A 53,514-nucleotide genomic window follows, 5' to 3' on the forward strand; every position below is an offset into this window, starting at 1 on the left:
ATCCCAGTTCCTTATTTTTAATGGCAAGAATTGCACATTCTTGCTCATCCTCTGTTGCTTCTCTACAAGCTCTGTCACAAAAAGGATTCAGAATTCATTCAAATGAAGGATAAAGTTCTTTCCAAACTGCATGTTATTTTATTTGCAAACAACCCCCATGTTTGAAGGGAGCCTGATGTAAACCTTCCCCTTCTCCAGAAATGCCTGAAAAGCTGATGGTGGATCAAATTGTCTTTTGCAGCACATCCATATTTAGTTCATTCCTTAAAAACCAAACGAGGCCCCCTGGAGGCTTTGTTTTTAATATCTGCAGCAGGTACTGCTGCTGCTGCTTTTGGGAAGTCCTTCTAAGGCAGGCTTGGTTTCAGACAGGATGGGAGGCACAGAACAGAAACCAGAGACAACTTGTGCAACACAGAAAGATCTACCAGAACACAAACTTGTTGAACCATTTAAGTTGTATTCCACTTTTGAAATGTTAACATTTTGTATGTATATTTTTTTAAAATAGCAATCCTCAGTCAACCAAGACACAGAAGATAAAATACATTTCATATAAATACATTCATGGCTTTTTAAAAAAAAAAAAAGTCTTGTAGCCTGCTGACAGACTCAAGTGCAAGCATCTTTCTTATATGTACTTCACTTTTGTGACACTGACAGGCTGACTAAAGGCTATTTAATAGTGACCATTTTTTAACACAGAAAAATTGGTAACCTGGCTCCAGGACTGAGTAATTTGAAAAGTTGCTACTGATATGGGAAGTAATTCCTGTTGTTGTAAACCAACTGTATGTGTCTTTTAAAAAAAAAAGTAATTTAATTGTTTTAGAAAAGCTATTTCTTTGTTCCTTTGAGTGACTCTTGCAGTTCCATGCACAACGAGATGCAGTCAGCTTTCTATACCGTTTTCTTTTCCTCCTTCCCCTCAGGGTTCTTGGAAGATGAGCTGGCAGTGTTCTGGTCTAGAGAAAGTTATGCCTTGGGAAGTTTCGAGTTGGTCCCCAGGAGGAGGGCTGATTCAGCTGAGGAGTATAGAGCCATGATTTATTTTTGCCAAAGCCTATTTTAACTGGGAAAAAAGAAAAATACACATACATGCAACGAAAGAAAAAGCTTGCCCTGAAGTTGCAAGCTCGTGTGTTCGAGAAGCGTTGTACAAAATCTTTTACTTTCTGTACAGTGACAATACCAAATAGTTTTTCTTTTTAACCATCATATACACAACACAAATATTATGAATAGAAATCTATATATACTTTCAAGTGAATTTGGAATATATAGCAGTTGAGGGCCACGGCTGTACAAAATGTAAGCAACATATATAAAATGACTAAGAAAGTGCAAAGTAGAACAGTATCAAGAGCCTTCACTTTTTACAGCACTTATGGTTCAAGTGTGAAGAGCTGGCAGGGATGCAGGAGCTCAGTTACAATTCAAAAGAAGACACAGTACAGAATTCGGCACAAAAAAATGATGAAGTATTATTAAATTATATCTTCCCACTCTTTCACATCTCTGACTTCCAGTTAATAAGAGAACATTTTCGTAATGAATTTCTGTAAAGAGTGATTTGTCCCTTTTTACAAGTTCCATAAAACAAAAATTCCCTGACCACAAACTACTTTTCTGTAAGTAAAACAACAACACTAGACAGGGGAACTACAGTTGGTTTCTGGTTGCTTTGTTAAGCTTACCACAGTTAAAAGGTGAACAGAAATACCTTTCCATAAAGCAGATCCAGACATTTAAAACCTGAGCCTCTAAATTCTGTACAGGTGACCTGTACCATGTGAAGGTCTAGAGGATCAGTGCCTTGAAAACAAAACCGCCAACCACTCTCAATAAAACCCACCCAAACTCCTCTGAGTTTCACGTCTCTTTAGACACCACTGCCCTCAGTTTCACTGCTGTTTGCCAGCCCAGATGCAAGTTGTGCATCCTGCATTTGGGCACTGATTTCTCATCAGTTATGCCCTGGAGCAGAACAAGTCTTTGTTTTCTTCTACTTTGTGTCCCAGTGGAAAGCTCTGCTTGAATTAAAAACCAGCAGCAAGTAAAATCTGTTTGGTGAGTTGGGAGCTGAAATAGTTAATTCAATGCTCTTGGATGAAATTTCATATAACTTGGTTTTAGAAAGCTTTTCAGTTCACCTTTATTTCAGTAAGTGTACTTTATACTCTTTTGTAGGCACTGTAATTAATCAAGATACTGATGTGCAGAAGAACCCATCCATTCTCAAGCAGTGTGTTATTAGGGATCTCCAGCAAGTTCTTGACTAATGTTGTTGGTTTTGTTTTTAAATGGAAAGGGATAGACATTACTCCTCTTGCCTCCTTTGCTAAGTGTCTTATTATGACAGAAGAATCACCACAATCACATTATTTTTAACTCTTTGAAACACAGATCATACTTCAGCAGGAGTTAAACAGAAGTTGCAAGCAGTCTGAATATTCTGGAGAAACAATACTAATAAAATTACCTGGTCATACTGCTTCACATAGTGATGTCTGTCTGGAAACTGGAGATTATCACATGAAACTCTATGGAGACCATCAGTGTCTAATCTCTAATAATTACGAATTTGGAGTCTAAGATATTCCGTTTTACTCGACAGAGATTACAGAAAGTCATCTATTTGGTGTGTTTTTTGAATGTGTGATATCTACAGTATACACAGACATCCAGAACTGAGGCAGGAGAAGAACCATCTGCACAACTGCCTGGCCACCAGAGCTGCTTTATTTGCCTCCGTACATTCGTTCGATGTCGTTGAGGTAATGGTTTTTCAGTTCTTTCCTTTTCAGCTTGAAAGCATCTGTTACCAGCCCAGTCTCTGGGGTCCAGGGTTCAGGGCTTAGCCGTACTTTGATGGGGATTTCAAACCTTTCTAATTTCACTGCAGGGACAAGAAGAAAGAAAAACATGACTGTGATTACAAAGCCAAATGAAGTACTGATTTGTGCTACCTACAAGTTTAAGGTGAGCACTCTGTAGGTTGTATAATATGGTGTCCTACTTGATGAAATAACCTTACAGGAGGGCCACAGGCAGATTTAATCCTGCACCAGTGCTGGTCAGTGTGCAAATATTCTAATCCACTGGACTTGCAGCTTGCATTGGATGTGACAGAGCAAAATCTAAAGCTTGGAACAAATGCCTGTGCAGCCTGAAGCCCTGAGACTACTGCCACAAGAGGACACACAGAAATCTGGAGTTGTATCTTTGTTACAGGAATGTAGTGATAACTGAGGTGAACTCAGACTAGTTGGATGTGCCTCATATTTAAATTATAATGAAGGACTTCTATGTTTTCCATGGTTGAATGTTTCTTCCCCAAATTCCTCCTTCCTAAGAGTTTATTTAGAGTTCAAAACAAAGGGACTTCTCTGTGTTTTTGTTACATTAACCACTTATTTTCCCTTGAGCTGGAAGCAGTGCTTTCAGCTCCTGCTGGTGGGCTGGGAACGCGATCCCACGGCCACGGACTGGCAGCTGAATTTCCAGCACAGCCTCCGGGGGGCAGCAGATGCGGGAGCCGGGAGCGTTTCTGCCTCTAAATTCGGCTGCCTCCCACTCAGACAGGTGGCTGCTCGTGACGAAGTTGCTTTATGTTCCACTAAGAACGAGAACGATGTCTTTAAAATAGTTTTGGGAAAAAGTGTCACATAAATTAGTTGTGTCTCGATAGTAGGTTACTATCCAGAGGGTACAAAGAACATGTAAGCAAAGGGTGAGGATAACAGAGTTTTTGCTGGGTAAGCCCCAGGAGATTGGCCAGCACCACGGGCTGTGTTACTTACTCTTGTTTGCCACTTCTTTAATCTCTCGCAGGATTTCTGCTTCCATTGTAGGATTGTTACAAATGTCCACCCAGGTTCCACTGATGCCCTTCTGCTCAGCCAAAGCCATCAGCCTCTTCTGATTAGGAACCACAAAACTGATCACGTAGGACTGGTCACTGCCCAGGATGGCAAGGGAAGGAAGGAGAAAAGATCCAGTCAAGACTTCCATTTCCAGGAGTAAATTACCTGATGTTGGAGCCACAGATGCCCAGGGCTCTCTGAACTTGAGTTACTCCCCCATACAGAATCCTTCTTGTACATCAAGTCTTCCCAGCTCATGGCTGAACAGGAAGCTGGTTTACAGTGTTGGGTTTGATCAGAATCAGAATCTTTGTGTATTTTCCATGTGCACATCTCAGTTTTAGTTTCCCAGCTAAACCTGGGGCTCAGCCAGTTCTCTGCAGTTCCCCCTCACGTAGAGTTTTGAACTGAGGGGAGGGGGAGGAGAGACCAGGACCATTTCCAGAACTCACGGGAGAGCTCTGGATTAGGTGCAAAGTGTCCAGATCAACTCTTCACTGGTATTCTGAGAGAAGGCCAAAACACATCCTAAATATAACAATGCCTGTTTAGGGAAGGGATGGGATGGAACTGGAGTGTATTTGGATGGGTGAAATGCCAAAAGAAAAACTGCTCCTTTCTTCAGCTTTTAGGGAATCTGGGAACCTGTGCTCCTTCAGGAACACTCTTTGGAACTTGCATTCTGGTGGAGGGGGTTGCTCAGTGGAAACCACAGAAAACCAGAGCATTGCATCAGGGAAGTGGATCAGAGCCTGCATTTCATCTTCACTCTGAATGGAGTTTCTGAATGAATACCACTCTTACCTTTTGGCATAAGCACAGATATTGTCAATCAGTGGACAGTTCTTCAGTGCTGCCTCTACTTTGCCCAGAGATACATATTCTCCTGCTTGTAGCTTTACCAGGTCTTTCTTACGATCTAGGAGTCAGGGGAAGGCAAAAGAAAAGCTTGTTTCATTTAAACTTCTGCATTTCCACAGACTCATTTCCAAAGGCACTATATATGGATTTTGTGCAGTGCTGTGCACAAACATTAATTAAAGCATCTTACTAGAATTTTAAAGCAGCTAATAGCTGCCAAGTTTATAAAAACTTCTGTAAAGAAGTCTATACAGCACTACACGTTTTGTCACGCAGCTTGTAAGGAAGTGATGAGGACTCTCTTCTTAAAAATTGGTAATTAATGCAAAAGTTAATCTTAGATTTATTCTTTAAAATTTGTGTGCTACATCTAGATGGTGATAATGCCACAGCAAATGGCATCACTTCCATTACTACAGCTGTGAGGACTTTTGGAAATGCGTTTTACACTGTGCCTCTGCAAGCAAATAACCTCAAGTAGGTTAGTCCTGGCAAAGCCAGCAGCATTAATAGCGTTCTTATGATTATGTTTAGCCAGTATCTGGTAATATATTAAGGTATCAAAACCTGAGGCCCACCTATGATCTGCAGACACCCATCGGGATGAAACTCCCCAATGTCTCCTGTACAGAACCATCTCTGACCGTTCTCATCAATGGAAAACTCTTCTGTTGTCTTCTCTTCATTTTTAAAGTATCCCATGGAGACATTGGGTCCACCAATTACAATTTCTCCTCTAGGATTAGGCTTGTCTTTATTAGTATAACCCCCTGAAAACAACATAATTATTTTTAACATGTATATTCTGTTGCCAAGAAAATACTTTGATACATCAGCTTGAAGTTAAAACACACTAACTGATCATGTTAAAAAAGATAAAGGATAATTACTTCATCTGCTACACCTAGCTAAGCAGGTAGGCAAAGAAACCAGCTAGGCAGGGGTTAAATTAGTTACTCTGAAATCAAACCAATTAATGCTCTCACCTTCTTGCCAGTCTCTCAGTTTTATTTCACAGCAAATAAGAGGAGCTCCAACTCTGCCAGTGCTGTAATCAGCAACTTAGGAAGAGAACAACAAAGAACAGAAAGGTTTTTTGTCACTTGAAATATAAATAGGTCATAGTTTATCTCACGTCACTTTATTGCAGTTAAGAACTGCAGCTATTTGGACTTTACAGCAATCCCCCAAACCCCCATGCACACCTATATCTTATTATGTATTTCCAGAGGTGTTTTAACTACCTTCTGTAATGGTTCCAGCTCCACAGGTCTCTGTGAGTCCATAGCCTTGACCAACAGGACAGCAAAAGCAGATGTTCATGAATCTTTGTGTTTGAGGGGAGAGCGGTGCTCCTCCAGAGAGCATCATACGGACATTCCCTCCCAGCAGGGCCTTCACTTTCTTAAACAATAGTCTGGAAAGGAGGAAAGGAGCATTAAAAATTATTCACTCAGCTCGCTTTTATCAAAGACACGAACCTTCTTCCTTCCTTCCTCTCTGGAACACCTTAAAAATGAACTCACAGATTTTAGTAGGGACAGGAGGGCGAATCCAAACCCGTTATCTCTTGTGTAACACTGGAAGAGGCAGAATTCCTGCAGCTTAACTAAACAAACATTCCAATTTTATTACAAAAAAAAATGCAATCCAATGAAAACTAACTAGTCAGCTGTTGGGAAGATTAGTCATTCCTGCCATTAAATATCTTATCCGTTTCCAGTAAGAACTTGGACTGCTTCAATTAGTCATTAGATGGTATCTGCATGTAGGAGGAGAACTGTCTGATAGCTCAGATGATCATTCTTTTAGAGTGTCTTCACAGATATCCCAAGGCAAAAGGTACACTTGGGTGGTGAATTGTACTTACATGTTACACAGAGGTGCATCGTACCCCCTCTTGATCTGTTCCAGTTTGTAGTCATAGCCTATCTTGAACAGAGTTCTCTGGATATAGTTCATCTCCTGAACTTTACTCATGACATTTTTATAAATTCTGTCCATTATTTCCTACAAAGAGTTAAAAAAAGCAAGGAAGATTACCACAAGGAGCAGTAGACCAGCATGTGTAAATTAAAGTCCATGTTATGCTATAAATAAGCCCCATTATTCTTCCTTTGAAATGGATAGTAAGTGAAAATATTTGCACCATTGGTTAGGTAGTGCTTAAGTGCAATGTGTGATCCATCAGTCAATTTGCAAAGCACGACAGCTGGGTGCTATTTACACCTTAACCTGTACTTAAACTGTGACAAAGTGGTTTAGAAAATTCTGAATTCAAGTTTGGGTAAATCTCTTTGCCAGAGGTTGGTATATTCCATGCAAGATAGATCGTGCTGAGGAGTCCTGATGGCCATACTTTATCCACAGCAATTGGCAGGGGCAAGGGAATGAACCAAGAGATTTCAGTTCACCATTTCCTTTTCCAAGATTGTTTTTCAACTTTCAAAGCAATGTGGTTGCAGTAATTCCAGTTATCTGACAAAAAACCACCACAATTCTGTCACAGAGGAGAGATTAATTCCCATTAAAATAATAACCTATGATCACTAAAATACACAGAACCTAAAACAGTGTTCAGACTGAGGAAGTATTTAATAGAAGTTTACAGATTGGCTCCTTCAAATTTGTTTTGGAGCACAATGCTTTGAAGTATTTATGTGCTTTCTCCCCATGAAATAAATTTAAATGGATATTTTCCAGCAGGCTGGGGTTCTCAGACATATTAATTATCACTCTGTTAATTATTAAGAAAGAGATCAAGCTGCTGTATATGCTTAGCATTTGATAAAATGAAAGAATGCAAGTGAATAATTGATTTTAAACCTCTTGGCTACTCTAAGATGCAGAGCAACCAAAACCCTCTATTCTTAAATGAGGTGAAATCCTCCTGCTCACTCACCCCCACCATGCGCCAACAGCTGGTGCTTCCAGTCCCATGAGCCACAGATGTGATAAGATCACAAAAGCAGCACATGTGATTCCAGCACACATGAGGAAGCTTTTTCCATTAGAAAGACACAAACATTTGTGGATTTTTTTTGTATACCACCCTAACCTTGTGGAATGCAGGAGCCTGGTCACTCAAAGAGCAGCAGGAGCTACAGAAGCAATTGGAGTCCTGGTCATTTTTGCTTCTAAGAGACTAAGTCTGTCCTGCTTACCCTGAGAACAGCAAGAGGGACTCGGCCTCAGTGTTACCTTGAGGACAAACAGCTGAGACTGAGCACCCCAAAAACTGGAGCAGCACAGCCTGAGCCTGTGACAGCCAACTGCCCCTATCCCTAAAGTGTCCTGTTGGCCAAAGCCACCCTGCTTTGTCCCTGTGGGAAAAGGAGTTCCAGACTGTGACTGTCAGAGGCTTTCTGTGTCACATCAGTAGTCCAGTAAAACACCACTTGCAGCTAGTGGAGCACATTTACAGGTTTGGATGAAAAAGGGCCCTGGCTTTGGTACAGACTCTTTAGTACAGGTCTGCATCATCAGTGCTCAGTTCAACCAAAGACAACTGGAATGTCTACATTCTGCTCTTTACTACTGGTGACAGTTACTGTCACGTGAAGAGAAAAACATGTTAGTAAATAGACTTTTCTAGCATGAAAAAGATAGAAAACATCATTTTTTTTTTGCTAAACATATCTGCTTCTGCATACTTACAGGCACAGCTGCCATCAGTGTAGGCTTAAGTACAGTACAGTCTCCTTTGCTTCCCTTCTTAATTTTACTTGACTGTAATAAAAAAAAAAAGTCAATTTATGAAGCAGAAAACCAAACAGCTCTTTAAAACTGAGGGGCTAAAAAAAGAGGGAGATATATTATCATGTAATTTGTATCAATCTCTTCCCCTGTTCCTGCATAATTTTTCCCCCCCTTGTGATAGTAAGAGTAATGATTAATAACCGGCACCCCCTCACCTGATCCGAGAGCGTGAGTGGGGAGGAGTATCCGATCCTGCAGCCGTAGGTGATGCAGGAAACTTCTGCTGTCAGTTCTAACACGTGGGCCAGAGGCAAATAGCCAATGTAAGTGTCCTTGGGGCTGGGGAAGGAAAGGGTTACTAATTAACCACGAGGCACAAATGGACTGAAAATACAGTTTAACAGTTTTATTGTGTGCTTAGTTATTGCTGTTTGAAAGATCCGGATCACAGGTAAGGCTTATTCTTCTGCAGGCAAGAAGGATGTGATTTCAACCACAGTGTGTAAACAAAATGGGGAGGTGTGACCTTACTGAAATCAGTATGAATTACAGGATTTGCCTTGTTTTCTAGGAAACATGAAGGTTCCTTAGTGCTTCACTGCTGTTTCCTCTCCCTGGGGGAGATTTCATTCCAGTTATGAAATTACGGATGAAATCGCTATATTTTAAAATAATGACCAATGATTTACAAAACCCTGTCAGTCACCTTTCTCTAAGATACATTTCTAGGAAGAGGGCTGATCACTGAAGTACTGAGGCTTATTTCAGGAAGTAACTGCTCAGAGACTTCTCAGCAAGACCCTTCTGGCTGTCACTGAACTGCAGCTTCCAGCACCCGTCAGAGCTGGGGCTGTATCCTCTCACAAAGGAGTGGAGCAACAGAGCTCATTTCAGCTCTTGAACCCTTTGTGACTGCACAAATACACCCACTGTCATGAAAAATCTCCTCAGAACATTAATGTGAGGGAACTTGCAGTTGGTTTTACTGTCATCAACACACAATTGATTCCTCCTCTGCTCCTGCAGCAAACTGCACTGGAGCAGATTGTGCAGCACATGCATGAGCCACAGTGGTGTCTGCAGGTCACTGGCAGTGGTAGGCTCTGACATATTTCCTACACTGACTCGAGCTGCCTGAAAATGTCTTAAAAAAATTCCCCACGTTGCATTAGATGAGGAATCTCCTTATCCAGTGGCATCCTGTGATGCTTAAAAGTGCAAAAATCCGTCACTGACCTAGAGCTAAGGGTAATAAACCAAAGTAGCAACAGCACGTGAGAAAAGAGCCAGAAGGGCATACTTTTCAAACACTTCTTGTAAATTAGAGTAGTGGACTCACAATAAAATGAACAAACTTGATAACACACAAGGCCAGCAGCAGCCTCTCTATAAATTTGCATACTTTTGGAGGCTCTGTTTTACCTCTCCATACACAGCTAAGTGTTTCTTACCCCAGTCCAGGTATCCTCTCACACTGTCCTGTCATTCCAGCTATTAAGTTTTTATGTTGCATCATCACTCCTTTGGGTCTCCCAGTAGAGCCACTGGTGTACATTACTAAAGCCAAGTCTGAGGGAACAGGTCTGCTTGGCAGAATGCTTGCTAAAAAACACAGGAGAAAAACTGTTATTAATTCTTATCTACTTTCTAAATTATTCCTGTAATTAATCAATCAGTGTGACAGTGTCTGTAGTCAGTGTGAAACAGCTGCTCCACCCCAGGCAAGCACACTGTGCTGCTGCATGGGCAGTGGGGGAGGCAGAAGTCGGGGCTGGAGAGAACAGGGATCTGTTTTTAAGAGGAAGAGAGGGAAGGCTGATTTTAAAAGGATTATGAAAATTTGGGCATCTACACAATCTGAGTGATACTTCTGTCATCATGGCTTATAGGCATATTCTTAGGATGAAAATCATTGGCTTTCATGGCTTTCACAGTGTCTGCAAGGAAAGCAGGTCTTTTAGGGACAAACCCAACAAAACAACAGCCCTCAGGGTCACTGCTGGTCTCTACCAGCACCTCAGGCTGATCATAGATAAGCAGCTGTGAGGAGTCTGTGCTTCCCAAAGCTCCTTTGCCAGTTTAGCTCCTCCTTTATTCAAGAGAGGAGATGAGGGTAAGTACAGACTGCTCATGTAAAGAAAACAGATCATCAGGACTGGGTTTTCCTTCCTTATGTTTACAGTCACTCCTGGCTGCCCAATAGAGCAAGGAATGTAAATAATGTTATTCCTCTAGCCCAAGGTGCTTTTTAGCTACAGCTTGGTTAAGAAAACGGACATTTCCAAGCCAATTAAAAAACCCAAAACTAACCAACCACAAAGTCCTTCAAGTGTTTTCTCCTCTTTTCTTAGGAAAAGTAGTGAAAATAAGATGAATAGAAGGTAAGGGTAGCAAAAAATGCAACACTGCACCAGATTCTATTTCATTTCCTAAAACAAAGGTGGAGTCTTAAATTACTCTGCTTATGGTTTAGAAGTTAAAACCAAAGTTTTATCCTGACATATCTGACACTTAAACAAAAGAGATCTAACACATTTTTTGTTTATTTAAAGGGAGCCAGAGGATGAACTGACAATCTGCCACTGTCTTTGGTTGGACAGCTGCACAGCTGGGGGGGTTTCTGCTACACATCCCTCTTCTCCCAGGTCTGATTTCACTGCTAACACAGTTCTGATTAGTCCTCTCTGAAGTGATGCACTTACAGTTTTCTGGTTTGGCTCCCAGCTCTTCCACTGTCTGCATACTATGAATCTCCACATTTTCAGGGTATTCTGATTTATTGATGGTTTTCTTGTCCACGTAAATGATGTGTTTCAGACAGGAGACTCGTGGCAGTGCAGTCTACAGAAGAGAAACGACATTTTTAGCACTGCCTGCACTGTAAAATTATTATAGGGTTGCTTATATGAGGTGAAGCTGGTACCAAATTACCTTAAGTTTGCTCTCCAGAAGCTCCACACTCGTGACCAGATATGATGCTCCACACTCGTTGAGGCCGTAGGTCACTGCCTCTTCACCCAGCGTGGCATACAGAGTGACAACTGTCACAGTGAGGGAGAGCATGGGAGAGAGAGGTTAAAGTGACACTAAATGCAAGAGCTCTTGCTTCAGCTTCCTGGGAAGCACTGCAGGAGGGGGGAGTTATTATTAGCTCAACTGGGAATTTTCTAATTTTGAAATAAACCAGCTTTTAATTTTCCCATGCCAGAAATTTTACAGCACAGGAGACCTCTGGAACAAGGACAGGAAGGAACCTACAATGATCATCCAGTCCTTCTGAAATTATTCTACTTCAATAGCAGAAAAAAAATATCAGAAAAGAGATGCACCAAACCCCAACAATAATGCAGCAAGCAATGCCACAAAGGAACTGAGATCAGTTCTGCCCCTGAGCTCTCTGCAACCAGAGCTCAGGGAGAGGCAACGCTCCAAACCTCGCAGGGTCACGGCTCAAGGCTGTGCTCACCTGCAGGCAGCTCTTTCCACACTGTCAGCTACTTCCCTTGCTCCCATGAAATTATTGATGGGGGCAAGGCAGAGAATCACACTGAGGAATCAGACTCTTTGTCACACTGCTAGGTTGTTTTTAACCCCAGCTGGCAACAGTGATGCCCTTAAGAGCCTCACAGGCACTAAGAAGTTCACCTCTTCCATTCATCTCTCTACTGGAAAAACCCTTCCTTTAGTATCATCTGCTGTCTCAAACTGTAACCCCAAAGACCCTTAAAGCAATTTGAGCTGCTCCTCACACAGGCAGCTACTACTGCTACTGGAAGAAAAAGCCAGCCCAGTGCAAGCAGAAACACAAGGCAGCAAACAAACTGAGCTGTGGTCACAGTATGGTGTGTGCACATGAGTGCAAGGCCACCTTTGCACCTCACCAACAAGAATGTATGAATTAATTCCAATTGGAGATTTGTGACAGCTTAAATAAATTAAAAAAAGAAAAAAACCCAAACCAAACCCCATGTGAAATTGTCATGAAGTTGAGCAGCATATAAATGTCACCAAAACATCCACGTTCTATCATATGATTTTGTTTACCATTGTTCTCTTTTCTAATAACCATTTCATGTCAGGATACAGTCAAGAAATACTATAAAAACATCCCACATTTTTGGGGGGAAATGGCACTCCTGACATCTTCCGAGTATTTAAAAAAAACCCCTGAATAGTAACTGTACTGTTCTGTCATTCTAACATCTAGAACATTACTACAATAAAATCATAAAAAAGTTTCATAAATATGAGCAAGTTAATTTGAGGGATCTCCACAACACATAGAATAGACTGAAAACTTGTAAGAACCAGACCATCAGCAGAGGAAGTTTATGAAATTCTTACACCTTCAGTGACAAGACTGGCAGGGTCAAAGTACTTTAAAGCCAAACCAGTGCTGAGAAATGGTTCTAAAATACATCAGAAGAAAGCAGGTCGAGCACTCACGAGGGAAGTTGTACTTGAAGCAGGTCAGGGCTACAATCATCCATTCTGCTCGGGTCTCACAGAATATGACAACAGTGCTCTTGGGGGTCAGTCCCAGGGCAGTCAGTCCACTCCCCAGGCGAGTCATTTTCTCATTTACTTCTTCATAGGATAACCATCTGTAACTTCCTAAAATTAACTGGTGAGGAAAAACAATGAATTTTGGATGACAAGAAGCTGCTGGTACAGCTCTACCAGCTGATGTGAGTTGGTGCATAACAGCATAAGGACACACTGCCATTCGTTAAAATTGCTTTCATTTTTCCTGCAGTAGAATAACCAGTGCATCCTGCACTCTGTTATTCTTTAACTACCATCAAATGGATGGTTTATAAGATGATGACTGAAGAAGAGCTCTACAGAGACATGCAGTGTTGAGGCAAGACGCAAAGCAGCTCAAAACCAAATCGGAATTAAGTACAAAATTGTAAGTTTTACCTTTTTGAACACTTTCCCGTTTGGCTGCATTTCATTTTCCTCGCTCAGTATTTCCCTGGTTCCAAGACAGTCCTTCTTGCCAAACTTTGCCAGAGCGTGGTCAAACAGCTTGTCCAGGGTGTCTGCTCCGGGAATGTTGATGTGTGCCAGTGAGTCCAGGTGGGTGACAGAGCGGTAGGGGCTCCCAGGTTTGTCCGAGGTGGGTTTAGCTTTTAACCGTTTGGCCATAGCCTTTTTCTTCTTGGCATTGGTAAGAAAATACCAGGGAATAAATACCAGCACACTGTACAGGGAGATCAACGCGTACACGGGCAGCAAGAGAACGCTACGCACGTCTAGCCTAAGTTTCATTGTGGGTGTTTAAAAAAGAAACCCTCGTAGGAAGTTCTGAAGCGGGCAAGAGCAAAGCAGCAGCGCAGTGGGGTGTGGGGAGAAGCAACAGCAGGTGAAGGTTAGGTTTGATTCACAGCAGCTGCTAAAATTTTAGTAACCTTTGAGAGCCAACAGTGGACGCCTGCGGGTGAAGACCAGTGCCAAGCAGAGAGCAGGAAAAAAAAAGAAAAAGAAAACATAATTAAATTAGTAATATTACAGTCAGTTCATTAGTTTTAGTCGTTCTAAGAGTTCACTTCAGAAGCATCAAGACAAAGGAGACCGAAGTAACCGATGTAAGAGGCCCATACGCTGCACAATAGAGCAGTGTCCTGCTCTGGGGAGGACACAGGGGGAATCTTTTCCATACTTTTCACAGACTTTTCCCCACTGTCTCTGAATAGTTCAGGGCTGTTGAGATTAATTCTGTCCTTCACATCAAAATATTGTGTTCAAGCTACTTGAGTAATGCCCCAATTGCGTAATTATGGGAAAGGTCAATGCTTGTTTTCCTCTAAATATTTGTACTACAGAGAAAAGATGCAGTAGATTGCTTTACTGCTTTTCAAAATATGATATCAACTTATATTCATACAATGTATCTTAGATAGAGTCCTCAAAAGTCCACAAGTTGTAATCTAAAAACCATATCATATTCCAAAACTGCAACTGCATTCCTGATCTCTTACTTTTCAACATCAGACTCTTGGAAAGGGATTACACAGATTTGCTTTTCCACCTTCAAAAACTACTTCAATACATGCATTTCAAACTCCAGGTAAGGAAAATGAAATAAAATTTAACCAATTCCAGTCAATTTAAAAAAAAACCAAAACAAACAACACAATTTGGCAAGATTTTGTCTGCATGTCAGAAATCCTTCCTCATTTCGGAGAACTGGGCCTGAATAAGGACTGAGGGCAAGTGGGAGGAAAACAAAAGCATCAGAGCAAACCCCAGCTGTGGCCAGAGCACTGGCCTGTAACTTGTCTGCATTGGCACGTGAGAGACAGAGGTGAGTGTGATCACCTGGCTGGCACACAGACACAGCCTGCTGACACATCAGCCTCGCTGCCACGGCGGGGAGGTGGAGGGAGAGCTGCACTGACCAAAGGCAGCACCTCAGACACCCAGGGAGCAGCAGCGCTGACACTCACCCCAAACCCAGGCTGTCCTGGACACAGCCTGACAAACAGAATGGCTGAGAACAGGGGAACTCTCAGGGCTCCATCAAGAATTAAAAGAATGTGGGCACACCTCAAAATACACCTTTGTTAATATATTTGCCACCCTCAGGGAGGCTACAATTAACATTTCAGGTTAAACAAGGCAACTGCTACTGACAGTGTTAACAGAAATCTGTTAATGGGCTGTTGGGGTTTTCAATAAGAATCCCAACATATGCAGTTGTGTTGTAGCCAATATCAACAGCATTTAATGTAATGTGAGATTAAGAAATCTGCAGATACTTAACATGACCACCACATTAATTTCTGTAATTACATCTACAGAATAAAATTATATTGAATGATAGTATAATAAACTATAAGCTAAACTAGGCTCAGACTTGTTTGGAAAAAAGTATTCTGCATGCTTCTTTTTATAAAAAAAGATGAATGCTACATTCTTTTCAAAACATACATGCTTGTTCATGACTAACTTCATCATCATCAACCCCAGCAGAAGAGAGATCATTTTACCTCCCTAAGCTCCAGTTCTCTGAAATGAAGATTTATTGTTATAAATTGCCATTGCAGTTAATTCAGTGCTCCAAACACAGCACTTGAGCTTGTACTGCAAACAGAATCAGCCCTGAGAGCCAGTGAGGAAATGTCAGTGCACGCCCATGGTCAGACATGACACTAAAGAACAAACCCCATGGAGAGCTCTCCCTGCTCCTCACCTTCCAACAAAAACCATCTGACCAGGCACAGGGACCTGGATAAAAAGCAGAGTTGACTGACAACTGCAAACTGTTTAACACAGTGAGACGGTGCCACAGCTTTTCTCTGGGCTCAGGAGGAACTTGGTCAGAAATTGTCCTGAAAATTGGTGGTGAAAAACTCCTGGCTAATAATCAAGAACTGGCTAATTCAGGAAGGTTGCATTATTTTGGAATTTCAAGATAATTTGAAATGCTTCTGCAAAACTTAGCTAATTTGTACATATTTGTAATAATTTAAAACAGAATCATGATTCTATCCTGACAAAACTCGGTTGTAATTCTTAATAGACATCAGCTGGAAAAACTTGGTGAGTCCCAAAAAGACAGCCTTGGCTTTTTCCCTGGAACCCATGTAAAAGCTGACACACACACAGGAGTACTTACAAGGGATCTGACAGTGCTGACTGAGGGTTTTTCAGTGTCAATTAGATCTATATTAAAAAAGAAAAAGAAACAAAGAACACGTTAGAGGCTGGGAATCTTTTTGCCTTGCAGAAAGGAGGAATCTTTAGACTTTCCAAACACAACCCATAAAGGAGGAAATCAATTGCATTATTGGAAAAGATTAGGCTTTCAAACTACATTGTACAGAGAGAGACCAAGCTACCCAAAAAGTAGTTTAATTTTTATAGGACACTACCCCCTCCAAGTTTAAACACATTCTGAATAAAGTTATGAACAGTAGCTTAATGTAATTTAATTGAAACAAAAAAAAAAAGACAAGAAAGAGACTTTCATATTCCATATAGTCCATTCTTCTGCCTGAAGGCAGAAACAACAAGACCTTTCTCATCCTTGACAGATGAGTATCAGTAGAAAGATGAACTCAGGACTCCCCACAGCACCCACTGCCCAAGGGAGGCCCAAGGAACATGAAGCAGTTCTGGGTGCTGAGGTAAGAGAAGAGTTTGCAGAACAAAAGCACAGTTATATGGGCAGCGGGGCCTCACTGATCCCATGACCAGTGAATAAAATGATGGCTGTGTGTAACTGCAGAGATCAGGCTCCAGAAAGTCACAGCATAATCATTCCCTTGGACTACTGGGTTTTTACATACAGAAAGCTTGAACTGATATTTAACCTAGTTATGTTTTAATAGCTTTCCCCATAAATCTAAGATTTCAGTCGATTTTACAGACTGAAGCTGAGTTAAATGTCCCTTGCAAAATTCTCCTACAAACATTTTATCTTGAAATGTGAAATAAAAGAGAGATGCTGGAATGTTTTTAGTGCTCCTGGCACTTGCATGTGCCTGTATAAGATTTTGATCCCATACAAGACCATCCCTAACTGGTGAAAAATAAATATTCATCATATTTTAAATATAATGGATAACAGTCTGACATTCTCAACTTGCAAAAGTGCCAGTTCTATTTGGTTAGAAGCCAAACTTAGCTATTCAAATTACACCTCATGCCTTCAATATCCCATTTAAGTTTAATTAGACTTTAAGAGAAAAGATGAGATGCAATGTTTGCATCAATGCACCATCAAAGATACCTTCAAGGCAAAACAACTACATGTTACTAAAATACAGCAGTTATGTTCTCAGTAAACTCCCTCATTCTTTACAAATAAAAGAAAATTTAGCACTTGTGACAAATTTCACAGTATCGAAACAGAACTGCTATTTAATACTAGAGTATTTAGAATATGTGATATTTTCTACTGACTTACAGAGGTCATTATTTCTCCTAACTGTTGAACATAACTAGCCTATTTAGGTCCTTCTCTAGCTGTTCTGGAAGCAGCAGCTTCCAGGTTCTTGCTGCAGGAAATGCCCGTTCCCAGCAGGAGCGACCCGCGCGCGTCAGGCCTGACTGCAAGAACAAACCAAACCCACCAAGAGGAGAAGCAGGTTCTCTCCCAGATAGCTGGGTTTTCAGCATCTCCAGAGGATTTTCCTCAGGTGAGAAAGCTCCTAGCAATTTTGAAACGGTCTAGAGTTGATTTCACACTTGCAGTGATGCGTTACGGTGTTCATACTGCAAAGCCCGCTCCTGAGGTCGTGTTTTCCTTACGGCTGTTACGTGCTGGGTGTTCACAAAACCTCGGTAGTCCAAGCCTACTCCTGGCTGACACTGCACTTCATGCACTGCCAGAGATGGAAGAGATGCTCTCAGTATAATCTGACTTTGACATCCTCAGTTAAAAGCTCCAGGGACAGAAAATCTGCACCACTCTATTCCTGTCCTGTAGCCAGGGCCACAGAACAAATGAAATCAAAGCCCAGGTTCTAGGACACAAGGGACACTCCTCTCTTCCTAATTTAACTGATGTCTAAAAAACAACTGGCTTTTTTTTGTTGCTTTAATATAGAAAACCAGCTTTTAAATAGTCCCAAAAACTTATGGGATTAAGTAAGAGTAGAAGTGTGCATGGGGACAGGAGGATGGTTTATGCCTCTGAAAGGAGAAAATGCCCCAATCTTCTCTTCATTTGCCTACTCAGACAGAACAGAGTCAACTTAGCATTTGCACACATTACTAGAATTTCTAAGTGTAACTCAAAACCTGAAGAAGTACCTGTGGCTAGAAATTTTACCCTATGCAGTTTAATAAGGCAGCAAACTATCATCTTGACTAGGAAAGGCTTTAATTGGCCCAAGCCTAAAGCACTGTAAAGGTTTAATATTGAAAATACATGAACAACAGTGTTTATTGTCCTTCCTCTGGTGTTAAAAAGCTTGCCAGGGATCCAATTTACTCTGTAACAGCGTGATTAGAAGAACACACAACTTCTTCTTCTTCTGTCTACTTCCAACACTGTGTTAGGAGAGTCCTCTAGTAACAAAGATGACATTGGACAGGAAAAGGGCAGTGTTCTAGTTTGTGAAGAAAACTGGAATCTGCAAAGCAGATTGTTTTCAGTTTAAAAACAGCACTGGAGGAAGTCTGGTTCCTCTGCAACTGAGCTCTTGCCAACTTCAAATGGAGACACAATTCTGGCTTTAGCATAAATACTCAGGGTTGACTCCATCCAGGAAGTTCTGAAATCTTCCAAAACAATCCCGTACGAATAAGTAACAACCATTTCTGGAACTTCTCTAGCATTTGGGCAGATCTAAACATTCTGGAAACCACAGCAAGCATTCAGAATTTGTAAGTGGAAAAGTGGTTTTACACAGTAAAAAAAAAAAATTGAGTTGACCTGAATAAGTACGTGAGTTATTAGTTAGTCAGTTTTTGGAAGGGAACTTCATCAGTATCCAGTCATCCTGAACTTGTTCCAGTGCTAGGACTGAAAGAGGCTGGGGTTTCAAAAAGAAATTACAGGAAGACTGAGAAATACCACATTGCCAGGAAGATGCAGCACACTTAAGCACAATAAACAAACGAGGGCATACTGTGAGGCTCTCTACAAGTTTTGATTTTCCAGATTTATACCTGGCACACACAAGAACAACAGAACATTTCTACAGCTTAGAAGACTGCAATTAAATAGCAACAAGAGAAGTATCTTGTGGCTAATTACAATTCAATTCAGGTTGGAAAGGCTGAAAGTAAAAAAAAAACTAAAGGAAATGATTCAGTTTTGACATCATGTCAGTGTTTTTATGAAAACAAACTCCACCAATATTAGTGCAAGTTACTCATGGTAGAAAAAAGGTTCAGGAGACCAATTTTTCTTACTTTCTCACAAGCAGATTTCTACATATCTTCCTCTTGCACATTTGGTGCATCACAAAGGGCAGTGAAAACTCCAGAGATAACCAAGTTTCAGAAGTACTTCTGTGCTCTGGCAATACAATAGTAACTCAAAGCCTGAGAGTTGAGAGCTCTCATGGTGCTTGTACACTGTAAATACTGGCACCAATGGCCCAAAAACAGGGAGAGAGGAAACTCAGTTGCAGTGGATTCTGATGAAAGTTGATGCTCCCTTTTTAAATACATACATTTTATTTGAAATAGTAAAACCACAAGTATATCAGGAAGTTATGTTTCTCTTCCTACTGTTTAAAAAGTAGTTAATACAATGTTTTACTTAGCTACTAACAAAGATCAAATTTAATTTTGGTTTCAGGAAAAATATTATTGTTTTCCCTTATATGCATTGCTTCCATTTACTGCCTCAGAACACATGTACTTCGTGTCAATCAGAAAAAAAATAAATTAGTTTGTAAGTGTCAAACATCTGTTGCTGCAGTAATGGAAGCCAGCCCAGCCTCACTGACCCAGTATTTCTTAATTATCCAACAGCCCGGTGTGAAACTCTCTCCTAATTTGTAACACAAGGGCAAGCAAATATTGGGTGAAAGGGTGAGAGCTGTTTGCATGCCCCAAAGGGAGAAAAGGGGAAAGGCCAAGGCAAGATTCCACAACTGAAAACTGTCCACTGAGACTCCCTGAACTGGGGAGGTCCTTCCTCTGGGCTCACCCGGCAGCTTTGCCTCATTAAATCCTGCCCAGACCCTGCTCTGGAGGCACCTGAGCTCCCTCCCTGCGCTGCCTCGCACGGGCCGGGCCCAGCTGAGCTCTGTCACGGCCAGGGCACACGGCCAGACAAGTCACAGAACCACAGAACCATGGAATGATCAGGGCTTGGAATGGACTTTAAAGATCATCCAGTCCCCCCCCTGCCACGGGCAGAGACACCTCCCACCAGACCACGTCGCTCAAGGCCTTCTCCAGCCTGGCCTTGCACACTGCCAGGGTTGGGGCATCCACAACTCCTCTGGGACACCTGTGCCAGTGTCCCACCGCCCTCACAGTGATAAATTTCTTCCTAATATCTAATCTAAATTTCCCCTTTCAGTTTGTACCCCCTTGCCCTTGTCCTATGACCACAGGTCCCGAAGAAGAGTCCCTCTCTGGCTTCCCTGTAAGCCCCTACAGATCCTGGAAGGTGCTGTGAGGTCTCCACACAACCTTCTCTTCTCCAGGCTGAAGAGCCCCAGCTTTCCCAGCCTGTCTCCATTGGGTGCTCCAGTGCCCTTATCCACACTGTGGCCTCCTCTGGACTTGCTCCAACAGTTCCATGTCCCTCTTATGCTGGGGCCAGCAGAACCACACACAGCACTCCAGACAAGGGCAGAGTAGAGGGAGAACCACCCGGTCAGTGGGAGTTGCACCGTGGGCTGTGACTGCAGTCACTGGGACTGATGGCAAACGCAGCTTTTTTTGTATCCTTTTTGTGGTGAGGCATCTGGCATTTTAATTCATGAATAGGGGAAGAACTGGCAGCTTGGACAGACAGTATTTCAGAAGAGGATAGAAAAGGAAAAAATCTGCAAATGAAAAATACTGATACTACCTCAAAACTCCTCCAACATCTACAAAATAGACTAAAGTGCACATAAATTAAAAAGGAAAATGCATATTCTATACTAATAAAGAAGTCTTTCACCCTGATCCCCTCGACATACACACCTCTACATCAGTTTGAAACTACACACTGGAGATAATTCACATCCTTACATTTAAGCACTACAAGTGAAACAGGTTAAATTAAAAAAAAAAAAATTTAAAAAGAGTCCTGAACATCCAGACTACTCTGTCTAGGTCTGTATTGTGGACTATTGTTGCAGACTGTAGCATAATATGCAACTACAAAACAGCATTTAAACCTATTTTTTATAACCACATTATGTTTAAAATTTTCATTTTTTAAGGGTGATTCTGACTTGAAAATGTGATTGAGGATATCTATTACAAGCCAAGAAAAAGACATTTTTTTATTCAAGCATTTACTCGAACCTGGGTTTCTTCCCAGCAGCTGTTTCATTGACAGAAAAGAGCTCAGTTTCCCCCTGCCTGTTCAGGGCACAATTAAAGTAAATAACTGATGCACAGTGTTTTACAGCCTTCAAAGTCAGATGCAATATTCCCGTTCCTGCAATAGTCCTGATATGTGATAAGGGGTACTGCAGATACAAGTTACATTCATGCTTTCTAACTAATGTTTTGCTTCCATTTGCCAGGTGCTTCCCTGGGCCTGCTGACATTCTTTTTCTCTCTTTTCAGACAGTACCAGCCTTAGGAACACATGCATTGACAACAGAGTGTTTAAGAATTGGGGTGCTCATCTCCCCTGTTATGCTTATAATAATCATTTTGACAATGTGAGGAAATTAGGACATCGGTTGTTTTTTGTTTTGCAAATGAAGATGAAGGAAATAATCTCCCTGGGTAAAAGGTTTTCAGAATTTATCCAGAGACAATATATTTACCCTTATGCCAGGTGGATGCAGCTGCTTCACTGAGCCCTGGAGTGCATGCATTCAAGTTCAGACTCTGATCAAGTCACAGTACTAGGGCTGGACAAATGTTAATGCTGTTTTACTCAACAAGCCAAAAGACTCATTAATGACGTTACCCGAGGTGCACAGATTAAATATTAACACTTATTTCCTGGCCCTGAATCTGGAGTGTTACCAAACATCTGTGCAGCACAACGTAGGAAGAATTCTATGTACCCTCGTGATGACGCGCTAGCAAGACTTAAAATTAAAAATCGCATTTTCCAAGACAAAACAAAATAGTAAGAGGAATCTCTTACTACGTAAGAACAAAAGTTAGGAAAAATTAAACACCCAACCATTTTTTTTAAATAGGATTTAGGTAATAGATTTATCTGACTGAATCTTAGAAACACGAACACGGCAGCCAGTCATCAAAAGCCACTTCCTTTATTTATAAATTTCCTGAGGTCTTGCAGCACTGCTCTGTATTAACCTTTCTGTGAAAGGAGCGATTCAAGCAGTCAAATGTTCAAGTGCATGAGCTCAAATACAGCCTGGCAGGGAAGCAGGCAGTGTAAAGACAGGGCTCATCCTAATCCTCCACTGAGAGTCCTGAGCATTAACCTGTGCTCTGCAGGCACAGAAGGAGCCACAGCAGCTTCTCCTTTCGCTGCTGTTCCCCTGCTTATGAACTTCTCTTTAAATGCCTTGTCAACAGTGGCTGTTGTGCAATGTAACAGACTGGAGCTCTAAACAACATTCCATCTTCCTGCAGAGAACCTGACTGGCTCCTCAGCTCTCGACAAGAAATTCTGCCACCAATTTTATATTTACCTTTTATGGCTTTTCAGAAACTCCATCATAGTCTCATCCTTGGCATTAGGTTGCTTTGTTCTCATTGTTGTCATAATTTAGGTAGTGAAATTAATTACACGCTTAAAAAGGGAAGGGGGAGAGTAAATGTTCCTCCTCATGTACTGCATTAGCAGACTTCTGCCTACCAAAAAGTGTTCTGGGGGCTGGGAGAGATTTTTCTATGGTTTTTATGAGTTTTCCAAAATTCTGTGGGGACAGTCAACAAGAGGAGCACCAGAGATGGGAAATACACTTTCCGTTTTCTCTTAGGAGCTAACACTCAAATGCAAATTCCTCCCCAACACCACCTTTTTTTTTTTTTTTTTTTTGTGACAAAGCAAAAAAAAAATCATAGAAAATTAGGCTCTCGTATTTGCAATTTGCAGAAATTCTCTCCTTGCAGATGTTCTGATACGCAGATGATCGGCTGTGCACTTCAAAAACACAAGTTTAAGAAAACTGTCCCCACCCATGGTCATTTGAGATGGTGGCCCCCGAGATTTCAAGCATTAGTCATCTCTATTTTTCATTTTCATTGTGCAATAAAAATGCTCTGAGGGTCAATACACATGAGGAGCATGGGGAGCAGGCAGAGTTTAATCCTTTGCACAATCACAGCATCTTCCAGTGAAAGAGTGTTGATGTTTTTTGTATCTTTGAGGAACTGAATTTTACTGTAGTCTTAATGCAAAACTTGAGCGCAGTCTACTGCAGACCCACATTATCGTGACCATGCCTGTGGACATGTCCTGCCCCTCAGCAAAACATCCCAGCTCAGGACAGCTGGGCACTGGCACAGCCACAGAGCTTCCTGAGGGGAGTTTGTTCAGATCTCAAGGGCCCAAAACATAAAAACTGAAGGGATCTGCTGGCAGGACATATTCAGATAACTAGATTGCTTTTAATGGGAGTAAAGCAGGAGTCACAGTAGCAACTGCAGGAGAACGAACTGTTCCTGCAGCACTAGACTAAACAGACAGTAAAGTGGTCTCAGACCTAAATTTTGAAGGAAGCTTGAAGAGGAAACTGATGCTGTTGACCATTCTTTCAACTTATTTTTAGAAACTTTTTGTTCTGAAAAAGGGACAGAAAAATCTTTAGTATGACACTGTGTATCGCAACAATCCATGGCTAGTAATTAGAAAATAATAATTTAATTTATTAATAAGTGCAGTGATACTCAAAAAGCTAACATTGTCAGAAACTGGTTTTAATTCAGCTTAAAAATACACAGTCCCTACTTCAGGTCTCTCAGTATTTGGACTGATCATGACAGTGATGGGAGGACAAAGTTCCTATTGGAAGGTTTGAGTAAGGGTTATTTAAGTGCCCACTCCCCAGTTATTGTCAATCTTACTGCTCACTAGAACACACAAGAAACAAGTCACTTTGCCTTGAACACAACTGCAACTCAAATGTTTCTAGGTAAGTAGGTCAGTAAACTCATGAAAAATCTAGAAAATAAAAACATTAAATAGTGACAACTCTATGCGTTCTTAAGTTACAAACATATCTAAATAGACCAAGTTTTCCCTGGCTTGGTAATAAGAGCTTTGTCAGCTGTTGGTTGCTGGTGTCATTTGTATAAATGCAAAACACTACCTGTTCCTTGCAAACATGGAACAGGCTGTTCAGGTGCTCTACTTTTGGTCATGGGATACCACTAGAAACTCGTCACTTTACCATTTTCAGTTTTCACCTAAACTCTATGTCCTGAGTGCCTTCAGGTGTTTGAATGATATAATATCTGCCAAACACTGTGCTTGACAAGAAGTTTTAAAAACTTTAAAAACTCTTGGTTAAAGCTGCTTTAAAAGCCTCAACTTTAAAGCTTCTGCAACCCAATATTCAAAGCTTAACACTGTGAAAGATAAATCTACTTAATGCTATCCACGTTACAAAAATACTTCTCATTTTTAAATAAGGGAAGTCATAAACTAAGAGGTAATATGTAACAAGTTTATTAAACTGTTTGTTCTGTCTGAGGAACACCAATGAATTACCTTAGAGAAACAGAGACCTTATCTACTCTGACCTTTCAGGGAATAGAACACCCTCTCCTTTCCCTTTGCCAGTGTTTGGGCACAGCCCATGAATCAGAAAGGTAGGGAAACAGCTGGTGTGGTAACGTGATCTGGACAGAGGCTTACACCTACTCCTGACCATTCTGTGTGTGTGATTATCACTGAGCACTCAAATAACCTGCACTCAGCTCAAGGACAGAACGAGTTTTCATCTCCAGTTTTGTCAGACAAACTCCCGGGCTGTTCATCCCTCACTCCCTTCCTCAGCCGAGTCCGTGGAGCCACCATGGTCACTGCACAGGTGCTGTTAAAGACATGCAAGGACAGACCAGCCAGATGGAGAACTCACAATGCCAGAATGGCAAAAAGTACAACACTCGCACAAACAGGATGCTCTTCTAAGGCATAACCTTGCTCTGGTCCCTGTTCCAGCTCCACGTTCTCAGCCTGCTTTTTATTTAAACACAGCAAGCTTAGTTTCACTTTCCAGTTGTTCCTCTTCCCTGTGGTGATACATTTCATAGTGAAAGCACTTTTGACCGAGTTGTTCAAACAGAGGTGCTCATAAAAATACAAAAGTATTTCCATGCTTATGAAATAAACAGATTATCCATTTTCATAATGAAAATTAAACACATCTATCAAACAAAGGCACAAAAACAAGGCTATCAAGTTCAGTATTAAATTACCCAGTGCAAATACACAGTGTGAATCAGCAGTACATACAGCTCTCTTCATGGAAAGCAATAGGCAAAATGACAAACTAATGGGCTACTACGGGCAGACAGAAACTACTCCATCCTTCCTACTTCTACATCTGGTGCAGAAAGACAACACATCACAAACAAGAATCTCTCCTTTCTCTTTCATTATTCTTTTCGATTGCTGTATCACTTTGCTGTTATTGGATATCACCACTAGCTGCACAATTAGTGTCTCAACTCTTCTACGTAACATTCAAAGCTATAGAAAATACTGTTATAAAACTACACTTTACCTATACAGTATTGCAATTCTTTTAGTATATGGGTTTCGTTGTGTAAGAAGACCAAAACAAAAACTACCATACTAGGAACAGAAGAGAGGCTAGAGAGGTTAGTACTTGGAGCAATTTTTAAGATAGAACACAACTTCAGCAAATTACTTTGTTGACACAAATGTGACCTCAGTGGAACAGACTCCAAAAGAGAACTGGATACAGTGCAAGAAACTTGCTGGTTCTCTGCCTGAGTCTTCAAATTTAGGTTCATGGCAGCTCAGTCAGTCCAGATCTGAACTGTGGTGATCCCAGCTGGACTTTTGGGAACTTCGGCTGTTCTTTTGGGCTGCAGATTTTGCAGGCAGCCAGTTATACACAACCTCTGAGTAGCACGGGCTGTGTGACAGAGCTCCACACTCAGCCACACCAGTGGCACTGTGAGGGTGGCAGCATCACCTTGGTTTAGTTTCGCTGACACAGAATTTTCTGCACTTTTACACTGTAGCTTTGTAAGAACTTTAAACAAGCCTTAAATTAGAGCTACAAACAGAAAATGAGCTACTGTTGAACAAAGTAGCCTCCACCAATTTGTGCTGCCCCAGCCTTCACAAGCTTGGTATCTTCATGGAAGTGCATTAGGGAAAAGAGGCAACCAGAAGCTACAGCATGAAAACGAGCCTAATTTTATCTTTATTGAAAGAAAAAACCCCAAAACTAAGCACCAAAAAACACTCAAATAAAAACCCACCACCCACTCCACCATTCCCAACCACTGCAGATTCACTTTATACAAGCCAAAATACTTTAATGGGCATAATTTATTATTTGTGGGAGGTCAGGAGTTAGTAATCTTCCTAATCCAAAGTGGCTCTATGGTACAGGAAACAGCTGCTGGCTGCCAGGTTGTCATCTTAAGCTACGAAACAAATGCCCTCATTCATAAATTTTGGGGTTTGCTGTGAGCCAACACTCAGTGTGTCAGGATACGCAGCTTCCAGCTCCTCCAACCTTACCAGCATATTTGAAGTAGTGACATTCCACAGGCTGCTCAACTCCTCTAGCTTCCAAGACAAAACATTTAATAAGAATGACTCACTGTGTATTCTACTTATCAAGTACTTCAGGTAAACTGAACTTAACATAATCTCTCCAAAAACTATTGCGTGTGTGGCTACTGGAGAGGAACCAGCAAAGCACCCACTGGATTGCTGGGGCAAGGTGAAGTGTTCCAGTAAATCTGACCACTTATATCAATTTGCTTTGATTTAATTTTTTTTTTTTTCCCAGCAAGATAATTGCATCCTCTTGCCAGGAAGGACAATACAGGCTCCGTGTAGTCTTACCCAGCTCCCTTCAGCCCAACACACCCACCAGGACACTGATGTCAGCACGCATTTAAATATGCAAAGACTCGTTGTGCCCCGTGTGCCACCTGCCCCAGACAGGTGCAATAAAATGGAGAACTGCAACACTGGGAACTTAGAGCAAACACTTTGTAGTACCTGCCTAATGGGACAGTGAGTGTGCTTCCTATTCAGAGTGTGAGGGACTGACAGTGCTTGTTGTTTGCAGTCCAGTGTTTCTCTAAACACATCTTGGTGTGCTTTTTGGTTTAAGCTGTACAGGTGGCTCCTAGAGCACAGAAACACACATAACAAGTAAGTTACTGTTTTGTAAATTTGGAATTCTTTAATCAGACTTGTGGCCAGATAAGCAATCGCTACACAAAGCAAAAGTTTATTTATTTTGAGAAAGTTCTTGTTTTAGCAAACACTGTGGTATCTGCAGCTTGCTACTGAGCTGAGTAAGCTGGATGTAGAATGAGAAACTCGGCTGCTCAGTCTCCAGAAACACAGCACAACTTTAGGTTTCTCTTAGTGAAATTTCTGGTGAATTTCAGGCTCATCAGCACATCTTATCCCAAACCAAGAAGTACAGCTCTTGTATAAAAAATGCAAGGACAGAAATCAACAGGTGTGTCCTGTGGATGCTGTGGAGAGCAGAGATGATGGAATGAGGAACACCAGGCTCTCTCCAATGCCTACAGCAGGTTTGTGGTGGGACCTGCCTGCACTGGGCACAGTGCCAGCCCCTCCAAAGCTGGGAGCCTTTGGGTTCCACAGCAAGACATGGCCATGCTGGAAAATATTCACAGGAAAACGTATCAGATGCATCAGCATGGCAGTGTTTCTCTCTGTAAAAGCCTTTGTGCAACTGAGGGATAGTAAGAAAAAGTCACTTGCACTGGCAGACAGTTAAACCAAACTTAACACAAGTGTTAAGGCTGTTCTTACTGTGGTAGAGAAAGATTCTCTGGCAGCTGTGAAAGAAGTGCCTCAGGGCACATGTGTGCTCTGCAGAAATCATTTATTTGCTTTATATTTCTTTTCCAAGGCACTGAACTGGGAAATACAAAACAAACGTGCTTATAACTACCAACAGGGAACACAATTTTTCTTTGTGGTATCTCGTACTTAATGTTATAATTTATTCAGTTCCTCTAATATTTTTCTTGATCTGTGAGCAAGATTTGTGCAAACAAGGCCCTTAAAAGGGCCTAAGGGTCACTTACAGTTATACAATTATTTTATGGGCTACCCTCCATTTCTGACAGTGTAGGTGATGTACAAGGGGTGCATCAGCTCCACCAAAGGCCTGGTAGGCAGAGGCTGCAAATACAACTGTTTGGAGATGGAAGGAAATATAGAATGAAATAAGCAGCAGCACCTGGATGCTTGACATTTGTTCTCAGTCGTGTCATTTAAAGGTCAGAGTTTCATCACGGAAATGAAGGTGCTTAAGCTCTCAGTCCCCAGTAACCCAACCCCAGTGATGTCAAACACTCCTGGCTGTGCAGTGGGTGCTGCTGACACTGCCTTGCACCCACAGCACTCTCCTGAAGCCTGTGCCTGTGCCTCAGGAGAGTGCTGTGGGTGCAAGGCAGCGTCAGCAGCCTCTCCATGGAAGAACAGCACTCAGAAAGAACCTCAGCCAAAGGCACTACTGCCACTCAAGGTACTTCTGCAAAGTTCTAAAGCAAACACACAAGCAAGCAGTGCTATAACCCAGACACCAAACTGCTGAAAAGGAGCCTGTGCACGTAGAGAGGAAAACCTCAGAGAAGGTGCGGTGCAGGACGCACATCTTGCAGCCTAAAATGTGCAGAGCAGCAGTTTAGGAAACACAACAACCATCCTTTCATCACTTCAATCTACTGCTGTGTCTCCTAGAATGTATTTAATGTAATTTAAATTTAAAATGCTACACAGTCCAGTGAAGCACAGTGCTAAGTGGAACAAGGATCAGAGTACGCTGTACTAATGCTACTTCCACTTTAAAATGGGTTGCATTGCACTGTAAAATAAAACAGACAAAACCCAGGTCTGTTCTACAGATCTAACAAGTACTTTTGCAAAACATCACCATTAGCTAGATGTTAAGAAAACTTTTACTATACTGCAGCAGAAGTACAATGGGTAGGCCAAATGTGTCATTGACAGATGACTTTAAAAATACTCATTTATTATAAGTTTAAATAATTTTTTAAAAAGAAATTGTACACAAGCATTTCTGTAACTGTCTTGGTATTGCTCATTTACAATCAATATTTTCTTTAGTAAGGAGAGTTAAAACAGAACACTACTTCAGTGTTATTCAAATGATAATTTAAACATCGCTTTAATTAGTACAAATTGTGAGAGAACATGTACTGGGATGTAATGTGTTATTTTAAGCCTGTCCTTGCCATGTTAACTTATTTTTTAATTTCACAGGCTTTCAAGCACAACTATTTTTTTAAAAATCAATATATACATTATTATTCTAAGTACCATTACACACCTATGCTACAGAACATTCCTCATTATCAGTGTTTGGAAATGTGGGCATTAGAAGAGTTCAGCAAAAATCAGGAGATGAGCTGCAGCATCATCACACAGTTTAAAGTAAACCAGATATGCAAACAGGTATTTTGCTCTGGGTTTTGACACTTAACAGCTGCCATTGCCAGACCAATGAATTTATAAAAAGAACTTCAAAAGAAATATAAATCTATTGCCTAATAGGCAAGTTGCAAGGATGCTTTTAAAAGATGCTCTACTGATGAAGCAGTAACATACTCTAGGAAATCACCAGTCACAGCAACATACACTGAAGGAAGTCCTGGTTTATTAGTTTTGTCCTCACTGAACAACAGTGCTATTCAAGTATAACAGATTTAAGAGTCTCGGATTTAAAGTGATAACTCAGGATCTACCTTAGATCACTTTAAATCCGAGACTCTTAAATCTGTGATAATTAATGAATCACTTTATCTCTACCTTGGAGATAAAGATATCTCACCTTGAAGCCCAGCAAACTCCCAGGTGTACACTATCCAGGGATTTGGTATTAACTGTACTATAAAACCCATGCAAAAAAATCAAACAAATTAATTAAATTCAATATCTAGGATTCCTTAAAACCACTTTACTGAGGTGAAAAGCACTCTTTGATTTCAGTGGCATGCTTAGTTCTATCTGAAGCAAAGAAAGAGGGAAACAATTCTTCACATCCTCCACATTACACAGCTGTTAATCCAAAGGCAAAGCAAATAAAATGCACACTGGCTTTCTGAAGTGGCAGCTCCAACCTCATTTCCATCCCAAGCAACTCATATACACAAGCTTTAAAAATCATCCATTACACAAATTGACAATCTGGCAACACGTTGGCTGAAGGAAAACACTTCCCACCCTCCCCAGTCCAATGCCCACAATCACCTTTCCTTGCTTGTTCTTCTCCTCCACTTCCCCAGATTGCCTGGGCTATTTATTTCCGTACTGAAAAATGGCTCAATGTGCCTCTGAGTTTCCTGCTATATTTGGGATATAACTAACTGCCATATTTGGGATACAAATAACTCTCCAGCCCATTTTACCAACACACCCGTACTGAACACACCTCGTATCAAACCACTGCAGGAACACAGAAACTTCAGGGGCTGGAATGGACCCTAAAGATTATCTCATCCCAACGCCCCTGCCATGGGCAGGAACACCTTCCACTAGACCAGCCTGGCTCAAGGCCTTATCCAACCTGGCTTTGAACACTGCCAGGGGGTGGGGCATCCACAACCTCCCTGGGCAACCTGTTCCAATGTCTCACCTCACTTCACTCACAGTAAGAAAGAAGATGAAGTTGAAGCCAGCCCCCAGCTCAGTCCTGACTCAGGCGCTACCCTGGGCATGGCAGCACAGTAACCCCAAGAGCAGACAGGCTGCCTATCTAGGGCAACAACAACAGCACGAGGAATTTCCACCCCCACCATTCATTCCTAAGCTCTGTATCATGCACTTGGTCAGGTAAATAGTGTTATGCCCATCTGGCACGTGATCAAAGCTGTATCTTGATTACGAGCACGCTTTATATGAAGTATTAGGAACCGATAGCCCTGAGAAGAAGCAGGGCAGGGAAGGCAGACCTGCTGCAGTTTAATTTCTGTCCAACTGTTTTTGTTGAGCTCAGTGCAGGTCCCACTAGGCACCTTCTGCAGAGAAGGAAAGTGAAGCCACAGCTCTCAGGCAGGTCTGGCCACTGGCCAAGTCTTTTTCCATACGGCATCTTTTAGTTCCTGTCCACATAAAACAAGCGAAACAACTCTCAGCTCCAACATATCCAGGATTAAGGCAAGGCCCTCCCATCCACCACTCGGACCACAGAGAGCAGTCTAAGAAAGGGCCCTGGTGCTGTCATGCTCCATGGCCACCACAGATCATGGCAGAAACCTGTCACACCACTCCCAGCATGTGTTTTACTTTCAGTATAGACAAGTTACTCTGAGTGAGCGTCCACAGAAGGAATAACCAGTGCTGCACTCAGCTTTCCTTTGTATGTGCCTGTCTGCAGAGTTCCACATTTTGAGGAAACACGCAGTTTCTAGGACTGTCAGCAGATTGTGGGCACTCCTAATTTCCTTCCCCACCCCCAGCTGAAAAAACCAAGGAAACAAAAGTACCAGTAAAGTACTAATAATTCCTATGCACTGTAAAGCATAGCTCTGCCAGCAGAGAAGAAATACTTTCTTAAGCTTTGCCTTCCATACAGCCAGTCTATTCCAAATGGAAGTGTGAAGGAGAGCAAGCCCAGTTACAGGGAGGACAAGAGGCAGCTCTGGAACAAAGACGAACCAGAACAGTCACTTTGCAGTTGCCCTAGAATGCAGGAAAATTGAACAGCATGGCCAACTTTTGAGATATGCCTTCCACAAAAAAGGTGGAAGGCACTGCACCATCTAAATAGCATTCCAAACTATGAACAGATGAAATAAAACTGTAAATTTTGTCTCTCAGGAAACTGCTTTCCTCCTTCCATGCAACTTCCTTCTCTCCTGAGAAAACAAATGTCCTGAAGCATAGTGACCACATGCTTAGTGGAGTACACAATGAAGATTTTCCTTAATGATTAACTCCAACTGTTTTCTAGCTTAAGCAATGCCTTATTCAGAAAAGCTTTCTTATAAACAAGCCCTCATTCATTTGTCAAGTTAACTACCTAACTCTATTTATCATTAACTTCAATAGATTTTGCATGTTTACTTGGCTCGGGCTACTGTTTGGTATTTAATTTTAATATTAACTTCATTTAAAAGAGGCTGCATCTATTTTACTAGATGTATATCTTAACAGATATCTTGGCATATATCTGTATGCAATGCCTTGCCCTAGTGACTGGCTCCAGAGTGGTTTCTCTAGTGTTATAAAAGGGCTGAAGAACAATCCTCACTATAGGAGAATGTGTCATCTGTTGAACTCTAATTATGCTGCAAATTTATAGCTGCTCCTGTGGGATTATTCAAGAAGCAGACTTGCAGTGGATGTTCCAGAGAGGGTTAAAGGTCATACATGAGTAAAGTTTGCATGAGAAGCAAACCCCAAAATAGTGAAAACCTCATGACAACCCCACCACAGGAGGGTTCCTGAGGGTACGTTATCTGTTTCAAGTTCATACAGTTCTGTAGTTTGAGACAACAGTGAAGGGGAACTGGTAAATACAAGGAAATGAGAGCTATGTTAAAAATGCATTAAATATTTTCCAAAATAACTTTTACGTGGAAATATTTAAGGCTTCTGTAGAACTGTGCTGATATACAAACTTTGTATCCATGCACAAAGAGCAGAAGAAAAAAAAGCATGAATACAACTTTGCTAACTGTCTCTTATTCGGGAGAAAAGATTGTTTTGGAGATTTGTTTAAAACTCAATATTTTCACATCTTCAGGAAAAAAAATCGATGTTTTTAAATCATTCTTTTGAATGATTTAAAGTCTGAGATGCCAAATCACAAAGAATCAAACAGTAGAACTTAAAGAAAAAAAATACCATGTGTTTCTATGGCCCCTCTGTAGCTTTATTTGCTAATTTTTGCCCTTGAAATTGGCAAGGCCACAATTGCCAGTCTGTCTACAACAGTAAATGACAGACCATGTCATATTCTTATTTTTTTGCTGCAACAGTCCAAGATGAAAAGAGCAACCAAGTAAGGACAGTCATTATCCTTACCCTAACAATCCTCTTTTACCACCATCAGGGACTACAGCTGTCTATTTACTTTATATGAAACAATCCTCAACTGACACCAAATTTCTCTGTAACCTCCATCTCTATATTTACTGAGCATCCTCATAGAGCTATTTTTTACTATAACTCCTCTTTTCCTAACATAATCGCCTCGTATTTAATTTTTGTTTTCCCAAAAGTTACAAGCCATACGCCAGGCTATAAAGTGATATGCTAAAATTATTAATGGGCAAACAGAAGCACTAGATCAGCAGAGGTCTGTGCAGCCGAGGCAGGCAGTGCACATGCACTCGATTCCCAAATACGCCTCAAAAATCCATCAAGTGCGTGTTGTAGAACACCAGAAAGCAAAATGTACAGGGCAGCAGAAATATTCATCCCCTTTCTTGCTCTCCTTTAACAGGTGCTCCTGTGACGTGGACCAGAGAAGCATGCGCTGAGCGGTGCAATCACCTCTCCTGATCAGCATCAGCCCATCTCCCGAGCTCAGCTCCTCCTCTGCATCCCGGCGGGGGCAGGGGGCTCCGGGGGGAACGAGAGCCCCGCCGAGGCACCGGGCAGGGCCCCGGGAGCGGCCGGGGATGCGGGTCCCGCCCGCTGCCGGGGGACGGAGGGACGGGAGCGGCGGCAGCGGGTCCGGCCGACGGCGGGAGCGACCGCGCTCGGCTGAGGAGGGGATGGAGAACGGCGGCAGGCGCCGGAGCTGCGGGGAAGCCCCGAGCGGAGCCCCGGCCCGGGGGCTGAGCTGGCGCGGGCAGCGGCGCTCCCGCCCGGGCTCAGCCGGGGCCGCCGGCCCGACCCCCGCTCGGCACCTCCAGGCGGCCTTTCGGGGCCAGCACCTGCTCCGGGCAGCGGCCGGGGCCGCTCCTGCCCGCTCCGAACAGGGGCGCCGAGCCCCGGCACATCCTCCCGGCCCAGCCCTCGGGAGCCGCGGCCGCCGGGAGGGACCTGACCTCGGGTAACCCCCGCTCCCTCCGGGCTGACCCGACCGCCCTCGCCCCGCCGGGAGCCCCCGCGGGCCCACCCGGCCCGGGGGCAGCGCCAGCCCCGCGCCCCCTTCCCCGTGCTCGGGGAGACCCTCCCGCCCCTCGCCCCCTCCTCATGCGCGGGGAGACCCTCCCGCCCCTCGCCGCGCCCAGATGCTGCCGAGGGGCAGAGCGAGGGGACCGCACCGGAGCTGCTCTATCCCGGCCCGGCCCGTCCCTCCCCCGGCCGTCCCACACTCACCGCGCCCGGTCTCGGCGCTGCCGGCGAAGATCGCAGCGGTACCGGCGGCGGTACCGGCTGCTAAAATGGCTGAGGGCGCGGGGGAGGAGCGAGCCCCGCTGGCCGCCAGTGCCGCCCAATCCACCCGCCGCCACCGCCGTGACGCGCCGGGGAAGGGGCGGGGGCGGCCGGGCCGGGCCGGGCCTCGCCGGGCGGGGGTCGCGGGGGCCGGGCCAGGTTGGCCCTCCCGAGGTGTCCCGAGGTGTCCCGGGCTCGCAGGCGGATGGAGGGGGTGTCACAGACGCCGGGCCGCGGGCACAGCTCGATGGCCCCGACGCGGTGCGGGGCCTGCCAGTGTTATGTGGAGCTCCCGGGAGCCGAGGGGCACTCGGGACTACGGGCACGGGGCTGAACCCACCCAACAACCCCCACTCACCAGAGCCCCGGGCACAGCCCCGAGCGGGCCCCGGCCGGGAGCAGCGAGGCCGCCGGTCCGGGTCTGTCAGGCTGGAACAGGCAGCACAGGGGTTTGTATCCCACTTTTGTCTCCAGACGAACTGGAGACCACCAGAGCCGAGTGAGAGAGGCCCCCCTCCGGTCTTTGTTCAGAACACAAGGAATGGGTTTCAGCGGCAGCGCTGACGAGAGCAACTGGGATTACTCACAGTGCGGTTCAAAAAGCCAGAGGCTACAAATATCCCCATGATTCATGCAAAAGTTTGCCAGATGGTTTTTCATGTTTTGGAGTCTGAGGCTTCTTCAGAAGAGAACTGGCACAAAATAACTTGCTTTTGACAATGCCACTGCTTAATAACATGTAAAGGAAGGAGAAACATTCCATGCTCCATCGATGCCAAGCAGAAGTCCAGCACTATCCTCCCCCGCCCCATATGGACTGGGACAGAGTGTGAAAAAACAAAATTAGCAAACAAGCCATTGCTATAATTAGTAACAGGAGTTTGCTCCCATAAAAGACAACACCTTGCAGGATGCTAAAATGTTCTGGCAACAACTGCACATGCAATGTCGATGCTGTATTTAAATAATTCTCATTCTTCGAGAAGCCAAAAGCACATCACTTCCTCTAATGGAGGCTGAGCTGAATCACTGCGTGGGTTTTGCTCTGCTTGGACTATATGACACTTGGGGCAGTGTTATACTCTCACTTTGTTCTAATTTGTTTCAAACCCCATTGCTTTACTTAATGTCAAATCATCACTAATGAGAGGATCTGGATTGCACAAGATGCCCAAAGGCATACCTATTTCATGCAGACTAAATACTTTTTTGATGTAACCTTCCAAAATACTTCGGAAAGGTTGGGCAAACCAACTTGCCACAATTTTTTTTTTTTCAACTAAAACACTGACACATGAGCCTATTTTCTAAACCTTTCTCTTAAACAGTAAATGGGTAAGAAAAACTATTTGTAATTTGTTCCAACTGTTTTGTACTTCCTATAGTCTTAAGTTTTGAATGAATTGAGCTTAGATTTACCACGATGGATCTGGCTGGTGTGTAAGGAAGCACGTCTTGTGCCTAAGCCAGCTGGAGCACTGGAGTGGCCACGGTGGGGCAGATCAATGCCTGAGTTAGAACTTGAGGCTGTTTCTGATGGTGTCTGGCCAACTCCTGGGGAAATAAGGGCTGGTTAATTACAATCTGAGGTGAAAGTATAACCTGTCACGTTATCATTAGAATAATGAGTCCTAAAATTAAACTTACTACAGACAGGGTGTCCAGGTGAAGAGTCAAATATACCTTGTTCTCTGGAGGCTTCAGAAACACCACCATGGGAAACCTTTCCTGCAGCTACAGGTATGCAAATGCCCACCTGAATTACATAGGATTTACTGAGGGAGAAGTTGCTCTTTTGTTTGTCATAAGAAATATTTACATTTAAACCAGTTCTTTGAAAGCCCTCAAACATTCTTTTTTGAAAGTGAAGCAGAAACAGATTTATTTTCTCTTTTTTTACAATAAATCTATGGTCAACTAATAACACGTTGAGGATAAGAGTGATACTTCCAAAGGCTTCAAAACAGGACGCTAAGACAAGCCTATGGTCAGGAAGTCTCTGGTTTTCACCCAGGATTCAGCAAGAGCTTGGAGAGTCAACAGCTTCTCACCTCATTCCTGATATCAGCAAAGGGATTGCATAATGTTAGCACTTCTAATCTAAGTAGTAAATCAATATCTGGAACCCTGTGAATTGTTTATTTATTTTAGGAGCAGTGGCTGGTGAAATCAGCCATTTCTTAAATACGACCCTGTTTATCCACAGAGTGTGCAGCTAGAATAAAACCAACAGAAAACAAAGTTTGTACACAAACTTGGCCATTTTGGAGCAAGGACTCTCCCAGAAAAGTTGTCTGAGTTGGAGCACATCATTAAAAAGAAAGCAAAAGCTGCAGCACGTTGGACCTGCAGTTTAACTCTGCCCATCGGGACTAATGCACTTCTTTCCACTCCAGGTCTTTTTAAACTGACTCTCTGGTTTTAAAAGAAAATGCAACAGAACCAACACAGTGGTCAGTCAGACACATTTGGTGTCACAAAGGATTGCTGATCTCTCCAAAGAAGTGCATTCCAAGGAGGAATTTCAAGCAGGGGGAACTGAAGGATGGCTGTGAATAAAGGGTGGCATTTTAAGAGAAGGGGCTGCTTCCAAATGTATGATTTGTTTTGTTCTTTGATGGTTTTGTGTTCAGCTAGTTCCATTCCCCCCTTAGACTTATACATGAAACCAGATTCAAATATGATCTGCAAATGTGCTCATAACAATTGTCATGGAATAACAAATTTCTATATTTTTACATAAAGAATAAAAAACTCCAGCCATAATACTGGGCCTTTGGAGGAGGGAGCAGAGGGAAAGTAGAGACAAAGTCTGATAGGTTTCCTGAACTGAAAACCTGTAGTCAGTTTTGTTCCCCTGATGCACACAAATATGACTTCTCCCTGTGAGTCATTGTGCAGAAAAATGAACAGCAGCAAGCACTGAACGTGTACTTGCATTATGTAATTACATAATTGGTTTAAGCCGTGTTCCCTGCATGGAACAGAAACATGTACCTGCCTGCACGTAGCATCTGTATTTTGCACAAACATCACCTTCATTACCTGCTCAGGTGTGTGCAGAGTTTGGAGCTCCTTTCTTCTGCAGGGGTAATGCCTGACAGGAACATTCTGCCTGCTTGGGCTGCAAGACACTGGAGCAATGAGAGCACAGGAGGGAACTTTGAACAGTCAGTTGCAAAGAAGACTTTGAGTAGTTATCACATAATGAAATGTGTTCTAGTGCTGCCCAGAGACATTCAAAAGAAATAAAATGGAATGGTATAAAAATGAAATGTTTTATTTAAGTTTTCACAAGATCCAGTCTAAAGTGCACAACCACAGTTACCAGCCACAACAGGTCAGGCTTACTGCAAAGAGCCCATTAGATTAGGAGAGATAAGGGCCAAAAATATGGCTAAAAAATTGTCTTCTTCCAGTCTGTTCCATACTTTTATCATCAGTATCTCTTGAGTATTACAGTTTCCTTTAAAGGAATCATAGCATTTTAAATATGATGCCCTGATTTAGTATGAAACCATTTGGGGAATTCATTAGAGCAAAGACTAAAATTCAGTGAGGACCTTGACCTCAATAGTTTTTCTATTTGCATAGGTGATGGCAGAAGTTTGTCTTGATAGAAGCAGCAAGGACAACTCCTAATTGATACTTTTTTCCACAATTATCTTTTCTTATTTAGACCCTAGATAGTAAAAATAAAAAAAAAATTTTTAAAAAATTGTTCATGTTAACTCTGTTCCGATTTTTCATCTGAGCTCTATTTTTATAAAAATACAATAATCTATTTTAAAAAATAACACAAGTCCTGAGCAAGTTTTTCTGTGGGCTGGCTGCCACTTCAGCTGCATTTCCAAGGTACGTGAAACAGGGAAGTACAAGCAATAACCTCTGTGATGTTCCCACACATATAATTCTCACGGGGAGCAGTTGCATGTGCTCCTAATTCTCCAAATTTGTCTTGTGAGAATTACTTTTGGTAAGGTTAGAATGACTCAACTTACTGCTTATCTGTTTGTAGTGGTTCCTCTAAGTCTCAGGAGCAAATATGCATCAGTAGATTGCATGAAGGACAGATATAGTCTTGTGTCCAAACCATGGTTTGGTGCAGAAAGGAATACTTAGTCATTTTAGAGTAACTGGCTTCCTACGTAACAATTCACCTATGACACAAAGATTAAATGGTGTGTTTCTGTTGGCTTTTGCTATTTCATTTCTTAAAGCAGAAAATATAACAAATAGTCCTTAACACTGACAGACTGTGAGCTCTTATCTCTACTTACTCACTTAAAATTACATCTAAGAGAAATTTCTGAAAATTGTTTGGTAGTGGGTTGGCAATCTACTTATGCAAGTCTTACGAAGTCATCTTGTTATTATGAACGGCCTCGTGTGATTTTTTTAAACAATCTGTAAATGACTCTTGGAACACCTGTTTCCAGGGTTGTAAATCCCTAGAAGAACCAGTACAAACTAATCCTGCCTTCATCAGATACACCCTCCTTTTGTTTCAGAGATCGCTGTGCCCAGAGGGTAAAATTCTGGAGTCTCAACACAAAACTGTAGCCCAAGGACAGAAGTGCTGTGTGTGCTTAGAGCAAGTGGGTATCCTTCCTGCACCAAAATACTCTGCACATCCTGGCTCAGTTACAGCAGGCTGCCAGTCTGCCCTGACAGGCTCCAGCAGTTCTGTCTCAGCCTGTTCCTGAACTTGCAAGGGAGTCCTTACCAGAGTCTTGCAGCTTTCTGTCATGATTTACTAGGCATTGTACCTGTAAGGAGCTCATTCACCCAGCTTGTCAAAAAAATCAGGATTTTGACAGAATTCAAATTACATTCTTTTAATTCTGCCTTTGCAGCAAAGCTTTCAGTCATATCTTATTGTTTTCTAGCACAGCCTCTTTCTTCAGGGGCTGATTGATCACTGCGCTCTTTGCCATCAGCCAAGCACGGTTTCCTCCATAGCTCTGTGGACCATTGAAAAAGGAACACAAATTCCAAGAGAAAAGTGTTATTTGTGGACAGTTTGCAGCAGTGCTACAGACCCCCTTCAGCAATTTTGCATATTACAATAAACAGTGTAAGAAAAATATGATTCTTTTTCCTTGGTCACCTTTTTCAGATTGTTTAGAAGTCACCCACAAAACATTCCCCACATACACTTTTACCTCTCCTGTCCACTTAGGTCTATAAAAGCTCTTGCTTACATGGACAAAGATGCCAGAGTAACAAGTTCCTACATTCTTAATAGCATTTTTCAGTCAAGAGGTCAACATTTCCTTTGCATAGTAACTTCATTGTCAAAATCTTAGCATCTAAATTGATCTTTTCCCATCTTTTCCCATTCCCATGCCCATAACATTTGTGGTACACAGAACGTCTGCCCATGAAAAAAACCAGAAAGGCCAGACAAAGATGGGAAGTGCTGCTTAACGCCGTGTCTTTCCAAAAGATATTTGAATTCTTAGCTTGAAGAGCTTCCTGTGAGATCAAGGATTTGACTCAGCACTCAGATCTGTATTTTAATGGAGAGTCCAGGTGAAACTCAGTTTATAACACTGTGGTAAAGGTAACAAAGCTGTGACTCTTTTCAGTGCCCACACTTGTGACGTGGACTTCCCTTTTGCCGTGAAAACAGAAGAGAATTCTACTTACACAATCAGTTTGTCATATCAGTGGCTGCTACCTACTGGTACATGTTGTTCCTCGGGTTTACAATTAACGTCATACAGGCAAGAAATATTAATAGAATATGCTTCATTTACACAATACTTCTAAGGATTATGCTTTTGTGTCTGTCAGTAGTTCTATTACAAGTTGATTCTTGGAGTCAGTTATTTTATTTATTCACCTGACACTACGTATGCAAATTGTTTGCAAAAGTAATTGTTGTTGTAGTTGTGGAAGAAGCAAATGCTTGTGAATGAAGCAGAGTTCTGAAAGTGAGTTCACAGGCACTGGGTTGGGAAGGGGAACAGCTGGATTCTGAGGGTTCTCTGCCCCTGCTGCTCTTGTATTCAGAACCCAAAACTGCTGGAAAGCAGACCCCCCCATATCTGCCATGGGATCTGACCCCACAGGCCTGCCCAGGTATCATTGTTACACACAGCTGACAAATGCCCTGATAACAGTTTCTTCTTGTTCAGGTGAATAGTATCCCTTACCTGCCTATTTTCTTACCAGACAATGATAGTTTAGAAAGATGATGCCAGGGAGTTTCAGCTTTAGCCTATGTCACCTGGATAATTTAACTCCCTCATTGTTACACAATAGAAGCATCCTCACATAAAAGACTTGTGGCAGCTTGAGAAAATGAGAAGGCAGTGCAAAAATAGGGTAACAATAGGTACATTATACCCACTGAACAAACAGCCTGAACAATTCCATCTCTCACCAGCTTTTAGAATATTATTTTCATTACTTCATCCAACCATATTACTGGGCCTGATGAGATGCCTCACTTATCTCCTCATTATCAAGGCCACAAGCAGCAGAATGGCTATTTTTCCTTCAGGCATTATTGATCAGCATTGGCAGTAACACCCAGCAGAAGAGTTGGGAGTAGCCCACGTGTCAGTCCGGGACACTGGAGTGCAGCAGCAGCACCTTTCCTCTCCTCTCAGTGTGGGTCAGTCCTGCCTGCAGAGGTTGCTCAGTGCACTGAACACCCCAAGAGCAGAGCATGTAGTGGAGGAGCAGTGCTAGTTCTCAGAATTTAAGGGGTTGCTTAAAACAAAGCAGTTATATTTCTGAGATGTGCTTTTTAATGTACTGCTGTGGTAAGATCTGAACTCCCCAAAGACCAGCTACAGCTGTCTTGGGCTGGTGTAGTAAGTTCTAAGTTCTCATACTAAAAAGTAAATTCTGTAATGTGGACACCTGCAAAGCACAGAATAAAACACAGTCTCAATCTTTCCTATATCTCTGCTCTCTATCAAAGTGTGTTTTATATGGAGCACGACTAGAGAATGAAAAGCTGTGTCCTTATTCAATGTTACACCGGTGTGTTCCTTTCCCAGAAATGGCTGACCACAGGAGGCAGCGCATTTAGACTGAAATATTGCTGGGTGGAATAAACAAATACTCCTCTGAACAGCAGATCTGGTGAAGCCTTCCATTTTATTTATAGATTTGAATCCCTAGTTCTCTTTCTTCCATGGATTCCCTGTTTAATAAGGATGACCTCTCACTGCACAACTGGTGCTGTTAATATAAAAGATCATTCAACATTATTCACCATTTCCATGCTAAGTCAGGTTGCCACATTACCCTGCACATGCAAATTCTGTGTATCTGCAATTTTGACCCAATATCAAATTCTTATCAAAAGAGCAAATTTATAAGGTGAGACACCCTTTCTTCATAGAGTTTTTATAGTTAAGACTTGGGTTTGTCCCAGTTATACTGTGAAAGCAGCTTTGTCCAGTGTCTCAGGTGGGACTTTCAGATGATAAAAAACTAAAGCTCCAACTTCTTGTTCAAGTTTACCTACAAAATTAGATTTATAATCAATGCTACTGTTTCATCCTTTTCCACATATTAATAATTTCAAATGTTAAAGACTTTTATACTCCTCTCCAAGGTGCTACAACAGCACTTGAGGCACATAAAATACTTCCAGTGCAGAGGAAGCACTACAGACAAAAATGACTAATTTCTAAGCATCTCCTTTTACTTCTGCTATTCATATAATGCTGATACCTATCCATTAATTTCTGAGGCTTGTTTTCAGTTTTCACTTTTTTTTTTTTACATTGTAAATTCAGTAAATGCTACCTCAATGCAATTCCTATGACTTTACACCCCATGCACAAACTTTGTCTTGTAAATAGACATAATTAAACCTGGGAAGTTATCATGCAAAGCAAAGGAACAAGAAATACTTCCAAAAAAAAAACAGATTCCATGAGAACCAGATCAGGCACTTCATGAGCTTCCACTGACTTCAGCAGCACAGGCTCTGTGCTTGCTAAGAGGGAAGTGACTTAGATGATTGAAATATTATCAAATATTGTGAAATTAATCTCCAGTACAAACCCACTGACTTCTCTGGTGCTACACTGAGCACAGGTCTGGCTCATGTGCTATAGAAAGTGTTGGCACAAACATAAGGGAGTTCAGGAAAAGTGTCAGAGGATTTGTGAGGAACAGGAGGCTTAAACAGTTTTAAACCAACCACGCAAGATTTAACTTTAGACTTATTATTTTTCTATAGTGTAACTTAATGGCAATTCCTCTTAATATTGGATTAAAAAGTTTAAAACAAGCAAGCCATATTCAATACCTCAGGAGGTTTACAGTAATAATACCAACTAAGCCCAATAACCACCCAAGTCTGTGGGTCTAGGACATTCCCCTGGGTGTCAGGTGATACCTCAGCCCAATGGGAAAAGTCACATTTAGGTAAATAAAAAATAGTTTTAGCAAATCAGGTTTTAAATGCCTGCCATTAACCCAAAGTAATGATAAATAAATGCTGTCAGGTTTTTCTCTAATGATCAATATGTTCCCAGAAGGATTCCTGCTTTTTTTCCCCACAGGCCAGGTGAGGAAATTGAACAAGAATGTGAACAAAGATGTGTAATACTCATTAATAATGTCATGGCTTTTAGACCTGTCTGGAGACAGAATGGGTGCAAATGCTGCAGCTGATGAGAGGAATTGTCATTCATGACATTTGCAAAGAAGATTATGAACCTGTCCCCTCCCTTTTCCTAACACACTCCCCTTTTAAGGTTCAAAGAGGGAAGAATTAAGAGGAGAATTAAGAGGAGGGGTAAGAATTACTTTTCAGGAATTACATTTCAGGATCTGTTAGAGAATTTTACATCCTCAGTTCCTCAAGCTTTACGCTACTATGCTCTACTCCTTGCAGTTTAGCCAAAATATTTCAGATTATTCAGGCCATTCAACATCCAAAAATATACTGTGGGACCCTCCTGCTTCTGCTGACAGGCAGATGTGTGGGGGGCTGTGGAGCAGTACTCAAGCAGGATTATCAGCAGTTTGATTTACCATTTATTTTGACATTCTGTTGACACAGCTTACACCTACACCATGGGTTCTATCCCAAATTGCCAGTGAGTTGTGCTGCTCTCATACTTTACTGATTTTATTTTCAAGTGATCTTCCCCCAAACCACTCTGCCTTTGTAACATGGCAGTGACCAGTGGCCCAGGTAATTTCCATTTCTTTGCTAAAAATCCTTCAAGAAAGGAAAGGGCAGCTGTTTAATAGTGGTAACCACCAGAGTTGTGGAAGCCTGACTTTTCCTCCCAGGTACAAACCAGGCTAAAACCAAGCAGGCCCGGGACTGCCACCTGCTGTGCAATTTTAATTCTCGCTCTGCGTTACAAAAGTGAGCAATTTTGTGAGGAAAGGCTAACTGCAGAATGCAGGGGTCTAGCCTAATTTCCCTCTTTAAAAAATCCTCTAGAGAGGAGGAGTTTGACGCATATGGCAATGGAGAAGATCCTCTCTTGAAGCAGAGGTCTGTTCTCTGGTCAGAGGGGAAGGTACCTCACCTGAGAAGGTCACACACGTCTGCTCTGTGACATCAGTTCATGGGTGTGCTATCTACACGTCTACAACCCAGTGTACTTCAATCTCCATACAATAAATAGTCCCAAAAGACCAACTGCTGGTGGCATTTTAACTGTTTCCCACAGTGTGTGAGTGAATGTGGAAGAACTGTGTGTAACCCTACAGATAACACAGACTTTGGCTAAGTGTTCACCACACTAAATCGCACTCATCTGCTTGACTGAAGGCTTCATTCCTGTTGATTTGGATTTTAGGGTTTTTTTGTTTGTTTTTTTTATTTAAACAAAACAGATTTTATATAGATACCAAGTATATTTTCAGTATCCTAGATTCCCTTTCATAATTTGCAGATCACAGAATTTCACAGCATTGCAGAAATAGGGTTATTGTGAACATTTTAAAGAATCTTTTAATGAGAAAACTGTACCTTATTCTGCTTGTGTGGCTGAACCTCTAGAGTTTTCTTTGCTTGTCCAGCAGGCATTTGTGCTCTTTGGACTTTATAAACAGCAGCAAGCGGATCTGAAAAACAGGAATAACCTGAAATATTTCAAGCTGGAATATAAGTATTTTTGTTACTTCTTTCCCCTTTTATTGGATAATTTTTTATTGACATGCTCCTGAGCTATATGCCCATGGTACAGTTTCTGCTCACCCCTCTCTGTTTCTAGTAAAGAAGTCTTTAAGGAAAAAAATTTGGCTGTCTTTTTTTCACCATTAGTCAGAGTTTCTAAACTGAAAAATCTGTGACCATATGATCTGCTGGGTAACAAACCTGCACTGAGTTCCATAGCCCTGACCCCCCATCTGGACAAGAAAAGATTGTGTCAGGGTTGGGATTGTGGAAGAATCCCAGCAATCAGCCAGGGAAAAAACCAAAAAGCACCTCCCTAGTGCTGAAGCATGACAAATGCAATCAACCAGGCTATGAAAGTGCTCACACGTACACAAGCCATGAATCCCGATAAATACAGAGAGCTCTGGGGTAAATATTTTTAAGTTTTGTGAAAGAGCCCCCAGGAGGGGCTGAGCTATCTGCAAAACACAGACCTGAAAAAGAAAAACCCTTTTGCCTCCCCCGTTCTATTACTGGAAACCGTTAGCAAGCACCCACTGACGTAGGATGAATAAAGGAACCATTGACTGCATGAGTCATCTCATACCAAGATAAGAACATAAGACAAAATAATAAATCTGCGTAAAATACGTATTTTTTGCTTTCTTCAAACATTGCATTACATTGGCCTACTAAAAAACCCCAACCTTCTTATATTTACACATCATCTTCTTTCCAAATAATGCAATCCTTACATATTTCAAGAAAACTTAATTCAAGTTATTTATCACTAAATTTCAGCCCCGTGACTGCTGCAGTTTAGAGCTGGTTCCTTCCTACCCCATCTCGTCAGAGAACTACGAAACCTATTTCACTCTTTCAGATCTGGCATGGGAGAGCACAGTTCCTGCCTTCCTTTCTGCAAATACTGACACCTTTTCCCAACATTTGTTCCATCAAAATGCTCGGTGTGCCTATGTCCCTGACAAGCCCTCAGTGACCGCATGGCCATCATCCCTTTTGCAGAGACAGGCACAATTGTGCTGAAAATAAAGGTTGAGGGTTTGTTGTGTTAGTGTACAGAGCATTAGAATGAGAATTTCAGAGGGTGACCAACCACTAGAGGGCTCGGAGCTCCTTACAGTCTGCTAAACAAAATGGTTAAATAAACCTTTCTGTAACAAAGAGCTTAAACACGACCTCTGTCTCGTGAGAGGCTCCTGCTCTGCATGAAATGCATTAACCTTTACAGAAAACATGAGAATATACCCATTTTTCCTCAATAACTTCCTAAGGCAAACTCCAAAGCCGTGCCTAACCCTGGTCTTCCCCACGGGCTGCAGGGAAATCTGCTCCAGCTCCTCCTTCCTCACTGACCTTGCTGTCTGCACAGCTGTTTCTCTCACATATTCTCACTCATTTCTTCTGCTGTGATGGCATGAGGGGGTTTTTTATCCCCTTCTTAAATAAGTTATCCCAGAGGTGCTACCACTGTCACTGATGGGCTTGGCCTTGGCCAGTGGCTGGGCTTGGCTCTGTCGGACACGGAGGAGCTTCTGGCAGCTCCTCGCAGGAGCCACCCCTGCTACCAAACCCTTACCACACAAACCCCGTACAAGGGTATAAGAGCAGCCTTTTGGTCTTTTAAAGCACCTAATTTTGTGGATTGTATTCACAGAAGTGCCAAAGGTGTGTAGGTGACATCTGTGCATGCTAGCAAATGATAGGAGGGTCGAACAGACCCCATGTTTGGCTCAGAAATCTTTGTGAAAAATGTACACTGGCTGATCAATCACTGTAAAGATGAGGTGTTGAACACCTCCTTCCCAAATATCACAAGACATGAAAATACACAGTGATTACCCAATAATATGAAATAATAGCCCTGACCAGGATAGAACCAAACGGTAGAAATTTCGTATAACTTAAATAACCAGAGATTACATCACGTCATAGTTCTCCTTCCTACCCTCTGTGTTGTTTCTGATCCTGGCATTACATTTGTTTTACATTGTGTTAAATATAGTGGTTCCCTGACTTTGAATACCAAATGTCACAGTGGTATTAATAACAAAGGCAAATTCCACACAGAAGGTTAGGGAAGACACAGTGTTCTGAATCTCTCAGGCTGAGGTTTACAGGTAGTGACAGAGCGTCTCATAGTCTGAAGTGGGATTTGGGGTTTTAAAACAAAGAACTGAGTCGTAACTAAAAGGGTTTTCAGTGAGTGGTCATGGATGTCAACGTGCTCAACAAACTGTAGCAAAATAGAACCAAAATAGAAAGCACACGTTCTTCTCCCTGCATATCTGTGCAGATTTAGAGAAGCACATACCTCCTACGTGTACCAGTCACTGCTAAAATCAACTCCAACAAACAATCAGAGAGTGAGGAAAGCGCTGTTAATGCTGAGCTTCCAAGAGGAAGAGTTTGGAGGGTTCTTTGTTAAATGCCTTTTATTATACTTAGCGATACTAGGGGGCTAACATCGGATATGAAACAAAGCAAATGCCTCAAAAAATGAAAAATGACTAAACAACACAGGACACAAGCACAAAAGGGAGCACTCCAAGGCATAAAATGTTTGGCTACTGATGTGTGAAAAGAGCAGTCAGCTTCCTTCTGTTAGTTCTCAGGATATTTCAAGTTTAAGGAGAACATCTGGATGGAAATTTTAATTTTCTTAAGAACACATATGTTTTATAGCAGATCCATTTTTCACACTCAACAAAAATATTTTTCTCTAAGCTTCAATCAATTTCAGAGAGTGCCTTTACTCATTTAACATATGAACCTACAAAGAAATGTAGCCTCATTTCTCAGTTGCCTCCTCCACCTGTATTGCAGACTGACTGTACTGTTTGAACCTTCCATTTTGACAGAGCTAATCAATGTGCACATGAACTGTTAACTATGATTTTCTTTCTCTCAGAGTAAGCCTTGCTCATTTATGATACTTCATTTTTCCCTGCTTTTACATTCAGCTGGTTTTGTGTCTATTAATACCGCAGCATTTTATATAAGGCAAAACCTAAGTCAAATACTGCAAACATGACAGAAATGTGAATCAGTGAGAAGCTGGTTCACACAGTTGTCATCTAACAAGTTTCTGTTTGTGCTTTATATAATTATTTTCAGTCCATCAGATTAAAAAACATGAAGATGTGATATGCTTCTTAAGCCTCTATTTTGAATGTTTCTAGTTGACATTTACTTATTTTTCAGTATTGTCTAGCATATGTTCTAGCTAAATTAACTGACAGGGAGAGAGTTGATAAATGCAACTGCCTTTCATCTTTCTCTCAAGAAAATTCCTTGAGAGGAAGTCAGCGATTACACTACCACAAGCCTTTCTTAAAATTCATAAAAAATACATGTGAGCCACTGACTCAACAGAGGGAAATCAGAAAAGTGACGGAAGGATCTCTGTGAACCTATGATTTGTGGTAAGAAGAAAAAAAAAATCAATAAACCAGCGAAATAAGTACAAAAACCCCTCCACCCTGTCCTGAGTGTCTTTGCTATAAATATCTGTAGCCCTCTGAGACCACTGAGCTGTGCTGGGTGGCAGCTGCACAGTGATGATCTGCCCCTTGGGCAGGGACACCTCCCGAGGCTGAGAGAGCCCTCACCCGGCATCTCCCACCTGCAGCAAGCGCAGACCTTGATGTCAGATCTGAAAGTGTTTGTGTGCCAGTGCCAGGGGGATGTAAAAGTGTTTGTGTGCCAGTGCCAGGGCGATGTACCCGGCTCTGGCTCCGGTAGGAGAAGTGGAGCGAGTGGGAGTGTCTGAATTATCGCAGCCTATTTCCCGTGTTCATGCTCAGTAAAACAAAGCAAATAATCAGCCTTTAGTGCAGCCAGCAGAGCATTGCCTGCAGTCCCACTGCTCTCAAAATGATGCTGCTTTGATTACTTTCTAAAGAGTTGATAAAAGAAGAATTTTCCTAAGACTATAAAAATATTTCAGGAGTTGGTGGAGCTCAGCCTGGGGTATCACAGTCATCCTAACAGCAAAATCCACACTGAAAATAAGGAGAGAGGAAAAATGTTCATGTATACACCTTTGAAGATTTAAGCACAGCAGGGGAGCAATTGCCCTACTTTGTGAAGGGAAAGTACATTTGATTTAATTCCTGGGCTACAAGGAACGAAACAAGGAGGCCAAGTGAAAGGAGGTAGGATGTCAGTAGAAATCCAAAGAGACTTAGGTTTCTATCTTGTACACAAACAGGCCTTCTGGTCTGCCAGTGCTGTTGCTTTCTGTGCACACCGCTTGAATATATTCATGCCCATAGTCTGCAAGCGCTGCCCAGAGGCTGTTCCAAGTCTCATTCTGACAGCTCAAAGCGTATTTCAGACTGCAATCCTTTGCCCAGTACGGTTCCTCAGACAAAAAATGACAAACAAGGAGTCTCAGCCCAGCTTCCATTTTAAACCTACGAGAGTGATACATTGATTGCTGACTCTGACTCCCTTTGTATCTCCAAAGGACATCAGATCAAAGATCCTGCATGTAATGTTCACGCTCTTTTAATAAAAATCTTATAAATAAAAAGCTGTACTTTAACAGGCCACCTAATCCCAACTCTTTGCAAAACTTTCCTGTCACCATTCCTGAATTTCCCTGCAGTTCAGGTGCTCTCTTTCCTTGCTGACTTGGGCAGGCAATTCTCACACAGGGCTCTCTTCTCTCTATTTAGACCAAGAACTACAGTAATGGTGATTTTCAGGCCAAGAGACCAAAGCAAACTTGTCTCCAGTGCAGAATCAATCCTGCAAGGCTTTGTCCCTCACAGCCGAGTAAGAAATGTCTCATACAGGTGGGAGAAGAAGAGAGGGAATGGAAAAGAGGATAAAATGGAACAGTTACAGATGTAATGAGGTGGAAAGATTCTCTGGTTCAGTCCTATCACAGCCTATGTGAAATCTGACAAGACACAATAAGCCTTGTTACAGGTTTACTTCAAGAAACAGGAATAAGAGGCTTTTCCCTGTGCTTTGAAGAGATGCATCAGCTCCAAAAAAACAAGCTGATGCCAGAGGACAGTGTGGGGAAGGTGCTCAGAGATCTGAAAATTGCACCCAGCTCCAACATTATCAAGCTGACAATCTCTCTCAAATTATTGGTTTTTTAATTTTCCACTAGTACCCACAATATAGCACAGTTTTTTCCCTAAGGCTGTGGTCATCTGTTTTTGCATAACACATTATGAGTTCTAAATAAAGAATTATCATTCATCCTGACACTCCAAACAATCTTGTTTTCCATCAGCTAGAGGACTAATAAACTCCAAATAATTTGAATTTCTATTATTACTTCGTGCATAAAAATGCACAATAAATTACAGCTTCACGATTAAAGTAATTCTTCTGATTTCTTCAACTGTATCTGTGAATATTTTATTCAACCAGAAACATTTCAGGACTTAAAATATTATTTACTTTGTTGCTCATTTAGCTTGTGTGGTTTTGTTGTTGTTTGTTGGGTTTTTTTAAACACCTCCTACATAGCAAGGGCACAGAGTTTCTAGTCAATCTACAGGTGTAACTACATACTGATGTGTACAATCACATCTCTAAAGTGCAGCAGCAGAGCTTGATGCTGAGGAAATGTCTCCATTTACATAATTAAATTCAAAGCATTTAAGGACACGCTTAAGCCAAGCATGTGCCCAAATGCTTTCTAAATAAGAATTAAGGTCTTTTAGTCCTTCTGCTTTGAAGTCCAACCTCCGATGCTTGTTGGTGACATCTACCACTTACAAGACTTTAGGCCTTGCCTTTACTGCCAGGCTCACTTAAGATGGAATTTGCAAATGATACCTTAGGGAGAGACGAGATGCAGGTTTTGTTTTGCAGAGGGAGCATGAGCTGCCTTTAAATCTCATCCCTTGCCAGGGAGCAGTGACACAGGGGCAGTGAGGCAGCAATTAGGGGACCAGGAGTGACCACACAGGGACAGGGGCAGTGACCTGAACAACAAGGGCACAGTCCCACAGCACCCAGGGAACAGGGCTGGAATGGTGACAGGTGCTGCAAGAGCCCAGTGATCATCAGGGAAATGAGGGGTGACAAGCTGGGTCCAAGGTCAGTCTGGGGAGCCCGATCAACAATTCGGGAACAGCGAAGGACAGAGCTGGGGACAAAGGCACTGCCCAGCCTGGGGAGGACTGGGGCTGAAGGGCCACTCAGGGCCTGCCATTTCTTCATGGATTAACATTAGATTTCACCAGTTTTATATTTAAAGAAGCCACCGACAGAAAAATCAATCTCATGCTAGATACAAGAGCAAGCCTCAGGCTCTTGGGCAAACATTTTAGTTGCAGGAATTTATTGCTTTCAGGGAGCCGTTTCTATTGACACTGGAGATACATATGTTTACAGTGGATCTTAGTAAGATCCTAAATCACCTAGAGAAAGGATGAGACAAAATGGTTAATAAACAGAAAAGAGCAATGGCTTAGTGTTCAATCAGTAATACTAAGTTCTTATTCACAGATGCTCTTCAATGACGCTGAAGAAAATGAGAGAGAATGAAGGAACTGTGCCTAGGCCAGTTCGGATCGAGATCAGAGAACTAGAACTTGGATTTCTATTGGATCACAATCTGAACATGAATTATCAATATTGTGCTGGTGCAGAGAAATATCAAATGTACCGGGATGTTCAGTTTTTTAACAATTGTGTTCCTTTTATCTAATGAGTGGAAAATCACAGCAAGACAAGAAATCAGCAGGTCACCTCATCCATTACCAAAGTAGGAACAAACAGATCAACAAAGTGCTCCAGGTTACACATGCCTCTGGAATTATAATTGTGATGTTAATCAGCTTCCTCATACAGTCAACAACAGAGCCCCAGAAAAACTTACGCTGGCATAAGACAGTGTGAGAGAAAATGAGAAGCAAGGGGAAGAGGAACAGCAGGGATGATTTATGGCAGGTGGTTTATACCAGAATAATGTGCTGAACTATTATGCAATTTTATCTTACTGAATGTCTTCTTTATTGTTGATTTTAAAGCATGTTTCTGAATGGTCAAAAATGATCAAAAATGGAATTCTGTGTCCCCCACCCCCCAGCTTTGCATCACCTGCAAAATAAATAGGTATGTTCTCTGTTCCATTGTTTACACTGTTAATAACAAAAAGACGCAGACTGAAGACAAGCTCTAGAAAAACAGCAATATATCCTTTCCTTTTGACAGAGAACTACTGCATGCCATGAAATACTGCTTGCTATGCAGTCAGTTTTGTACACACCTTATAATACATTTATCCGGGTTGTATTTCTCTAACTTTTTAATGAAAATGTCATGTAAGTGTCATAAACATAATCAAACTGACAACAGGCTCTGTCCTATCCATAAGGCCTGTTCCCTGCTGGAGGAGAACATCAAGTTATGTGGTGTGATTTATTTTTGACAGATCCATGTTGGCTGCTCTTGTTCCTTGGTTATCATCTAGGTGCTAGTAACAGTTTGTGAGGTTACTTGTCCCAGGACTTTTCCATGGATTCAGTTAAATACACTTAAATTGACCTGTATTTCTCTGGCTCCAACCCCACTTTGAAAACAGCAATTTACAGTTGCCTCTTCTGATTTTTTTCAGCATCTCATTCACCTTCTTAATTCAATCATTCTTCAGCTGTCTTTTGGTTATGTTCGCTAGACTCAGACTATTTGAAAACATTCAGTTCATCTGACTGCTCCTTATCTGTTCTTTACCTACTCTGGGCTCAGATAATTTTGTCCTCAGTGTCACCAGTCCTAACTATCTGCTTGTACATGGCCCTTTTTGTAAGTCTGATACAACAGAGACAACAATCCATTTAGCTTTCTTCATAATTTATTAACAGATTTTCTTCTCTGTTGAGTAAAGGAATAATAATTTTTCTATCTCTTTCTGAGTACAAATATACATAAGGATAGGTCTTGATAGTTCAATGGTTTTGCAGCACTACCTTTTTTAGTCTTTCTTTCTTATTCTTAATAATTTGACCTGTCTTCCTTTGTGTTTTCTTCATGTACCTAAAGGTCAATGGCGACCTCATGATGTGGTCAGGCTAAGCTTACTGTTATTTCTCTCTTACTCACAACTGGGATAAATGTGCCTTCCAGATTATTTTCTAAAGCATCATTCCTTTTCTTAACTCATTTCTTTAGACTTCCTTCCTATGAGGTCTTAACTACTTACTGCTTAAGTCTTTATCTTTCATGACATCTGTTTTTATTTAGCTGTTCTCTCTCCTTCCTCTTCTGTGGACAACAAGCTGTCATTTTGCAAATGCTCTTTTTTTGCGAGGAAAATGCTGCCCAAAAAACCCCCACAACAACCCCAAACCACTCAACCAAGCCATTATATTCCTGTGACCAGGCCATATTCTAAAGAAATCACACCAGAGATACCAACACCTGACAATGTATTGCTGTTCTAATGAAAGGGGTTTTTCACTTCACCAAAGGAAAACTCAGGAAAGAAGTCTGAGAAACAGACCACAGACACTGCCAAAGGTGAGAGACTGAAAGAAATGCAGAAGCAAGATATAAAACTGCCTGGGATTGCTTCTAGTAGCAGAGTAGTCTTCTTGTATGTGAACGAGGGAGCAGAAGGGGACAGATCTGTTCCAGGTTGCACATGGCAGCAGATAATCAAATTGGCAGAACCCTGAGAGAAAATACTCTGTGCTTATCTTTGTGAGCAGTAAGCCTGTGTTTTAGAAATAGAGGAAGAAAAGAACTGCCAAATGCTGGAGTTAGTGCTGAGCTGCTTGTTTTGAGTATTCAGGCTGTGAGGCAGGCTGGGGCAGTAGGTGTGTGTATAGTGCATGTGTGTCCAGTTAATGCATTTGCAGGAGGTTTGTGCTGCAGGT

At 42.0% G+C, this 53,514-nt stretch overlaps 1 protein-coding gene across 2 annotated transcripts; it reads right to left on the reverse strand.

Moving 5' to 3' along the window:
* Positions 1-440: 440 nt before the first annotated feature.
* Positions 441-34,580, reverse strand: ACSL4 (acyl-CoA synthetase long chain family member 4). Of its 2 annotated transcripts, none has more exons than XM_050310555.1 (16): positions 34,489-34,580; positions 16,051-16,097; positions 13,350-13,863; positions 12,873-13,050; positions 11,358-11,467; positions 11,129-11,267; positions 9,878-10,028; positions 8,642-8,765; positions 8,385-8,456; positions 6,598-6,737; positions 5,972-6,144; positions 5,714-5,788; positions 5,306-5,497; positions 4,671-4,785; positions 3,804-3,961; positions 441-2,899 (listed from the first exon to the last, which is right to left on the reverse strand). In XM_050310555.1, the coding sequence occupies exons 3-16, from the start codon at positions 13,698-13,700 to the stop codon at positions 2,742-2,744; spliced, it is 2,136 nt and encodes a 711-aa protein (XP_050166512.1). In that variant the 5' UTR covers positions 13,701-13,863; positions 16,051-16,097; positions 34,489-34,580; the 3' UTR covers positions 441-2,741. The 2 variants fall into 2 exon arrangements, with proteins under 2 accessions (XP_050166512.1, XP_050166513.1); XM_050310556.1 differs by having other exon boundaries at positions 13,350-13,589; positions 34,489-34,549.
* Positions 34,581-53,514: the final 18,934 nt, after the last annotated feature.

Source organism: Myiozetetes cayanensis, unplaced genomic scaffold, assembly GCF_022539395.1.
Source record: "Myiozetetes cayanensis isolate MyiCay16 unplaced genomic scaffold, myiCay2020 scf15, whole genome shotgun sequence".
Taxonomy (NCBI): domain Eukaryota; kingdom Metazoa; phylum Chordata; class Aves; order Passeriformes; family Tyrannidae; genus Myiozetetes; species Myiozetetes cayanensis.

Excerpts from the sequence above, each read along its gene's own strand:
- ACSL4 (XM_050310555.1), bottom strand. The coding sequence starts at position 13,700 with ATGAAACTTAGGCTAGACGTGCGTAGCGTTCTCTTGCTGCCCGTGTAC. Across the intron at positions 13,051-13,349 it reads ACGGGAAAGTGTTCAAAAAG|TTAATTTTAGGAAGTTACAG; the intron begins GTAAAACTTACA and ends TTTCCTCACCAG. Across the intron at positions 2,900-3,803 it reads TAAAGAAGTGGCAAACAAGA|TGAAATTAGAAAGGTTTGAA; the intron begins GTAAGTAACACA and ends TTGTCCCTGCAG.